General features: G+C 44.9%; 1 protein-coding gene across 1 annotated transcript; it reads left to right on the forward strand.

The window, feature by feature from the left end:
- The first annotated feature begins 20,448 nt into the window (after positions 1-20,448).
- Positions 20,449-42,190, forward strand: POU2AF1 (POU class 2 homeobox associating factor 1). Its single transcript, XM_007114474.1, has 5 exons — positions 20,449-20,584; positions 38,133-38,263; positions 38,745-38,787; positions 38,872-39,137; positions 41,819-42,190. Exons 1-5 carry the CDS (start codon positions 20,569-20,571, stop codon positions 42,131-42,133), a joined length of 771 nt encoding a protein of 256 aa, XP_007114536.1. The 5' UTR covers positions 20,449-20,568; the 3' UTR covers positions 42,134-42,190.
- Positions 42,191-72,089: the final 29,899 nt, after the last annotated feature.

The raw sequence follows: 72,089 nt of genomic DNA on the forward strand, positions 1-72,089 counted from the left end.
TCACCTCACACGGGTTAGAATGGGCAACATCAGAAAATCTACAAACAACAAATGCTATAGAGGGTGTGGAGAAAAGGGAACCCTCTTGCACTGTTGGTGGGAATGTAAATTGATACAGCCACTATGGAGAACAGTATGGAGGTTCCTTACAAAACTAAAAATAGAATTAGCATATGACCCAGCAATCCCATTACTGTGCATATACCCAGAGAAAACCATAATTCCAAAAGACACATGCACCCCAATATTCATTTCCACACTATTTACAATAGCCAGGTCATGGAAGCAATGTAAATGCCCATCGAGAGACAAATGGATAAAGAAGATATGGTACATATATACATACAATGGAGTATTACTCAGCCATAAAAAGGAATGAAATTCAGTCATTTGTAGAGACTGTCATATAGAGTGAAGTAAGTCAGAAAGAGAAAAACAAATATCGTCTATTAACGCATATATGTGGAACCTAGAAAAATGGTACAGATGAACCGGTTTGCAAGGCAGAAACAGAGACACAGATGTAAAGAACAAACGTATGGACACCAAGTGGGGAGAGTGGGGTGGGTGTCGGTGGTGGTGGTGAGATGAACTGGGAGATTGGAACTGACAAATATACACTAATATGTATAAAATAGAGAACTAATGAGAACCCGTTGTATAAAAAAAATAAAATTAAAAAAAGTGAATGTGAGGATGAAGTGAAATAATTAATACAGAGTGCTTATTATAGTGAGTGGTACATAGCACGTTTTTCAAAAATGGTATTTTTTTTGTTAACAGATCTACTACCAATAAGCTCAATCACTATCACCACCGTCATCATCCCCACCATAATTACCATCATTAGCCATATCATTGCTATCCTCCTCCTCCTCTTCCTCATCATTACCATCATCACTATCTTCATCATCATCCTCTTCCTCACCATTACTGTCATTTCTATCATCAGCAGCAGCAGCAACAGCAGCAACATCATCCCCTTCATCATTTAGCCAGTACATTCCCATGCCCCTTTTCTTAAGAACTTTTTAAAATGACTGGCTGGCTAATCTGATAAATATCAACCTCTCCTTGCATGACAATGGCTTAATTTGTCACCCCACTCAGATAATATCTTTATTCAAATTTTCAGAGACGAGGGAGTGACTTGCTGAAAATGAATACTGACAATTTTAGTCCCTGTGGTGGGAGAGAAAGGAAGTTAGTTTTGGTTGGATGGACTTTTGGATGCTCCTCAAATCGCCTCGTTTGCAGCTGTTAAGTCTGTCCCCGAGATAAATTCTTTCAAGGAGTTCTCTCTGTTTTCCCATGAATAACAGTGGAAACAATGCAGGTAGAGGAGACCTTAGCCCACTAAAATCATTTCCCTTTTCTCCATTAATTATAGAGTCCTGGTGAAGAGAAGACTCTTCATTTCAATTTTAGTCCCGAATAGTGGGAGTGCCTGGAAGAGAACAACAAAAATGTTCGAGGTTGAGATTCTGAAGCAAAAAAAGCACAGAGTTAATTACCTTTGGCTTCCCAGGCAGATTTCTATGTACACAGTTGTGTTGCATGTTTGGAACCATGGCTATAGTTTGAGAGTTCCTGAAGTAGAGAAATTACCTGTGCTGTATCCAGAGTTAAGAGCTCACATGAGTATGGGCGTAACTACCACTTAAGGACCCCACAAGAGAAGCTCTTCCCTGGAGAGATGTTTATTTGGTAATTCAGGAGGGTAAAGGGACTCATTCTGCAATTTTTGCTTGGGGCCTCTCATGTAAAGTTCCATTCTGCAAAGAGCTGTTCAGTTCCGTTGAATTTCTTCACCAAGTCAACATGAATTGCCATGTGGAAATGAGTGCAGAGACATTTCCGATGTGGTATTTCTTTTCTTGCCTTTGGATAAAAACAGTCAGACCTTTGTGTACAATGAGGATTCTGAAAGGCCATAGAAGGCAGAGTGGGAGAACCTCTAAGGCATCCCAGGGGAACACTGAGCACAAACACAGCACATGCCAAGTTGCCTCAAGGCTGGGAGACTGAGGGTTTCTCTGCAGCAACCCCACTCTTTCTACACACTCAACTGAAAGGAACTGGAAGACATCCTCTTGGCAGGTACATGAGGTTTGATTCATTCATCAATTGAACAAATATATATTGAGTGTCAGCTCGTGCCAAAGCTATTCCAAAACTGCTGAGGATACAGCAGTGAGCAAAATAAGGCAAAAATCCCACCTGGCATAAATTCACTTTTTCTCAAATTGGCTTAATATTGTTAGAGTGCTCTCTTTGAATATATGTATACACACATATGTATATATTTTTTATATATGTATATTCTTAGATTTTACATATAAGTCTTAGACTTCTCAGATTTATATACAAATAACACATAAAAATATAAATAAAATAATTTAAAATATATCTTCTTAGATTGTATGTTCCAAGAATTCAGGAGTTGAGTTTATCTAATTATCTGTGTACAAAGCTCAGAATCACATCATTCATTCACTCAACACATTCTTTCTGAATGTCTACTCTGAGTTAGGTGATGGGGATACAGTGATGAACAAGACAGAACATCTCTTATACAGATTATAGTGTAACTTAGTGAATATGGAGACAAAGATAGCGATGCCATGGTTTCTTGACATTTCATTCAGGTTTAATGATGTACAAATTTAAAATCTTATGTTTAAAAAGATATGTCTTACATCCAAAGAGTAATGCCGTATTCATTGTTAGTTGACACATTTTCAGCATTAATAACTTTGTCTATCCCTTGTAGTCTTTTTTTTAGCTTTTTATTTTGAGATAATTGTAGCTTTACAGAAGAGTTGCTAAAATAAAGTACAGAGAATTCCTGGATGCTCTTCACCCAGCTTCCCCTAATGTTAAGATCTTATATAACTATGGTACATTTATCAAAACTAAGAAATGAACATTGGTATAATACTGTTAACTAGATTATAGACTTTATTTGCATTTTGCCAGTTTTTCCATTAATGTCTTTTCTTTCTGTACCAGGATCCAATCCAGGATATCCTGTGGCATTTAGTTATCATGTCCCCTTAATCTCCTCTGATCTGTAAAAATTTCTCAGGCTTACCTTGTTTTTATGACTTGGACAGTTTTGAAAAGCACCATTCAGGCATTCTGTAGAATGTGCCGAATTTGGGTTGCCTGATATTTCCTCATGATTAGACTAGAGTTATGGATTTTGGGGGAAGAACGTCACAGAGAGGTAGTGCCTTTCTCGTGGCATCAGGGGTGCACGATTTATCACTGGTCGTGTTGACCTTGGTTACTTGATTAAAGTGGTGTCTGCCAGGTTTCTCCACCGTAGTTACTCCCCTCCTTTATATACTCTGCATGTTAGAAGCTAGTTAGTCTGTACTCAAAGGGAGAGGTATTCAATCTACCTCCTGGAGGAAGGCTTACTTTCTTCTTGAGTTTTCCTCACTTACATGTCCTGTCTTTCGGATTAAGGGCTTTAGGGATAATAGTATTATTTCCCCTTTAAGTGATGTTAAAGTACATAAATTGAACCTCTTTGCACAGGACCTTGTTTAGAAAGTCCATCATTTTACACAATCTTTCAGGGAGAGAGAGAGTGAATGTTTTCATTGGAAGTTCTGAAGTTCTTGTTATTTGTAAATACACTCCAGTACTACAGATGAAATACTTTGTATTCAGTTTAATGCAATTTTAGCAATTGTTTATTGTATTTTAGGGTAAATGGCTTAATACCAGTTCAACTGTGGAATCATAGAATATTGGGCCTGTGTGATATAAGAATCATTTCATTCAGCCTCCTCAATTTATAGATGAGGAAATTGAGGCCTTGCAAGGAGGCATGGCTTTTCTGTTTCTTTTTTTTAAATTGAAGTATAGTTGATTTACACTATTATATTAGTTTAGGTGTACAACATAGAGATTCAATATTTTTATAGATTATACTCCATTTAAACTTATTACAAAATAATGGCTATATTTTCCTGTGCTGTACAATATATCCTAGCTGCTTATCTATTTAATACATAGTAGTTTGTGTCTCTTAATCCCCTACCCCTATCTCACCCCTCCCTCTTTCTTTTCCCCCCTGGTAAACAGTAGTTTGTTCTCTATATCTTTGTCTGTTTCTGTTTGTTTTATTTTTTTAGATTCCACATATAAGTGATAACATGGAGTATTTGTCTTTCTCCGTTTACTTATTTCACTAAGCATAATACCCTCTAGGTCATCCACATTGTTGCAAATGGCATAATTTCATTCTTTTTTATGGCTGAGTAACAAAAACCACGAGATATCACCTCACACCTGTCAGAATGGCTATTATCAAAAATAACACAAATAACAAATGTTGGCGAAAATGTGGAGAAAAGGGAACCCTAGTACACTGCTGATGGGGACATAAATTACTGCAGTCACTAGGGAAAATGGTGTGGAAGTTCCTCGCAAAACTAAAAATAGAACTACCATATGACCCAGCAATTCCACTGCTGGGTATATATCGAAGAAAAAATACTAATTTGAAAAGATACAAGCAACCTAATGTTAATAGCAGCACTATTTGCAATAGCCAACACATGGATGCAACTTAAGTGCTCATCAACAGATGAGTGGATAAAGAAGAGGTGGTGTAAATATATACAGAGGCATGGATTTTCTGAGGTTGTTCACCTGGTCAGAGGTAGCCTCGGTCTCCTGTTTCTCAGGGATCCTTTCCTGTAAACCCGCTGTCTGACCTCCTCAGCAACTGAGGGAATCTGTACCTTCTTCCCCTGACACATCCCAGCTCTTTCCACAGTACAAGGCCTTTCATTCTTTCGGCAGATCAGGAATGAGGCCTGCATTCAGGCCATCCTTAGCACAACACAGGATTAAGAGAAACACATTTTGCAAACACCCTCAGGCCTCACTCCCACACAGTGCACCCCTACCACTCTGGGAGCACAAGGGCTTCCTGTCCTGCAGCCACTTTCCGGCACCTCCAGTCACACCAGCCTCACTCCCAGTTTAGCCAGGCCCTGGCCCTGGCTGGAGATGCTGCAGTTTGAAAGTGGAAACTCTCTCTTAAATTTGGAGTTTCTTGTTAGAGACTGGTGTTGCAGGAGCAGTGAGAGCGGTTCCCTTAGAAGACTGAGCCGGCTTAAAGCCATGAAAGAACTAAGCGAATAGTTGAGGGGCAGTGAGAACGCAAAGCTTGCATTTGGGAGAGGAAACCGGAGAAAAGTTGTTCCCTTTCCCCCTATCAGTCACTCCAGCTGGGTTTGAAAGGCAATGAGATAAACATATGAGTATGCTCAGCTGAAGAGACATTTCATTCCTCCTAATAAAAAAATAAAGCTTAAAGTCCACTCCCCTCCCATGCAGGAGGGGAGCACCAATGATCAAATCCATAAGGCAGTGTTCTCCAGGGGCTCCCTGGACAAGGAAGGGCACAAGAGGTCAGGGGCAGGGCTGGCCCACGGCCCGAGACTAAGTGGTATCCGGGGTTTCAGTCGGAATATCCGACCAGCTGGGTTTTGCACGTTGCCATTTTGATGGTCTTGGCCAACAGTCAGTGAGCCTGAGAAGCAAAGTCAAGTTAGTGAGAGTGTCCAAGGAGGTGGCTGCAACTGTGTGATCCAGGGCTGCTGCAAAGGGCTTTCACAGGCTGGACGACCCCCTTGGTGAGGTGAGCAAAGATGGTTTTGGCCGCCTTGGTTTCCCTCCCCTGGGTGTGCCTTATCCACATGTGTCCCTCAGTCTAGGGTCTTCAGTACTCACTCCCTTCCCTCCACTAAAATCTCTCAGGAAAGCTCAGGAACTCATTCATACTAACATGTAAATCACTGATTCCACTTCAGTGTGTTAGCCCTTTAGAGGGACGATTGCTTTTAAACAGGGATAAACACTTACATGTGGTTTTCAGTCTTGGCTGTAAATCAGCATCACTGGTGGTTCATTGAGAAATGAGGAAGCCTGGGCTCCACTCAAACTCTGGAATTTTAAAAAGCTCCACAGGTGATTCTCATGCACAACCAGGCCTGGAAACAAGTCCTAGTTAAGTGAGAGGTTCTGTGTGTGGTCCCTGGACCAGCAGCATCAGCATTGTCTGGAATTTAGGAATACTGATCTGTGGGCCTGAGCCTAGCCTCCTGAACTGGAAACTCTGGGGGTGGGGCCCAGCCATCTGTCTTTTATTAAATCTTCCAGGTGATTTAAATGCATGTTAAAGTTTGAGAACCACTGATTTCAGCAAAAGAACCAAGGTCTAACTGGTAGACCTTGGATCAGGAGTGGGGGAAATGTGGATGGAGGCCAGGGGTGCCCTCTGAAACCACATTCCATAAATGGTGGGCTAGTCTGTGTACACATAAAGCCATCTGTGGTTACTTGTTGATCAATCAACTGAAGCTGTTTGAGATTTGCAGACCATCAGCTGTGTTAGAACCTTTTCTTCCAGTAGGAAAGACAGCTTTATTTAAAGTGGCAACAACATGCTGGGTAGTAGTATTGATTGGTGGTGGTTATGTTGGTGGCCATGACTGGCTCCCTTCCTTCCTCTTGTATTCCACAAGCCACAGACCACAAGTGAGGCTGGTGGACAGGGCAGAGGCAGAGAATAAGATTGTAGTAGGGGAAGTAAATGATTTGATTTGTTAAGCTAAAGTGGACTGAATTAGAGGCTGTGGAACTCTTCTGCACAGTAAGTATTTCTTTAATTGTAAACTATCTCAAAAACAGTGATCCTAAAGTGCTCATCTGAAGGATGTCTTTGTGGCCTGAAGCATATGTGGGAAAGGTGTCCTGAACATAAGCTGCAATGTGAGGATGTTTCAGTTTTACTCAACCAGCACTATTCTTGGTACTGGGTATACATGGATGAGCAAGAGGGACACGTTCCCTAGCCTCAGGGACTAGAAGGAAAAACAAACACGTGGGAAGACTGCTAATGAAGAGGAGACACAGGAAGGATGCTGTGTGAGCAACTGGCAGTTTCTCTGATCTTAGTTCTGGGGCCCAGGTAAGTACTCTCTGGGTAAGTGACGCTTAATCAGAAAACTGAAGATTTACCAGGAATCGACCAGGTGAAAGCATGCAGGGGAGGGAAGGAAAGAGTGAGGAGAAGAACATTCATAGACAGCAGAAGAGCTCATGTGAAGGCCTGGAGTCGAGAGAGGGCATAGTATGGAAGTTTTAAGAACTGCAAGCTGAATATGCAAATCCTAGAAAGCACAGCAGACCCCATAGAAGGTGAGGTTAGAAAGGCAGCAAGTCTGGATCCCCCAGGGCCTAGGAAGTTGGGTGAAGGATTTGGGCTAGGGCCTAAGGGCGATTGGAAGCCTCTGAGAGGTTTAAAGCAGTGGAAGAAGATGACAGATTTGCATGAAAAATAAATCTCTTGGCTGCATTTTGGAAAGTGGATTGGAGGGGGGTAGAGGGGGTATTGGGAGACAGGAGACATGTATTATACAGCCCAAATTTATGAATGTTTGCTTAGGAAAAATCTGAAATGAACTAAGAAATTATGAGATTAAAATTGTGTTTGCTCTTACATTCTTTTTTCAGCCTTTTTTTCCTTTGGCTGAAGCAGGTTTATGGCAGCCATCTTCAAAGAATGTGTAAGTATCTAACATGTGGCAGACCTAGACAGTGCATGGGTAACACAACCAACACTAGTTAAGTACTAGTTGTTTTCAAATCACAATATAAAACATGGTGCTGGACACCATGGGGGATTCCAGGAAGGCTTGGTCCTTGCCTACAAGAAACCAACAACTGAGTTATGGAAACAAACAAAAACACTTCAATGTCCATTAAAAATTCAGGCAGTATGTGATTAATGATCACAGTTGAGGTTGGAATCATAAGTAGTTTCATGGAAGATGGAGGTCTTGGGCAAGGCTTTGAGGATCCTGGGAAGTGAGTAGACGGACAAGCATATGGGGAGGACATTCGAGGTGGGGGAGTAGGATGAGCAGTGGGCCTTGTGGTTGGATCCACATTTGTGGCTTCAGGTTGTCTTGGTTTTCAGGGAAAGTCAACCAAACCTCAGACATGACAGCAAAGCACACTAGCTTTTGGCAAAGAAGAAGGGAGTGGTGAATGTTGCCATCTTAATTAGTGGTCATTTTTCTGCTGTACCTGTTGGAACTGCAGCAGAACGGGGGCCTGTGGGCAGACTTGCTGGAAAGGGATTTGGGGTTGATTTGGAGGAGGCCTGGCAAGGGTGGGTGAGGAGCCTAGGCTCTGCTGCAGAGGAGCACAGTGGGCCTTCACTAGCTGACCTCTCAGCCCAGAAGTCAGAGGGCTCTGGTTTTTGGAGCATTACCTAATACCAAGGCAGTTTAAAAGTTACATGTAACAGGAGGGCTCATTTCTGAAGCCCCACCCCTCACTCCCCCAGAAGCCCTAATGCATTGCCCCTTAGCACTGAGGCAGTCTGCCTTGTGCAGGAAGCTCAACTGTTCTGAAGGGTAGATTTGGCTCTGAATTGCCCTCAAGTTTCAGGTGCGAAATGCCACTGGATGGCCACCTGCCATCATCCTGGGCAGGGGGCAGGGAGGCGGTGGCAGGGCAGAGGGGTGGAAATGGGGCCCTGTAACAGCAGAGTCAGGTCTGGACCAGGCTGGGAGAAGACAGGCGTGTCTCTGAGGTGCCTCCTGGGAGCCGTCTGTCATGGCCAGTGGGCCAGGATGAGAGGCTGAGACAGGTGACAGGGGTGATGCAGGGAGTGTGTCTCAAAGTCTGTGAGGTGAGCTCAAGGGGGATGGATGTTCTGAGGCAGAGCATTTCCAGCTGTGTGTGTTCTGTGCAGGTGCTTGTGGGGTTGCCTGGACTGGGGGCCAGGGAAGCTGAAATGTGGGGACACCCAGAGACAGCCTACGGACCCACCCTGTTTTCACTGGAGTTGGTCCTCCTTTATCTGTTCTATACTTTGGGGATCTGCTTAATAACTCACTTGGGGGAAAAAAAAAGGGATTCTGATGACAGAAATCAGTTAAAAATCTTTGTCAATTAAATGACTTTTCCACAATATGCTGCTTTGGTTCCTGCTTGAAAGAATGTCCCCCAAATAGGAAAGTGCTTGTTGAGCACCCCGACTCTGTGGTGCACACCGGGTGGCAGTGCTGAGCCCCAAGGCTGGCTCAGCGTGTCCAGAGTGGTGAGGCTCTGCTGGGGTCGCGGGGGCAGCGATGGGGAGGAAGGGGCAGAGAGCTGCCGGCAGGAAGAAGAACAATGGGCCAGTGTGAGTGTGCCCGAGGGTCTGCGGAGGTGACAGTCCACCAGGACTGTGGAGGCATGTTTGTCCAGGCAGGAAGCCACAGGGGATCCTGAGCCAGCCTCCCTTGGCATGTCTCCTGACCTCAACTGCAGCGGAGCCCCAGGCACCTTGAGGATGGCGGGAGCTGTTGCTGGGAAGCCCGTCCCAGTCCACCTGGCAGGGCCAATTTGTTCCTGATTTCGTGATTGTGCTTGAGGGCTCCTCCCCGTCCCCACTCCAGGCAGGATTCTCCACTGCACTCAGGTTGCTCAGCCTTCTCCCTTAGTCACCTCATGGCCTCACCATCTGGGGAACATGTACTGAGCCAGGTGGGACACTAAGATCTAATGAAACAACTGCCAAGGGGGAAGGGTCCGACGGGGACAGGGCACCGCGTAGGCTCTCCTTGACACATGCGGAATAGATGGTTCTATGAGCATGCTGGGGCTCTCCCACTCTGTGAAGACTCTTGGGCCAACACAGGTCTAACCATATCTTGGTGGGTAGGAGTAACTGTATGACAAGACGACACCATTCCTGGTGTCGATGACTCAGGGAGGAGGCCTGCCTCTCAGACCAGGTATCGGGCTGGGCACAAGTGTCTGTGAAGGAGTAGGAGTGGATCCACGAGGAGATAAATAGTAAAAATGAGGGGGCAGTAGAGGTGGGACATGGATCTGGCATGAATCTGAACATCGTATATGGATAAGGCAGGGCCTGTGAGCCAACAGAAAGAGCTGGTCATGGCAAGTTCTCAAAGTCGGACTGTTGGCTCAACTTCACCACGGATGGTGTTTTACATGTAGGTTTTACATATAACTAATCTAACCCTCATAGAAGTGTTATAATATATGTACTCAGAGACGGTAAGTAACCTGCCCAAAGTTGGTGGAGGCAGGATCAAACCTAGGTATGTGGCTTGTGAGTCTGGACTCTCAACCACCAAGTTATATATACACCATTGCACAGCCTGGAACGCCTATTCTCCCCAAAGCTCAGAGCCAAGCAATGAGGGGTGACAGCGCCAGGCCAGGCCACCCCCCACCTCTTTTTTGTTTAGAAAAGACAGCTAGGTATTGTAGAGGGCAACTGGGTAAGGCAAGGGGTTCTCAAATGTGATCCCTGGACCAGCAGTTGCAGTATCACCCTTTGGAGCTTGGTAGAAATGCAAATTCTCTGGCCCTATCTCAGACCTACCAAATCACAAACTCTGAGAATCATGATTTTGACGCATGACAAAGTGTGAAAATCACTAACCCATCTCTGCCCTTGCCTATCTAAATGACAATGGGCAGGTAATTTCTGATACTGGTTTCCTCATCTTTAAAATGAATGGCTCACTCCAGATTCATTTACTTTTTATTAATCCAACAAATACTTACCATGTGACAGATTCTGAGACTACAAAAGACACTGTGCCTTCAGAATGGAAGAAAATGGCAACCAGGTGGCTTGGGGTCATCTATGGTCACCACTCTAGGTTCAACCCTAGCTGATTCTTGCTGGAACAATTGTTAGAAACACTCTCTCTGTACCTCCCCTTTCTCTTAACTCCAATATATCTCCGCACTGTTGCCAAAACCACATTTAAAGGGAGCATAACTCTGACCCTATTTCTCCTTGGTTAAAAACCTCCAATAGCTTCCTATCATATTTGCTTTCCAAGTGGATCACAATGAAGGACCCGGCTGCTTGTGATACTTGGAAATGTCAGAGGCCTCAGACACAACTCTGCTCAGGACACATAGGCCTGAAGGATGGTTAGGAGTAAGGACTCCTGGCCAGCGAAGGTCCTAGGTTCTATAGAACATGCGTCCTGTGGATGAAAGAAGGAAAGGGTAAGAATCTTATGCAACATTTGGCAAAACTTTGCTCTTTCTTGGGGATCACATGACATTTCCCCAGGTAAACCTGGTTCAATTTCCTGCCTGCATTTCAAAACCTACAAAATGTTCAGAGCAGAAGAAAATGGATTTGTTGGCTCAGTACTCTCACCAGCATGCTTGGTCTGCTGTGGCAACTGGAGCTGTTGTGGTCATCAGTCAGCAGCCTAAATCAAGCCCCTGGGGCTTAAGGACTGCAGTTAACCTCGATAGGCTGGCAACTTGCTCTCCAGGTTCAGGTGCAGTCGCTGCTGTCTACATGGTTGTCTCACCCTCTGAAAAAGAACGAAGAACTGGTGATCAACGAATCCATGAGAGTTTAGTGAGCACATACTCTACAACTGGCACTGTGTCAATTTTTCTGGATAAAAAAGAAACCTGAGATGATTCCCCAAGGAACTCAACACTTCTTGCACCAGAAGAGGCAGTCTTCCAAGGTTTCTGCAATCCACAGCTTGGTGGCATCTACACACTGGGCAATCTACACTTGAGCTGAGGTGGGTCTGGGACTGCTTAGCAATCTGTCTGGATGTTTGCTCTGAGTCTGTGCATCTTCCTGTGAAGGCCACCTCACTGGTACAAAATGGTCCCACTGTTTCAGAAAGACACGTGTTCTGAGTTGCATCTTTGGCTGTGCATGTAGGACTGGAAACCTTTGGAGAAAGAAGGAAGGCAAGGATGTTCAGGTTGTATTAGACTGTTAGATTTTGGGCTCAGCATCCCCTGGTAAAATCCTTCTAGGCAACTGTGGCGGAGTGGGAAGCTCACCAGAGCTTTGGCCCCGCTTCCTGCTTATCTGACTGAGCTTGGGCCTCCCTGAGCTCAGTTTCTACTTCGCCACTGTGAGGGCAGTGGCTGGTGCTTAGTTGGTGTTTGTGGAATTTGTTGAATGTAGACTATCTGGTTTTAATGCCATTGATGGTTTTATCTGTATCCCTTAGCTGAATTTTTAGAAATGTTTTTCTAAATGTGCCCTGTGGAAATATAAGGCTGGAGGCCTCAAGATATTTATTTGAAGAGATTCTTTCTGATCTACTTCTTTCCTTGTTCTGGTGAGAAGAAATTTGTGCTGTCTCTCTTCCACCTACCCCCCAACTCCCACGAAAATGGAAGCTCTTCGAAGTCAGGGACCTTACTTTACTTGTTCACTGCTGTATCCTCAGTGCCAAATACAGACTGGATGATAGTAGGGTGACAGTCAATAAATATTTGCTGAATGAATAGATAGATGAATGGATGGATGGACAAATAGATTGAGGGATGGAGAGATGAATCATTGGTTACATGGGACTTAACTCTCTTGGCAGGTAGTGTCATATGGTGATTAAGAGGTGTGGAATCAGAGTGCCCAGGTTGGAACCCTGGCTCTTTTGATGAGTTGTATGTTTTAGCCAAGTTTCTTAACCTCATTCTATTTCTTCATCTGTAAAATGAGGCTAATACTTCAAAGCATTTCTATGAGGATTAAATGAAGTAATATGTGCCAAGTATCTAGAACAGTTCCTGGTATATAGAAAAGTCCAGAAATCTTGGCTATCATTGGCTTTGTGAACAGGAAGGTACATGTGGGGTTCCTGGAGCTGTTGGATCTCTGTCTTCTGCCCCACTGCCAACACTTTTTTTTCATGGTGTGACTTTGTATTTGTGGAACACACTAACTAACTGAAATTTGTTTTGTTTTGTTTTTTTAAAGTTCTCATGCCATTCAGTTTATATTATTGTGATCCTGTTACATTTCTTGCCCTGTTTTTGTTTTTGTTTTATATTTGCTCCCATAGACTGTGGTAGAAATGCTGGGCTCAAGTCCAAAACTTCCGTATTCATTGTTAATAAAAGTAATAATAACAACAATAATGGCTACCTTTTATAGAGTTTGTGTGCTGGGCATTGTATACTTTTCTGGCTAAGTAGTCTGATCCCTGACCTGGATCAGGGGTCATGGATACCCAGGTACCGACTGATTGTCGTATCTGACTTTGTCTCTGGGTTTGCTGAGGCCAAGCTTAGCTTCGCTCACTAGTTTCTCTCTGGTGTTAGTTTGACCACACATGCCTCACTTAGAGTTACTGCTTGATTGAATTAACTGCTTTGTCTTTGGAGGCAGATCATTTTTTCCTTTGGACCCTTGAGATGTCTAAAATTCTGAGTTGTCTTTGTCCCTTTCTTGCCTTTTCTTTTCTTCCATTTCCATTTCTATTTCTAGCTCCTTTTCATCTTCTCCATGTCTTCATTCATTCATTCAAGTTGCTCTCCTACCAAATTAGAGAAGTGGCAGTTCAAAAAAAGCAGCACAGCTGCCCGCCCCACAGCTCCACCTGTGACCAAAAGTAGCCCAGGAGCATGGCACACATGCAAATAGACTTGTCCTGATGTGCTGGAACCTTTTCCTTTTTGTAGTAAACTAAACCTTTGATTCACAAGGAAATGGACTTTAGCTTTATTGTAACTTCTATTTCGATAGTGTTTGGGCACAAATCATGAACTACACTTAGTGAAAATACTGAGTCACTGGAGGGCTTGGTGTTTCAGAAAGAGGAAGAGGAGGAGGTTCTTTGTTACATTTTCAGAAGGAAGGGTGGTTGACAAGCATCATCTCAATCATTGGACAAACTCCCTTCACTTTACTCCTTTGAGCCTTTAGCTCAAGGGGAACAGAGTCCAACAGCATCCCTGATGTCTGTTGTTTTGGAGCCTCTGGTCACTTGGGGGAACTTTTAACGCTACACAGAGAAGCAGTGAGACTGGGCAGTCTGAGTCATGGGCATGAGGAGTGGGTGCCAGGTCACAGGGTCACCTGATCACTATTCCCTGTAGGGGGGGAACTACAGGAAAGGGATTGTCTCTGGGTGCAGAGCATTCATGGTGCCAAGCTCCCTCCTGTGTGTGGGAAATGATGGTTATGTGCTTAAGTAGACAAGAGATCTTCCATGCTACACTTAAGCTGGAGCTTTTTGTTTTTCTTCTTAATTAGGGCTTTCTAGGGGCATTCCAATGAATAAGACTTGAAAGAAGATAGATGGAAAAAGAACTCTTGAGAAGAAAGGAAGGACCAGCTTTTGACTGCCTAAGTTAGTGCTTCCTAAATCCCAAAGTAACGTCACCTGAATTTTTTTTTTTTTTTTCACAGAAACCAACCAACCAACCGAGTCATGGACCAACCACTCCAGACCTACTGAGTCAGGTTTTTAGAGGGTGGGGCCCGGAAATGTCTCTTATAATTATTCTGTGTAATTGGAACTACTTACTAGGAACTATTGTGGGACTTTCCATTATTAAAAAAAGCAGGTTTTTCACACCAGTGGTAATTGCTTGAGCACAGGGCCTATGTCTTCCTCACCTCGATATCACTGACATCTAGCGTAATTCCTAGCACAGAGTTAGTGCTCAGTAAGCCTTTGTAGAAGTATCATGGAAGATATTTCTTGAAGGTGGCCATCAACTGTGCAAGACTGGGGGGAAAGTATTGTTTGTGAAGTGGAGGTGAAATTAATTAAGCCTATTATTTGGCATGTACTGCCAAGTATTGGAAGGACAACATGGTGGAAAGAATAACCTGGAGACTTTTTCTTTTGCAAGGGCTGTTTTCCAAAGCTCATGGTAACAAGGGCATCAAAGGTAATAACCACTAGGTTTTTACGACTATCTTCCAGGATTATTTATGACAGTCTTGGGACATAGATCATAGTTATACCAACCTGACCCTTGGTTTTCTCATCGGCAAAAAGGGGGCATGAACACTTGCCAGCTGCCTGTGTTGGAGAGAGTTTGTCAGTATGACTAGAGGCCATCTGTCTAGCGTCAGAGGGCATTCAAGTATAGCCATAAAGACTTGGGCATCTTGCAGCCTGCCATGGAGGCCAGGCTGTTACATACAATAAAGCACTAGCTTCTGAACATTGGCATCCATTCAAGTCACTCTGACATAGGTCTCTGCAATCTTCATTTGACCAGAATGAAAGTGATATCCTTTTATAATTGTTCCTAGTCATAACGTCTAATTATTTAAAGCACTATAAAGCTGGAAATCTCAACCATTAAGGACATTCTTTGATAAGGACCTGCCAAGTAGCTGTCGGCCATATTTGTAGATGGTGCCTGGGGACTGAGGATGCTGAGATGTGCTGTGAATCCCACTACTTCTTTGGCAGGGGTTGAGGGAACTGCTCTTCTCTTGGAAAAGTACAAATTGGCAAAACTTGAAGGGGTCCCTAGTGTGCATGAATTTGAGAAAAAAAACATGAAAGGGAATTCAATTATGTAGTCTCTTGATCAAAGTGAAACAATGAAAATTAGTGTACAGAGAGGACTCTATACTAGGCTGTTACATTTAATCGTTGCAACTGTTCTTCTTATTATTTTGATTTGGAAGAGGAGGAAACTAAAGCTAGGAGAGTTCAAACAATTACCCAAGGCCACACTGCTAGCAGTGCAGCCATATTTCAAACCAGGCTCTCTTAAATAATCTCTCTGTGATGTCCGGATGCCTTGACCAGAGGCAAATTCTGTGGAAGAATGAAATGATATTCATTTGCAGGAGAAATGAGAAGTGGATTTAGTTGACTCAGTGTGTAAAGGAAACAGAGGAGATTGAGTATAGGCAGCTATGGAACTTGATATTATACACGGGGATTACTCATATCACTTGGGGTCTCATTCTTGTTCTAGCTGAACTTAGTTAATTTATCCTTCATGTATTAAAATTTTTGATCTCATAATATTTATCTAAAATAAACAGTGGTTCTTGACCTTGGAATTCTTGTAAACTCTATGGATTGTGTCCCAAGGAAAATATATACACATACGACCCTTCCTTTAAAATCACCCAGGTCCTTCCCTCCTGTTCCACCACACCTCTAATGTCAAGAAATCTTTCTCCAGATATGTAACTTTACAAATTGCTCTGACTTTCTGGGCCACAGACAATCTTTATAGTCTAGGGGCTGTTCAACCCGCAGGCATCAGATTTTCTATGCTCTAGTCTGTTCTGGGTTCTTATGGATGTATTTTCTCTTTTTTTTTTCCAGCCTTAAGAAAATTCCTACAATAAACTTTATCCAGGTTTTTGACCACCTTTTACTCCTGTATTTTTTGCGTCATCCTCCTGGGTTGCCCTGTTTATCTGATTGCTTCCTCCAAGAGCAATTTTAATGTCAGGTCAGGTATGCTTAAGGATACTTTTGTTATGCTACTATATTTGAATGACAGTTTGGTTGGATTTAAAGTTATAGGTTCAATGGTCTTTTCTTCTATACTTTAAAAATATTTTTTCATTGTCTATTTGCATCCAGTTTTGCTGTTGAAAACTGTACTGTCAGTATGATTCTTGTTCCTCAGCTGTTAATATGACCTTCTTATCAGAAGATCACCAAGAATAAAGTTAAATGGCAGATTAGGAGAAGAAATTTGTATTGAGTAAAACTTATTATATCTAGAATTATACATATAAAATATACGAATAAATCCTGGTAATCAACAAGAAAAAGACAGCAACCCCAGTAGAGAAATTAGCAAAGAAATGGAAAAACATTTTAGAGAAGAGGAAATCCAGGAGGTTAGGAAGCGTACGAAGAGATGCCCAACTTTATTAGCATTAGTAATGTAAAATAAAACCACAATGAAATATCACTACATCTATTAGTTTGGCAAAAATTAGAAAGCTGGATGGTACCAAGTTTGGTGGTGAAATGGAAATACATAAAGCCTCATGGAACTGCTGGTGGGAGTCCTGGTTGTATTTAGCCAACTTAAATACATGCAAATCATTTGACCTAGTAATTCTACTTCTGGGTGTATAATTCCAAGGAAATGTTCACATGCCTCTGTAAAAGGATGCATATCAGAATGTTGATGCATTGTTTGTGGAGGGAGAGGTTGGAAACAATCTGGTTAAGTATGATGCAGTGCTGCATTCCACTGAATACTTTCAAGCCATTAGGAGTGACAGATGGAATGTATACATAGCAATGGGGATGGATCTTACAACACAGTTCTGAGTTAAAAAGTAAGAAACAGTATGAGCTCTATAATACAGCACCACTTACGTGAATTAAAAATCTAAGTGAGCAAAACAATACACATTGTGTAAGAACAGATACAAATGTCTATAGATAAAAGGATTGACATCAACCAGATGAAAATAGTTGCTTTGGTTGGAATGGTGGGTATCTGGTGGAGGTGAGGGGAGTCAGAAAAAAGAATAGGCATGGTAGATAGGGAGGAAAGTGAATTAATGAATAAATTAACAAATAAATAAATAAATGAGTCCATCATGGACCAATGATGATAAAGTGCCATGGATGAAGAGAATGATTAAAGCCCAAATGAAAAGGGAAAAATAACCTAATGTAGACAATGGCACATAATGAGCACTTAGTAAATATTTGTTGAATGAAGAAATGCAGTCTGTGGTGAATCATTTTTGCAAAGCTAAGAGTTCTTTACTGAATTATTTTAGAAGTTTTGATTTTGGCATATCAATTTTTAAAAAATGTGAACACACCGGTATTTCAAGACATCTGGATGGCATTAACAGAATTTTTTTTCGTCAACTTCTTGAGGTATTGCACAAACATGGACACCTTGTCCTGTTTCAAACTATGCCATGTAGTTTGACTTTTGCTTCTGACTTATGGAAAATGTCTTCCCGGCAAATATTTGCCCTTTTGATCAAATCTTGCTTGCCAAATACCTGCCTATACGTGGTCATTGATATCTACTTTGATATCCACTTTCTTTGCTGGCGGCACTGAGATGGACCCTGCTTCCTGAGCTTTGAGGTTGTCAGCAGTGGCAGGGTTTAAATCTGGCCATGATGGTGGATGTGCTGACATTTTTTTCTCTGCCACTGTACAAGATTTGATTTCTTACAGCACCTCCGGGTTTGTCCTTGTCCTCCCCTCTTTCCAGAGGATTTATCCCTGGGGATATAAACTTCTATTGATCTGCTCCAGGTTTTAATATTAGTGATCCTATATTTCTGCTAATAAACATAGTTCACATTTGGCTTTCACTGATTTCAACTTAATGAATATATATTTGTGTTAATTATTTAAAATTCCAGCTCTAGTCAGATGAACTTGTGTCTTACACCCAGCTTATCACCTAGTAGCCCTGTGATACTGGGCAAATTAAATTTCCTAAGCATTTGTTTGTTCTTCTGAACAATATGAGTAGAAGTTTTCTCATAGAGCTGTGGTGACGAGATAATATAGTTAAGGCTCCACATGGAGCTTGGTGCATAATAAGTTGTTAATATTACTTCATGGAAATCATTATGCTAGGCCTGTGAGGAGACACAAAGATGAATAAGAAAAAAGTTCTTAATTTCATGGAACGTGGAGAGAATAAGACAGATGCCCAAACTACAGAGCAATGTGAGAGAGGACCACTGAGGTCACATATCCTCCTAAGAAGCCTGCGAGACATTCAGAGGACTGCTTCTTCATTTTATAAACAAGGAAACTGAGACTCAGAAGGGTTATGTGACTTGGTTAAGGGAACATAGCTAGTGAGTGCCAGAGCCTTGTTGGGAACCCACGTCTCCTATGATGGAGCCAGGCCTGATGGATGTGTCCCTGTTTCCGTGGATACACTTCAGTGTGGCCCAAGGCCTTGTAGCACTGCTACCTGCGAGGCCACTGACTGGAGCCTCCATGTCCTAAAGCCCAGAGGCTTTGTGTTGAGGGCTCATAACTCAGCCAGGAGATAGACTTTGTTTTTTGAGTGAGTTTGGTTGGTTTATGTGGCTGGTTTATGTGGACAACATTTCTTCTCAAGACCTGCTTTCAAACTAACAACCTATTAGAGACAGTAATTCATTAAATTCATCACTTCATTTGAATGAACTTTTACTGAGAGACAGATATGCTCCAGGTCCTTTGTTGGCACTGGGGAGACAAAGATGAAACCTCCTTGCAGAGCCTACAGAGGCATGCAACAATTTACTGCCACATAACAAACAGACAAAGTGCTCCAGGACCTGAGGAAAGAGGGATGGATATTTTCTGGATGAGGAGGTTTGGTGGGCCAGAACATTTTCCCCTGGAAGGATCCTGAAAAATGAGGAGATGATTTTTGGGTGAGGAACTGGAGAACAGGAACCGAGAGAGGACAACAGTGTCAAAGGCAGGAGCTGCACCGGGGCAGAGTGGTGCTTAGAAGGCACTGGGGACCAGTGGCAGGGGTGGGCACAAGTGGGCCATGAGCCTGGGAAGGTAGACAAGGATTAGATTGCCAGCGGCCTTCTATGCCTCCAGCTCTGTGGCCGAAGGGACCAGGTGAAGGCTTTTTAAGCTGGAGAATGGCATGATTCGATCTAGGTTGTGTGAGACGGCTCTGAGGCGCTGTGGAGGGCAGAGCAGCAAGGCCCCAGACTGGCCGGAGGGGCCCAAGTCAGGTGGTCTTGACACCAGACTGATGGGGTCATTAGGGCCTGAGCATGTGGACTTCAGGTACCCAGTGGCAGAAGGCAACCAAACTGGGAAGAAGTCCATGGCCTAACACCCCAAACACTATCAGAGGGTGAACCCCATTACTTTTCTGCCGAGTCACTTCATATGGACAGGTGGTGCTGGCTAGGAGGGAGGCTCCTTCACATCACGTCTGCAAGTTCTCTTCGAGTACCCAGCTCCAGTTAAAGAGCCCGGGCATCTTCTATCTGCGCTGAGGGAGCTGGCCTCTTTCTCCGTGGGCATGTGGACCATCAGAACCCGTGTTCCCCCTATTTAAGCATGATTAGGCCTGGCCATTTTGGTGGTAGCTGGGGGACAAGGGGAAGGGCTAACGTGGTTCAAAATGGAATACACAGAAAAGCAATATTAAAAGAACGAGGAGGTTGTGTAGTGAGGCTTGAAGAGTCTACAGGTGTTTCCTCCTGTGTTGAGAACCAGTGTCCCCTGGGAATCGCATTTCCCGTCGAGCAGGGCCCAGGGCGGACTGAGCGCTGCCGACACCCCGGTGGTAGAGAGGCCTGAATGGGCGCCACAGAAAACCCAGAGCTTTGCAGGGGGTCTTAGGGCCCATCGCAGCGCGGAGGGGGGCACGACTGGACACACGCGCACGGAGTTCACACTCACGCACACTTGCCCACGCCCCGCGCACCCTGGCACCCCGTGGGGTTGCGTCCCGCGGCCCACGGCCTCCTGGGCCGGCTCGCTGTGCAGATCCAGCCGGCTGGCCGCGAGCATGGCGGGGTGGGCCGCCGGTGGGCCCGTAAGCGCGCGCAGGGGGGTGACGGGCGCCCCGCTGGAGAAGAGGGGCGGCGGCGGCGCCCGGGGTGGGAGGATGTGATGACGCTGTGCCCCCGCCGCGGGAACTCAGGCCTTTAAAAGCCGAGGAAACAGCCTTGAGCAGGCGGTGGCTCCACTGGAGGCAAGCACACCCGGGTCTCACATTAAAGAAGCCAAACTGTCTGCTTCAAAGAGAAAAGGCAACATCCTGTCGCAGGCCATGCTCTGGCAAAAACGTAAGTGGTTTGGCCGTGGCTGTAGGAGCCGAGTCAGCGAGGGAGGGCCTGGGCTTCGCCAGGCATCCGGGAGCCGGGGAGGTGCGAGGCGGGGTGGGGGGACCGGTAGCGGGGTCCCGGTCCCCAGCCGGGGAGCAGGAGGGGCGAGGTGGGTGAGATGGAGCCGGGTGGAGAAACCCACCTGTCAGAGGTGATGCTGATTTTCCAGGCTGGAGGGGAACGAACTAGTGTTCCAAGGTGGGACAGCTCATCCTGTCTCCGCTGCCCGCATGAATCACTGTGGTGAAGAAAGGGCAGCTGATGATTCACAAAACACAATTTGGAGGGGAAAGCGTGGAGCTCTTTACCAGAGTGGCTTTACTTTTATAAAACAGCTACTCTTTAGCCTGTGGTTCAGTTCCGTGGGCCTGTTTCTCTCTGAGTTACTGAGCTTTCTGCCAAAGGCACGATGTATCTCTGTGACTGCATCGGGACGATGTGGAAACTTGGCTTGTCAAGCCTGTCCTCACCTGCTTTGCTGTCTTTCTCCTGTCATTCTTCTTCCCCTCTTGTGGCAAGGCGCGGGTTTACCTCTAACCTTAATGTTTATCCCTGGAGTTGGATGGAACATCTGTGAACTTTATTTTCCATATGTGGGACTGAACAGAGACTCATGTTATTAATAATTGAAATCACACAGAGATTATCAACAACATTCCTTTCTCAGAAAAACAAAGTCAGCTCAATGGCCTCATGAGAGTTGAACCTTCCTGGGGCTCAGTTCTGTACTTCCTCAAGAAAGAAGTAGTACCAAAAAATTTCTCTGTCTTTTCAAAGGTGCTTAGGTCTTTAAAAATGCCTTTTAATGAATTCAGGTACACCCTACCTCAGGCAAACTTAATACAAGAGAAACTAGATTTACAGAGAAAGATACATTAGGGAGTGTTTATTTATTTTACAAAAGATATTCTAATGGAGACCTTACGGTTCTGAAAATATACCATCATTGATTAAGTCATAACTTACAGTCACTTATCAGCAGTTCATTGTTTCCTTTATTTCTTGTGTAAATTCTCTGCACCTGAGCTTGTTAATGTGTAATGTGAAGGAACGATTTCAAAATTTCTCAGATTGTGAAGTCTCATCATTGTTCGATGTTGGCAAGATGCAATTTTTTTCTTCAATGAAAGAAGTGAATTCTAACTTGCATTTGAGAGTTATGGAATCCTTCCAAGGTAACTAGGGATATTCTAGTATGAGTGGTGGCCACCGCTCCCAGGAGCAGGATAGAGCAAGACCCTCCCCTGCGGGGGCAAAGGCAGCCGACCCTGTGGGAGTGCATTAATGGTGGTAGGTGGGCATTAACGTCCCCACTGGGAGCTGCTGAGCGTCCATATGCCCCGACCCCGACACTTAGAGCTCGATCTGTGGATTTTATGTGAGCCCCTGGAGGGACTTCTGCCTTTATTCCTACCTACTCAGAGAAAGTCACTTTCTTCTTTTTTTAATCCTCAGATTTCTTATATGTAAAATGGGGTAAAAATGATACCCACTCCACAGAGATACCCTTAGTAAGATGAGATGCCACTGAGATGATGTTGATTGCTCTGGTTCTGCTTCAGTGCCTGAGTTATGGGTTGCTTCCTTGCACTCATGAGCTGCCATATTTCCCCCTCTTTGTTACACACTACATTTTTTCTTCTTTAGCTCCACCTAAGAGATTAACAATTTTTTTTCAAGGGGATGCTAGAGGCATGTTTCCTGCTCCCTCCCTGGAGGTCAGTCAGGTGCAGCAAAACTCCATCCCCAGGGAGACCACGTTGTAAATTCGTCAGTGGAAAAACTGGGGTGAACGATTCTACCTGTTCAGATGCACATAATCAAAATTCTTTTTAATTGCTCTTTGGCACCTTAAAGGAAATTAGGAAAGGCCCTGGGCACTGGACCCATCCCCTTACCCTAAGTGAGGCCCTTGTCTAAGGCACTGAGGGCACATGGGTGACTAAACCCTGTGGGAAAACCAGTAAAAACAGGGCAGCATTGTCAGCCCACTTAGAATCACCTGATGGAAGGTCAGAATTTGAAATCAGGCACCAAGAGCGCTGAAAAGGCACTTTCTTTTTTCAGAAAACACCCTTGAGGCCTGAGCTGAAATGACTGTACTATGGGGTTCTGGAAAGGGTTAAGAAAACATTTACTTTGTAGATGTTGCCTCCTCCCTACCCGGCCCATGACCCCTGTTTGTGGACTAAATGTGAACATGGGCTTTGGTTCAGATCAGCTCAGAACTGTGGGCACACAGAGGTAGAAATCTTCAAGTCACAACCATGAATTTGAGATTTGCTTGACAGGCCAGTTGGACAAAGAAGTCATGCTCCCTGCAGATCCACCCACAGCCACCACCACCCCGCCCCCCCCCACAACCAGGTTCTGCACTTGGTCCAGCAGGTGCCGCGTAAATGTGAAGAACTGACATCCACCCCAGCAAGAAGCCCTTGTTAAGGCCAACTAGTAACGGTGCCGTAGAAATAGCAGGCACGATGGAGTGAGACAGGCCTGGGTTTGAAAGTTGGCTCTGCAGCTTAATTATTTAACCTTTTCTCATTCTTACAAATCTGGAAAACAGGGGTTCTAATGCCTGCCTTACAAGGTTTTTGTCAGAACTAAAGTAGAGAATGGGGAAAGTGTCATCATGTCTCCTGAGAATTAATGACAGTGGTAAGAGAGCACCTTCCCTCCTGGGACGGCTATGCCAAATCCTTTCTAATCATTTCCCACACTTTGATTAGCATAGTTAAAAAGGCACATCAAAATATTTTTGAACGATAGGACCTTACATACAGTTTTCCAAGGGTCTAAATCAGAGGTCTGCCAACTATGACCTGAGTGCCAAATCAGTCCCACCGCCTGTTTTCATAAATAAAAATTGATTGGGACATGGCCATGTCTATTCATTTACATATTGTCTAGGGCTGCTTCTGCTACAATGGAAGAGTTGAGTAGGTGCCACAGAGACCATATGGCCTGCAAACAATATTACTATCTGACGTTTTACAGACAAAGTTTGCCAACCTCTGGTTTAAGATGATTTGGGTAGTACTTAGGATGTTTATTTTCCTAAGTTACTGGGTATCATGGGCTTGCACGATGCCAGCACCAATGGGAGACAAAGCTTGCAGTCAACTGATTACATGATTTACACAATGCCGAAATTTGACTTGGTTGACTTCTTCCTTAAAAGCAGTGGAACTGTGTATAATAAACTCAACACCACTTGTTAGAAAATGAATGAATTGAACAACTGCTTTTTATTGTTATTTATGTTAGAGAAAGATCTACGTGATAACAGAAGGCCTGCTTGACTGATTTTCTTTGAATTGACTGCTTGTCTTGATGCCCCATAGATTTGGTCTTGGTGTTTCTTTGCTGTAGTGCTCAAGGAGGCATCTTAAGAACAGGAAATACTTATTATCAAATTATTATGGCATGAATGTTTACTTTCAGACAACTTGAACCGAGCAGAGGTTCACCAAATAGATAAATTAAGGTCTCAAAATTCTCACTGACATAGAACTCTATACTTTCTCCAAGCTTCCACTAAATAGCCAACTTTTTGAGGACAGTTAAAGATAAGAAAAGCTTGTAATATACATATAATTTTTGGAACTCTATCTCCTGCATAAATTCAGATGAACTTACAACAAGAAGTAATTTCGGTCAGTGGACTGCTTCTAATAATTCTAGTCTGTGTTATAACCTTTGCTTACTTAATAAGCCTAATAAACACCTTTACTTCTTACCAAGTTTATCTATTGATGCAGTGATTCTTGTTGATTAGGACAATTAGGATCCAAAAGATATTCATGAATTCACATGCACAGGGGGAGGTGAAATATGTGACACTCATCTACTAAGCACACAGATTAATCGGTAAAAGAGCTGATGATTTTCAAGGTGGACACTTTACTTCTTCTCCCTATATTAACTAAATGAAAAACCAACCTTGTCCCCCTCTACAGCCCAAAAGTTTATGAGTCAGAGGTTTTGAAAGCTCTCTTCTGATTCAAAGCTGCAAATCTGTTCTGTTGTGAGGAACAAAAAAGGATCAGGGTTGTCCACACTTATTAGCTAAATATCTGGACATTTAATTCACTTTCTCATTACAAAGTAAAGATATTAGGTTTTTGTCCTTCTGACTTCTTTCTAAAGTGGCTTGTTTCCCACTAAATGAAGATGTCCACCAATTTCTCACTTTGAGCCAAAGAAACCAGGGTTGGCTAATTGATTATGATCATTAACATATTTTTCAGCTTTATGAAATACTTAGTAACATTGTGGCTTTCTCATTTTTGTAGAGAAACTGCTTGATAGAGTGGGCCTGCCTGGGATGGAGAGGCTTCCTCTGAAACCCTCTTGTCCTGGTTGTGTGATGCTAAGACAAAGCATTACTCTTGCAGGCAGGAAACATGGATTCTACTTTCCAACCTCTGGGTAATTAGGTGTGGGGCCTTAGGCAAGCCACGTAACCACTGTGGGTCTCAAGTGCTCCAGCTGTAAAATGGGACTTCTGTTTTCCTGGCTGAGGACAAGGAGACCGGACTTGACTGAAATCCTTTTCCACCTCGAGTTGCTGAGTCTTCATGAGTGCTTATAAAAAATAAATACATATTTTCAGATGCATCCCAGGTGATTCTAATGTGCAGTAGAGGTGAGAACTGTTGACCTGGAGGCTGAAATTGATGGCTTATTGTATACTTTTGGACATTGCACCACTATGAGCAGAACATGTTCAATCCTTTTCATAGGGATAAATATCAGCTACGGCATGTTGAGTGCTTCTCTGGTGCCATGCAGCATACCAGATGTTCTGTTGGATCAGTTTGGATTGCATTTGGTGGTTATTGAAGAGACTAGAAAATACATGGATTTAAATAAATAAGACAGTGGTATAGTTTCTCTCACACAGAAAAGTCCATAGGAGTCTGCAGGGGCTGTATGGAGGCTCTAAGTGCCAACAGTGTCCCAGGCTATTTCTGTCTTTCTGGTCTGAGGTCCTTGGCATGTGGCCTTTGTCCTCAAGTGTGCTTCATAGTTGCACTGTAGCTCCAACCATCACATCTGTGTTTCAGACAGTGAAGAAGAAGAAAAGGGAAAGGCAAAAAAATCATGCTTCTCTATCATGGCAACTCCCCACCAACACACAACTTCTGCTGACATCTAATGGCCACTCCTATCTGCAAGGGAGAATAGTGTAATTGTTTAGCTCGGCACCTTGCCAACTTTCCAAAATGTCGGGGTTGACAGTAAGGAAGGAGAGGGCAGATGTTGGGTGTGGCAACCGCCAGTCTTTGCCACACTTTGAATGTATTATCTCATTTAATCCTCATAAAAATTCCATGAGGTAGATTCTGTTTTAAGCTCTATTTCATAGATGAGAAAACTGAAGCTTAAAGATGAGGTTAGTAACTCACCCTGAGTGCTGTCTCTCTAAGCTGTCCTGTCTCTCTACCATGGTGCCCGTCTCACTCACAGGGCTTAGGAGGATGCTCTTGGTAGAAGCACAGGCCTTCCATGTTAGATAAAGGACCAGTGACAAAATGAAGTACACCAGCTGGCAGATGTCTGTTCATACTTTGGAAACATTTTTGGTGCATGTGTTTCAGCTTGCTTATTGAAGGAAATGAAGTTTTTGCTTTCCTGCTATACCTCCTTCACTGGGCTCTTTGCAGATACTTTAGCTGAAATGGAGGGTTCAAAGGGGAGGGAAGGCCCTAGAATTGCCCCAAAATAACATAGCCTGTCTGTTTTCTTGGGAGCCCTGTGTGGCAGCCTGTGCTGGGAGCCAAGCCTTTTGCCTTCTTGGCACTTCCTTCATTCTGAACTGTCTAATTCAGACTCAGCACTCAGCCTGAGTCTTGGAAGACTCAGGCTCTCCCTTCACGTGTGTGTGTATGTGTGTGTGTTTGTGTGTGTGTGTGTGTGTGTGTGTAATGAGGTGTGCAAAGCAAGGTAGAGGCGATTATTTTGAATTAGAGAGTGACGGCTCTGTTCTTTCTCTCCCTTCAGCGGTTTAAAGCTCAGCCTCTGGGGCAGGCAGATCTGAGTTTGAATCCTAGATTTATGCCTCACTGGTTGTATGAAGCCGGCAAATCCCTTTGCCTCACTTTGCTGCCATTTCCTTGTATGTACAAGGGGAATGCAGTTCTTCATAGGGTTGTGGTAAGTGTTTACTACTGTGCTTGGCATTAAGTCAACACTCAATAGCTATTAGTTACTATTATTATGTTCCTGTTCTCGCTCACTCTACCTCTGAGGACAAAGTTTATGCAGCTAAGCCTAGATTACAGTTTGTATGGCCTCTGAGTTCTGCCTTTCTTGTGAAATAGCAGGATGCATATTTCCAGTCTTGTAACTCATGGTGGTGTTAGTGATCAGGGCTTACACGGATGGTTAAGCTGGCCATCCTGTGACCAGACTTGGAACCTGGACCACAGTTTCCTACCAGCCTCATAAGGTGGGATGGTGGAAGGCTTGTATTGACTGGCAAACTTGTGTTTGTTTTTTAAATTCACAAGATTGGACTTGAGGTGTTGTAATCTAGCTTGAAGTATGCAAGAAATAGAACAAATGATACTGAAAACTGAAACAGCAATGTGCTGCCTCCTTTTCTTAGTAATGGTTTCATTAGTATCACTTTCTGGGAAGAGCAGGTAGCCAAAGAATTACAAACCAGAGTCATACTCAGACCAGGTGTTGGGACCAAAAAGGATTTGACTACACTTAAGAAAGATGAATTACTTTTTAATTCTCTAGAAAGAATCATAAATTTAATTGGAAGAGGAGTAGAAAGATTGCTATAACCTTCCAGGACTGAGAAATGCTGGGAAGACAGAAGAGAAAGGAAAAAGGGAGGCAAGAGAGTTGAAGATAGAAACAAGTTTTAATGCTGGATGAAAGCAACACCAACTTAGGAAAGAAGGGTATAGAAGGAAAATCAACCATCCATTTATCATCGCATGCAAGCATGCATCCATCCAATAATGGAATTATTTCCAGCTAGGGAAATCAACCAATGAAGTAAATCCCTTCAGCAGGAGGGAGAGGAAAATGGAATCAGGGATGGTGTCATGGAGCACATATATGGCTTCAAATGTGGATCCTCAAGAATAAATGGTAATCAGCCTTCTTGCTTAGATTCAGGGGAAGGAAGAGCGTCTTAGGATGTAAAATATTATCATTGGGAAGAAAATCCAACTCTATCTATCTAGGCTGGTGTCTAAAACATTTTTGTCACAACCCCCTTTATTCAAACCAAATCTGGTACAAAAGTAAAAATGGAGCACTTTTGGGAGGCTCTTGGAGCTCTGATTGCTCATTCACCTCCAGACTCCCCTGCTTCCTTCTCTTTCTTGGCAAAAAATTCCCTTTATAGGCACCTTTACTCTATTCCAGAGTTTTTGATTACAGCCTGACAATCCTGACCTGGACCAGTCCTCTACTCCTTAGCAAGAACTCTGATACCTGGTCACAGATCCTTGGTTTAAATACTTCCAGGGTAAGGACCTAGAGAAAAGTGAGTCACTGTGAAGCATGTTGTATTGGTTTCCATGAAGCTTTGAGACTGTGAAAGTCGTGTTTTCAGTCTACATAGGTATCTTGTGAATAAGGAAGGGGGTACATTCCTCAAAGATTGACCTAGTGACGTCTTTCCCAGGCTTCCTGTTCTAACTTCTTCAGTGTCCTTCACAAGGGATTTCCCCCACATCATAAGGCCATTGGTTAGTAAACCAGAGACTTAACAAAAGAGCTCCTTTTGACTGGCAGTTACATCTCACATCATGAATCAATTATTAGGGCTGGCTTCACTTACGTAGGCTGTACCCAGGCCACCATGAGCCTTGAGTCTTGGGCACTTGGGTCTGACCCCAAATATATAGCTGATGCTGGGTCTGAAGAGTCCTTCCTCCAAGGAAGTGTTCCCTACCTGAGGGTCTCAGGAAAATTTTATTTATTTGATAAGAGTCTTTGGTCTTGGAAATCCTAAACTAGATATTGCTTAAATCAAGGAACAAACAACTGAATGTCCTCAGTTCCTAACCACAGGTTTTTCCTGTTCTAGATCATACTGGCAATTAGATTTAGGCTTTGTAACTTAGTCTAAAGAGGGAAGATGTATCTGTCTCCTGTGCTTCATCTCCTCATTCTGGTGCTGCCTTTCTGTAGAATTTGGGTGGGAACCCTGGGGTGGTTCACTCCCTGATGTGGTCTCGTGCTCTCAGTGTAGGTCCCTTCTTCCCCCATTTTGATCCCTGTTGCTCTAGATAAAGCTGAGGCAATACCCAATATGTCAGCCAGAAGTCTGTCTTGCTCTATAGCTGATGAAACTTCCCTCTTTGACCACTGAAGAGCCCTTCCTCATACACTGCCATGTTTGCATCCCGTATGTGATATATGCTCCTAGGTTTCTAGCCCTTTGAAGATGTATCCATGACTATGGCCTCAGTCATGGATGCGTCCCTGTCCTTTTGGAGATACACACAGGTTCCTGGAGGGGCTACATCTTACTCTGTCTGCCACTCAAAACTCTCCAAGGTACTCCTTCCTGGAGTTGTCCTTTAAAAAGTCAAATCCGCCACAAACCTAATCCTCTGGTGGCTTTGGAAGAAAGAAGTCCTGCTTGGCTCATGGTATCTTTACGACAGGTCAGTGCCAGGATTTTGATGTCTTCTCTCCAGGCTTGCTCTGTTTGCATGTGAGGTCTTTGACCAGTCCCTCTGCAGCATCACTGGCCTCCCTGTCTCCTAAACAGGGCCATCCTGCTGCTGGGGACATAGGCCCAAGTACCTGAGGGATGACTTCCAGGAATACAAGGAAGGCAGACAGGCTTTGCTGGAGGAAGAAGGCCCTGGGTATATTGAGGATAGAGACATTCAGTATCAGGATGCAGCAGGATGAGGGCAAGTTAGGGTCACTGTACCAAGGCTACTTCTCTGATGAGTGATAGACCACAGATTTTTGGCTGGGAACAAAGGAGAAACAGCCATCTCTTGAAAACCTATTACATGCTACGTGTTTGGTTAATTTCATACAATCCTCATGATAACCCCATGAGATGGAGATCATTATTCTCATTTAACAAATGGAGAAACTGAGGCACACACAATTTAAATTATTTGCCAAGGGTCACATAGTGATAAGCTGTGTAGTAGGCTTTCCAAACTAGATCTGCTTCGGTTCCAAACAACACAACATCACTTTCAATGCCAAGGATTTTAGGGTTGCATTAGATGCTTCTTCCCTTCCTAATTAAAATAAATGCACCATTAGAAAGAGGTGGTCTCTGACTTCACTGCGAGTAATTGTAGCCTGACTCAAAAGCCCCTGCAATTATGAATCTCAGAAAGTTAGATTTGAGACTCAGCCTAGAACTTCTGAAGGCAGCTGCTTTCCATCTTGGAATCTGAATTCCTAGGACTGGTCTTCCCCTAGTGGGCTAATCAGCCAAGATAGGATAAGTGAAACATCTTTGGGGTTTATCCAGGGTCCCTAGGCTGAGGAAGGATCCTGAACTTCTGGGGCTCCTTTGTTACATCTTGGGCAAGGCTTCCATTCATGGTGTGGGCTGAACCTGACCCCAGAGCCATCTCCCTGCACTGGAGACAGAACAGTCGAGCCTCATGCACTCTTCTCTTTATACAGCCCCTGGAGGCTGGGGCCCCTGGCTTGCTGCTCATTCAAGCCCAACTGAATCAAGCGAGGCTTGGACTTGACATGCTACAGAAAGGCTTTCCCACCCAATTTACACTAGGTTGTAGTTTACTTTTTTTAAAATGTAGGCCAACAAAGAAATCCCATATACATGTAAATTTAGGTTTTTATTATTAAAAACCTAATTAGGTTATTATTCAATCAAATAATAATTATTATCATAATAATTCAATTATGAGGCAGATGCAGCTCTGTCACCATTTGTAATTCTAGGTTTGCTTGTGTAATTATTTGATTAAATCTATATTCCCTACTAGACTAGACAGTAAGCTCCATGATGGCAGGGGCATGGTTTCCTCCGCTCTGTTCACAGAATGCACTGCCAGGGGTCTCCTACTGTTGACCCCACCCTGGGACATGGTATCTGAGACGGGAGCTCTTTCTGCTCTGGTGACCCCAGTTTCTGTAAAAGGCAGGCAGATGCAGCTGGTTTCTCAGGTGGACCTATCCGCTGTCATTTCAGTCGAAAAATACCAAAAATAAAACTTTGCGGGGAATTGTGTGGGTCTCTCAGTTCTCGCCACTCCTCATGTGAGCAGACTGCTGGTAAGCTTCTCATGGACTTTTCTCTCCCTCCTCGGCAGGGAGACGCCCTCTCTTGCGGGAATTGGCAGTCAAGGGAGACTGGATTAGGGTGGTGCGAGCCCAGACTCCCAGCCTGGAGGGAGGAGGGTTAGAACTGAGCAGGGGACCATTCAGTGGCCCACCTCCAGTGTCCCCCAGAGAAATAAATGGGATTTGCCAGGGCAGAGAGGAAGCAGGATGTGGGGCAGAAGCGGACTGCACTTGGAATCAGAGGTCCTGGGTTTAGTTGACGACCCTGCTGTTTACAAGCACAGTCCTCAGGCAAATCACTTAAAATCTCTGAGCATCACTTTCCTCATCAGTGAAAAGGAGGGTAAGAAGAAGACCTCCCCTGCCTATTTCAGAAGTTGTGGTGAGTCTTCACGTGAAATCATTTGTGTCAAATTCTCTGTGAGCCACAGAACATCATGCAAAGGGGAATGTGGTGATTTCTGAGTTCCTGGGAGTTAAGATCATGACCAGGAATCACACAGACCTTTGGCAGCCATGCATTCCACATACCTGCATCTCCACAGAAAAGAGGTCTCACACTGACACTGTCTCTGGGAGTAGGGAGCAGTATCCAAGAGCCTTCCGTGCTCCTCTTGTTCTGTGGGAGGGTTGGGGGGAGGATGGATGTGTGGTGTGAGTGGTGCTGAGGGCTCTGGGGGAGGGACACCTTAGCAGTAGTGCCTGTGAGGGAAAAGTCTGAAGGCTCTGGCACTAGAGGCCTTGTGGCAGAGTCTACCCAAGGTCATGGGGTGGGACATCCAAAACTTTTGGGACAAGCCAGGTAATACTGAGCTGCAGAGTAGGACATTCAGGTAGGAGCCTGGTGGGTAAACAGGCTCTCTACTTAAGCCTAACATAATTTGGGAGGAGTGTTATCACCCTGGGTGTTCATTCCACGCCGGCTGTGGCTTCCTTTAAGTAGGGATTACTCAGCCTCTAGACTCCTTTGGAGTTCTGTGGTTCTAAGACTGAACAACCCTCTGAAGTCCCCCCAGATGTACCTTAGGCACTTCTCCTGCCTCCTCTTTATCAAGGTGTTCCCTTTAGGTCCTTTTGGCCTGGCCAGGTCTGGGGAAGTCCTAAGTGACTGTGGCCCTCGTTTAGCTTTCCCAGCGACCTGCCTATGGTTGATCAGTGAGCTCTGTGGGGGCTGATGGGGATATGCCTCTTAGAATGGGGACACAGGGAGGGGAATGCCTACTGTTCCCTTCCTTTCTGTGACCAGACCAGAGAGGATGGGCTCAGCCGCCATCTTTGAGATCTCCTGATGGAGACATCCTACTCTACACATGAAGTTGTCAAGACTTACTCTTGATTGGCTGACCAGTAGCCTTCAAGCAACATGAAACCCTAATTCAGTTGAGGTTCGACTTTCCCATATCTTCTGTATACCTTTAAAGCCACCCTTTTTGTCCGTCTATCTTTTTCTCCTCTTCCCTGTTATGCAGATTGCTAGAATATGTGAGTGACACTTTAATATTTCCGGGCTGCAAGGTCCTCCTCAGTTCAAACATTAGTGAATAGAAAACCTAAATTTACATGTATATGAGATTTCTTTGTTGGCCTGCATTAAAAAAAAAGTAAACTACAATCTAGTGTAAATTGGGTGGGAAAGCCTTTCTGTAGCATGTAAAGTCCAATCTTTGGCCAAAGCCCAAGTTCTTTCTTCCTGTTTGGGAAAAAATCAGCCATTGTCCATGAATGCAAAGAACAAATTTTAAAACTTTGACTCAGACCTTCACCAAGAACACTTGCAGTAGTGTTTCAATTAAGGATATGAATAATCCTTCAGCTGAAAGGAGCTAAACTTTCCTGGGAGTCCTCATCTGTCTTAGGTCAAGAACACAAGCAACCTTGTTTACATTAAAGTGAAAAGTGTCAGCAACTTTTGTGACTTTGTTTTCAGTTAGAAGCTAGGACAAGTTTGTTAGCCCTAGGCTTGAATTCCTATTGTTCAATTATTTGTTTTTGGTTTTGCTGTAAGTAACGAGAATATTATTGTATTTCTCCTTAGTGGGTCTTTTTTATTTTTTAAAATACTACTGAAGGTTCAGCAGCAAAAGTGAATCATATGTACTGTGGTTATTTGGACTGATCAATAATGTGTTATGTGTCCTTCTGGGCTAGGAAAGCTTTGTCTTTCAGAATGGCCTCGTGTGGCTGCATCCTCACGTTTCAACTAGTCAGTTGTAAATGGGAAGCGCTTTCAACGAGCTAGATTGTCAGGATGGGTGGGATGGGTTCCTCTTCCTGGTTCCCTGATGATGGAAATGTAGGCTTACCATGGATCCCACCTTAGATTCTAAACTTTAGAGCAGCAATCCTGACTGGTGTCCAACTCACTGCCTGGCCCTGGTGGCTCATGGGAAATCTGTAACAGGACAATGGCTGGGAGAAGAGTATTCTTTCAAGAATATATTGGAGGCTGTTCTAGGTACCGCCTGCCTGAAGAGGGCTCTCTTAAAGCTGCCCTGAGGAGATGCCTGGGTGTTGGCTCCACTAGGACCTACCTCCTTAGCCTAGCTTTCTCATTGTGATGTGAACATGGTTTGCATGGGGTCATTAAATAAACAAGTGCTGGCAGTTTTGCATATTTCCTTGGTGATGTTTATTATACCTCATCAAAGGACTGAGGGCCATGTTTATTTAAACCTGTAGAATCCTGTGATCCCGAAGCTTGGTGCAAAGCAAGCTCAGGGCCCACATGCAGCCAGAGTGCTGTCTCAGGTGACCCTTCGGCTTGAATCTGTCATGGTCTGTGCTTTCCAGTGGAACAGCAGCTGCAGGACTCTTATTTTTGTGATGTGAATGAAGCATGTCCGGGTATGCGGCAGGGGGAACTGAAATAGCCTCTGCTGACTTTTTATACCTTCAGATTTTTTCATTGCTCATTTTGGAAAAGGGAAGCCCTCACTGGGGCCAAATTCATAGGTTTTTCTGTAAATGAGTGTTGTTTTTTTTCCCAAACAACATTGGTGACTGACTTGCCGTGGTGGAAAGGTAATATGGCTGAACTTCTCAGACTGATAAAGGAGATTCCCAATGAGGGTCAAGAGGCTTCTGTTTAGGTGGAAAGATTTTTCTCAGTGCTGGATACTTGGATGCCCACAGGGGACTTAGAGGACCTTCAAACCACAGGATAAATTGTGAGAAAGCTTCAGGCTTTGAAAGCGTGCTGCATGGAGCTGCAATTCGACCAGTGCTATGAAAATCTCTGGTCAACTCTACTTTGGGAAATTGGACTTTCATCTTTCTCTGCTTGTGTATTACTATTTTGGTCTCCTGTTTTATTTTCCTTGGCTCTTCTTTTATTTAGTATTATTATTTGAAGAAATTATTTTAATAATCTTAAATTTTTCTTTTAAATATTTTAGTTTAGTTTTTTTATTCAGGGATCCAGAAGACCCAAGGCAAAGCAATCATGACTGCAGACAAGCTTCTTTTCCTCTTCCAAATTTGTATTTGTGGGCTCATTTCTCATGCTAGCAGCAGTAGGGAGTCCAGTGTTTACTGTGGAATTAGAAATGTTTATCGCTGCTTCACAAAGGTTGGTGTGAAAGGCACCAACTGCAAGTTTTCACCTTGCAAATACACTTGGCCGTTGGGGTCCTGTGGAAATTGTCTTGAGGCTTCAGATTTTGATATTTCATGGGCACTTTGCAAAGACACTATCAGAAGTGCCCTCACTCTTGCCTACTCACCTGGCAGCGGTCACAGGATTCCTTGGCAGCTGGCTGGGGACTCCTGGGTGGGCAGTCAGGAGGTCCTTGGGAGCTGTAGGAGTTTCATGACTGCAATAGGAAGAGGTGGGGACTTTGAAACTGTTCTCCATATGGTGGTTGTTCCAGGGCACACCTGTTGACACTGTGGGTTCCAAGGAAGTCCAGACATCAGAGGGTGATGACCTCTGCTCACAGCACCTCCCCAAGCCCTCTTTGTTCATTGATTCAAAAACAACAGGAGGCAGGAAGCTCTCACTTGCCAAGAAGCTGGAAGTGCCCAGCTGTCCCCTTTGCAGCCAAGTGGTCCATGTGTCCACTTCCCAGGGGGGAGTGGGATTGGAAGTCCTCTGGACCCTTCCCCAGAAGTGTACATGCAAATCAGAGGGGCATGAGCCTACCGTATACCTGTCTTTGATCTGGTCTGAGATGTGTGCATTTGTGATGGAGCCCTTCTTGTCCCCCAACTGAATTAAGAGTGTGATCACCATGCTCAGACCCCCAAATAACCCTGTCCCTTGGGTTTCTTCCAAATGCACAAGGCCTCAGGCTGCATTTTATGCCTAAGAATAGCTGGAAACCCAACCGGAGACAAGTGTAGGTTGAGTGATACGGGTGTGAACAAAAGCTGGTGTAGTTGTGGGTGACCCTTGAGAATGAGTGAACAGAGTGTGGGAGGGCAGGGGCCCTTGTTCTCTGCCATGTCAGGCCATACCTGGGGTCTCTGGTCACCCCTGGGCATCACCCATCATAAGGGGAAGTGGCAAATGAACTTGTGGAGGAGTGAAGCAGCCAGAAGGAAGGTTAGAGGGATTCAAAACATGTCGTTAAGAAATAGCTGAAGGAATGGAATGTTCGTTCAGACTCTACAGGGGACCTGGAGGTCTGTCTTCAGATGCTGGGAAGGGATACTACTACTAATACTAATGATGATATTAGCTCACATTTTTTCAGTGCTTCCTCAGTGTAAGCTCTATTCTAAGCATTTACATGTAATTCTCAAATTATCTTACCGGGTATATACCATTACGATCCTCATTCTGTAGATGAAAAAGCTATAAATGGATTATGAATTGTGAGTTTCATTAGAAGGTAATGCCAGGAAAAGTGGTGCTTGTCACCATGAGGCAGGTCCAGTGGGAGGAAGAGCTTTCTGACATTTGCACTCTCCAGAGGAAGGTAAACATGGGTGGAGGAAGGGGAAGGAAAATAACGTGTGTTGAACATCGACCGCATGCTGGACGTGGCTTTGGGAGCTTCCCGTGTGTTATTTCAGTTAATCCTCACAAGAACCGTGTGAGACAGGAACTATTATCCCTATTTTACAGATGAGGAAACTGAGGCTTAGGGATGTAAAATAAATCAACTGACACCTTTCCACCAGAAACTGACAGCCCAGGTATCTTGAGCTCTTAAGTCCATTGTCACTGCTGTTTAAACAAAGATGATGGTGCACAGGTGGTCCCAGGGCGCAGGTACCAGTCTGGTTCTCTCTGCTGTACACTCCTGCTTCAGCCTGAATTTCACAGGTTGTAACTGTTTTGTTGCTTGCCTGTCCCACTAGACTGTGAGATGCGTGTGGGCAGTGGCCACATCTATCTTGCTCAGTGCTGTGTTCCTAGTGCCCGTTGATATTTGAAAGAATGAACGAATTACCAGTAGAGATCCCTTGTTATGACAGGGGAAGTTAGAAAGAGGATGTTTAATCTCCTCTTGGGATGTTAGAGGGAGATCAGGGATGCATTAGCAGTGGTTCTAATCCCAGCAGAGCTTCAGAATCACCTGAGGGATTTTTATAAATATAGATTCGTAAGTCCACATCAGACCCCTGGAATCAGACACTCCAGGAGCAGGGCCAGGGTATCTGTATTTTGCATCACTCCCTGGTCACTTCTGCTACTTGGCCAGGTTAGGAAGCCCCCATAAATGCATCTGAGGGTGGGGGTTCTCTGACTCTCACGTGTTCCTGGGGCTCTTGGGCAACACTTCTCTCTTCTCCCTCTTCTCTGCCTGGGCTTCCAGGCCAGGCCATGTGTGTGCCTGGAGCATGGATGGAGGTCTGGTGCTGGTCAGGCTTGGGGTCTTATCAGGTGGGTATTTACTGAGCAAAGTTTAGTTAGGGCAGCACTGCGGATCCGGCTTTAATAGATACCCAGGCTTCCGGGCTTTTGATTCAGAGCTCAGGTCCCTGGGCCCTTATCAGTGGATGATAATGGACTCCCATGTGAGTTGTAAGGCCCAGTGCTACTTGCCTTTCTTGGCTGACCCAGGCCTGCCCTCCAAGGGCCCAAAGCCTCCGGCTGTGGGCCATCTGGGAGGGCAGATTGTCACTGCCCAGCCATGGCTGCTTTGGACTTCTTCTGCCAGGGAGGGCCCTGTGTTCCAACTCATGGTGCTTTGGTTTCCTGGCATCGATGGCAAAAGGCAGATGGAAACTTCTCTCAGAGGCAAGGCTGGATACTCTCTGGCCCCAATGGATCACCATTGGGTATTTGTCCAGGGAGACACAGAGAACCTGGGAAGCATTCACTGCAGCCCATTCTAAAGTTCCAGGAGAGGTGAAGGGAAGATGAACGGCAGCACATTTTGAATAATCATCCAACCAATTACTCAACAAATAACTTACTGAGCTTATTATGGACATGCTACTTGGGATGATATAGAGAAATAAGGTATAATATTTCACCTTGAGAAGTTTATAACCTAGCTAGGGGCATAAGAAATTTACCCCAAAAAGAATGACTAATTATTACATAGCAGACTACAAATTTATTGAATGCTTACTCTGTACCTGATTTTATACTTAGCATGTATTATGCTTCCCATTTACTATGTCAGTGACTCCTTACGACACTCCTTTGATAAGAAACTGCAGGTTAAGAGGCACAGAGAGGTTTAGTAACTCACCCAGGATCACACAGCTAGAAAGTGGCAGGGGCAGGTTTTGAGGCATCTGACTCAGAGTCCCTGCTCTTATGCCATCCTCTGCTGCCCCCTGTGATGAATACTAACCTGTCTGGAAGTGTTGAAGAGGTTGTAGGATGAAGCAAATTCTGTGGGCTCTCTGGTCAGCTAGGAGGCTTGCAGTAGTAGTCTTGGGTCAGGAAGAATCCAGACGTCGAGAAAAGTGAGAGGGAATCCTGACCATGGGAAACTGCAAGTAGAGATGAGGAGGGGAGACATTCAAGGGAGGTGGAGAGGAGTCTTAGGTAGACCTTCTGGCTGGAGTCAGGCTTTCCATAGTGGTTAGTGTACAAAGAAGTTGGGAAAATGGGTTGAAATCACCCGGTGGTGCTCGGGCCTTAATTCTCTGGGTGCAGGGGAGCCGTAGAAGGTTTGGGGAGAGAGGAGTGATAATACTGGGAGAAATACCCTAGGAAGTCTCGTGTGGTCCTGCACGTTCAGGCACAACTTTGGTGAGCAGGCAGACGCTTGAGGAGAGGGGGCACATTGGGGTTCGGCCTGTCTGCGAAGGGACACGAGTACCTGTGATGCTCTCTTCACAGCCACAGCTCCAGAGCAAGCCCCGGCCCCACCCCGGCCGTACCAGGGCGTGCGGGTGAAGGAGCCAGTGAAGGAGCTGCTGCGGAGGAAACGTGGCCATGCCAGCAGCGGGCCGCCAGTGGCACCGACCGCGGTGAGGGGGCCGCTGTGGCCAGTGTGTGTGTGTGTGTAGGGGGCTGGGGGTGGTCAGGTGGCGGTGTATGTCCCGCTCCACGGGATACTCCTCGAGGGCACGGAGGCTGCACGTTGCCCTGGTGTGGCTGCCAGAGAATGGGCCCAGGTAGAAGTGCCTTGAAGTGGGATGAGGAATATGGACCAGCTGGCTTGGTCCGCTGAACAGCAGGTGTCTCACACGTCCTGATGTGAGTTGAGGGCTCCCCCTGGGATGTTGATGAAGCCAGTTCCCTCAGTGCACAGGCTTCTTGCTAAATGGGAACACCGATCCCTCGAAAGTATAGGTGGTGATGGTTGGGACATGGTGCTTAGTTCTAACAAGGAAGGTTCTTGCGCCCCACCTGATACTCTCCTGCCCTGGGGCCCTCTGGGCGAGCTCCCTGCAGAGGGCCAGTGGGAGATGGCTGAACTCTGATCCCGGTCTTCCTTCTCCCCTCTAGGTGGTGCTGCCCCATCAGCCCCTGGCGACCTACACCACAGTAGGTAAGAGCTCCCCACAGCCCTGGCCTCCTCCCTGCCCCTCATCTGGGTGACACCTGAAACTCTGTAACTTCCTCCTTCCCACAGGTCCTTCCTGCCTTGACATGGAGGTCTCTGCTTCCACAGTGACGGAGGAGGGGGCCCTGTGTGCCGGCTGGCTCTCCCAGCCCGCCCCGGCCACCCTCCAGCCCCTGGCCCCATGGGCACCCTATACGGAGTATGTGTCACATGAGGCTGTCAGCTGCCCCTACTCAGCTGACATGTATGTGCAGCCCGTGTGCCCCAGCTACACGGTTGTGGGACCCTCCTCGGTGCTGACCTACGCCTCCCAGCCGCTCATCACCAATGTCACGGTACGTCACACAAAGGCCTTTCTATACCCACCCATGCTGAGGGCACCCTTTTAGAACTGGGGCTGACTTCCAGACCCCTGACCGTCCTTGCTGTTGATTCCCAGGATAATCCCATCATCTAAGTCCACCCCATCCTCCAGGAAGGCCTACTTACATTCCCAGTGACTTCAAATATATTTCATAGAAAAGGCTTATGGCCTCCTTTGCCATGCTTTGTGGTCCTCGGGGTTGGCACGTCCTCCTGCCTCTCTGTCCTAAGTCTCCCCTGCTGCCCCATATGCAGTGAGTCTCGGTGATGAGTCTAAATTTTTATTGAATGGTGATACTTGTGTGGGGTCTCTTGCCAGAGCCAGCCTCTCCTTCCTACTCAGATTATTTAGGGGGTGATTGTTCACCCAATAAGGGGATTTACTAGAACATTTTTAGGCTGAGCAACAGGTGACACAATTTTTCAGAAAACTGTACTTTTGATGGAGTCAGACCCACCTGCAGGGTAATTTTTTGAGTTCCACCTCTAGTGTCAGATTGCCTGGGTTCAAATCTCTGCCCCTTCACTCATTAGCTATGTGATCCTGAGCTTGGTGACTTAATGCTCTGAGTCTCAGTGTCCTCATCTGTAAAATGGGTTGATGTCAGGATCAATGACATGATGCACGTAGAGGGCTTAGAACACTTCCTGGGCTCAGCATAGTTCCTAGCATACGGGAAACACCCGATAGATGCTAGTTATTATGATCATCGGCAAGTTGGCCAACAATACTAACCAAGGGCCGTCTTCAAGTGCCAGATAGGAAAGGAAGTGCTTGCTCCCCCAGGAATGGAGGAAGGAAGAGAAACAGTTTTATGTGAATGATGCCTATTTGACCAAAGGAATGGGAATCCTCCAAGTGTTCAGAGGAGAAAAGACCTGTGGTTACAACTACATCCAGCTCCAGTCCAAGGAAAACTGTGGGAGGTAGAACGGGGGCCTCATGAGTCACTGCAGAACCACCCTTGATGATGGAACTTGCTTTGGTTCCCCAAATCCTCTCTGTTTACCTCAAGGTCCAATGTCACCTTGATGCTCCTTCCCCTCAAGCACCCTCCAGGCACAGGCTGCAGGAGCCCTCCCACTCCATGCCCACCTGGCTACTCAGCAAACCAGTTGTGGGGCCTGAATGATGGTGGATGGGAAAGAGTTAATTCAACACCTCTCCCAGGCAGCTCATTTCCATATCAGAGGCCTGGGGTGGGGGTGGGGAGTGGTAGACCCAATGGTTTCCCAACCATTTCAGGACCAAGCATTCCTTTCATTATTTATCCTTTCATCAATCTCACCTCTTGCTTTGAAAGGTTCTGTGTAACAAACAAACTATATTTATTAAGAAATAATTTATTTGTTTTGCCATTTTGTAAATTAACTCTTCAAAGCTGGTTAGAGCTGCCAATCAGCACTCCAGATCAGCAGGAGATAAGACCTGTTATGATGACAGGTTGATGTAATTCTATCCCTGAGCCAAGAAACCTGCAGTCGCAGTTGACCTGCGCAGGTTTATGACTCAAAACTGTAGGATTTGTTTGGATTTTTGAAATACTAGAAATAACAAGGCTTTGTTGGGAGGCTGGAAGTCCTCTGAGACCCTTTCCAGCTCTAACATTCTATAGAAAAACATCCTAAAGCCTTGCTACTCAAACTGTGGTCCCTGGACTAGCTGCACTGGCGTCACCTGGGATCCAATTAGACATGCAGTATCCAGGCCTGACCAGACCTCCTGTACCAGAATCTGCATTGCAACATGGTCCCAGGAGATTATAATAAGCTCTTCCCTGAGTTACTCTAATAGTTTGCTCCCAAGAAACAGTGGCAACTGGAGGAGCTATGACAGAGAAGGGAGTGTGGTAGGGGGAGGTTTTGGCCTCTCACACACACATCTTTCCATGCAAAGACCTTCCTCCCCCACCTGCTTCCTCAGCAGTGGAAGATAGTAAGAATCCAGGCCCTGGCTTTGCAGGCTTAAGCTGGGATTCGTAGGGTGGCTGCTGTGTAGGTGAAAGATGTTGTTTACAGAGGACCTGGGAGAATGGACCTGACCTTTGGAGGTCCCTGGGATGGCCACAGGGGGCCCAGCTAAGAGGCAGCGGAGGGTGAGGTAGTGGAGGGCTAGTGGAGCTGAGTCCAAGGGGTCCTTAAAACGCCAAAGCTGCTGTGTGGAGCCTGGACAGTCTCTGTGTCTGGGCACAGCAGTGGCTGCTTTGGCATATAGCTGCTATGCCGCGTGACGGGCTTATTGTTTAACATGCTGTGTTTTCATTGATTTTAAGATGCACGCCTCCCCCCTCCTCACACATATGTTAATATCTCTGAAATCGGGATGCGTTTTATATTCAGTGAAATCTGGAAAAGCGTCTCTAATTCGCTCAGCCCTATGATGTCAGTCCTTCGTGTAATCTATTTTACAGACGCTTCAGATGGGGAAGTAGCATGAGCGAGGACTTATAGCTAGTGAGTGACAGGGTAAGGGGTGCGGAAGTTTGTCTGGCTTCTCCCTTGGGGAAGCCTTTGAGCAGGGGGAGACGGAGACCTCTGGAGTGAGACGGCAGGAAAGGGCTGAGGTGAGGGAAACAGAGATCCCCATGAGGACCAGGGTGGGCAGTGGATATACCCCAGGGCTGCTAACCAACCAGTGTCTCCCCCATCACAGACGAGAAGTGCTGCCACACCCACAGTGGGACCCCAGCTGGAGGGCCCAGAGCACCAGGCACCTCTCACCTATTTCCCGTGGCCTCAGCCCTTGTCCACGCTGCCCACCTCCACCCTGCAGTACCAGCCTCCAGCCCCAGCCCTGCCGGGGCCCCAGTTTGTCCAGCTCCCTATCTCTATCCCGGAGCCAGTCCTTCAGGACGTGGAAGACCCCAGGAGAGCCATCAGTTCCCTGACCATCGATAAGCTGCTTTTGGAGGAAGAGGATAGCGATACCTATGCGCTCAACCACACGCTTTCCGTGGAAGGCTTTTAGGGCTGGCTCCCACCTGAGCATCCTGTCCCCTGAACCTGGGATTTGAAAATGAGCCTGGAATTGAGCCTCAGATTCATATCTGTTTGGAGTTTCATAACTACAAAATACAGTTTCTACCCCAAACTAGAATTGTAAACCAGACTTCTTCCCTCCCTCCCTCCCTCCCTTCCTCCCTTCCTCCCTTCCTCTCTTTCTTACTCTCCCTTTCTTATTTCTTTTTCCATTTCTGTTTCCTTTTGGGAGGGAATTATAGGGATTTTAAAGAGAATATTTGATGCCAAGGGTTGCCTAATCGGTGGCCCAGGGTTTTCATTTCTGCCACGTTTCCTTCCTGGAGAAGGCCCCTCTCTCCAATGCCCACTGCTTCATGGGAGCAGCAGCCCTGCTGAGCCATCTTCAGGCAGTGATGCCCTGTGCTCTGTCACTTTGAGATTGATGGGGTGCCCTGTGAGAAGACCGGCCCTGCCAGCATCTCCAAGGGCAGAACCAATGCCAGAGGCCCTGAGCTGTCAGTTCCCACAGTTGCTCCTTTGTTTCCTGTTCTCAGCTTTGGCCAGATTTACAGTCTTGACAGCAGGGTCTCAAGGCCTGGGGCTCAGCGAGGTGGTGGGTGGAGGGTGGGGGGGAAAGGGAACATCAGAGTGTGTAGGGGCTGGGTCAGAGGGACAAAGGAGGGATGGGGGCATGGAGTGTGTACGTGGGGGGAGGGGCGAGCAGGAGGGCTGTGTACGTGGGGGGAGGGGCGAGCAGGAGGGCTGAGGAATGGTTTTCTTTAGATTACTTGGTTATTAAGAAGGGGAATAAATTTAAGAAAAATATGGCTTTAATAGGTGGTTTTGCTGCTCTCCTTGAGGATGCTTTCAAGGAGAGCCGAGCTTTGGTAAACAGGATGATGGGATGTGTCTGACTGTATCTTTCCATGTCCAGACCCTCTTTGGGGCTATGTGCAGGCCAAGACCCACTGAGGCCCAGGGGTGACTGAGACCTGGTTGAGTGTGGCCACATGTGCTTCCTTAGTGTCTTAAGCCTCCGTGGGCCACGCTTCTGTGGAGCCAAGACCTCCTCCCCAAGTACCATCCTTCCTGGGGGTTCTAGGGCCTCAGCCAGAAGGACCATTAGGTTTCATTTCAATTTTTATTTTTATTTTTTTTGCTGGAGAAACATCAGATTTGCAGGGGCCTCAGCACAGTTGTCACCAGGGGTGCACAGCTCCTGACGGTGGCTATGTCCTTTGGGAACTAGCACATCTGTCTGCTAAGGACACCACTGTCACAGTTAGGCAGATGCATTCGTTGGAGGACTCCGCATAGAAGTAATGGACTTTTCTGGGAAGTGACCCTTCCTTTGGTATATATATTGCCATTTTAAATAAAGACTTTGGAGAAAAATTGCCTTTTTTTGGATTTTTCTGCTTTGGGTTTATTTTGACCCAAATTTCTGGTATCTGCCTAAAATCCCCAAACAGATATCTTGAATTGTTTTTATTTAGACAATTTTCAGATTTAAAAGGTTAAGATATCATTTTAGATAACAAATTTCTATCTTTGTTGGCAGTGATGTGAGTAGGGAAGGGAGAAGGGGGTCTCAGGCCTGTTTGATCAAAAGCCCTGGCTTCCTATAAAAAACACTATGCAAGATTTTTCCACTTACTGTTTGAGGATTTGGGAAGATGCAGAAGCAATCTCCATAAGGGAGTTTAAGCTGACAAAACAAGCAAAGAAATAAAGTACTTGACATATTTGCTAAGATTTAAATGGTGTTTTTTTCTTCTTATCTTGAGGTAGGATATCTTGGTTGCAGCCATCCATCTTGGTTTCTTCCTGGGTTTTTCTGTTAAGATGGAAACATTTTCAATAAAGATTTGCTCAGACTTTTCTGTGCTGAAGTGTTTTATTTCTTATCAGATTAATCCGCTTAGCTTGCAGTCCCATGTCAGGCAGTGCCATTCTCGGAAGGAGCTTATACTAGTCTTGTTGATTTTGCAACGTGACTGGCTGCCAGGGAAGATAAAACCAGCCCCACTATGCTTGCAGCCCAGTTATCCCAAGCAGGATATATGAGGCCAGGAGGCTTGGTCTTCAGGAGAGTAGGGATCTGAGGATAGGAAGAAAATCTTTGTAACCCTATTACTCTTCCTGTTATTCATGGTACGTGAATACCTGCTCATGATGCTGGGTGTCCAGGGATAAATCAACCACTGGCATTTCCACAGCAGGTTCTTAGAGTCCACCAGTCAGAACCCAGGGCCGTGTACATGGTGCTGAGTGCTATGCGCAAAGGGAGCCATCTCTTACGACCAGACATCACATTGAAATGGAAACTCAAGACGCCAGCCAGCCTCCTCTAACACCAGTCCTTGGAATGAGTAACAGTTTGGAGGGATCTCCTTTTCCTGGCGATTTTCTGAGTTGCTGAGAACCTCTGAGCTCATTGCCTTAACTGGTAATATTTACAGGGGTGATATTTTTAATGATCCACTTTTTTCTGCTGTGTGTCTTATTTCTAGTTTAGGGGGACAAAAGTACATCCAGTTATTTACCTCAGTTTAGATTATCATCACCATTGTCTTTTCTGTTTATTCTCCATATAGATCATAATCCAGAAAATAGATACGAAAGAAAGGGATTTGAGGTTTTTTTCTCCAGCTTTATTTACTAAGGTACAACTGTAGGGGAAGATCTTTTAAAAATGCAGTTTGCAGGGGCTTCCCTGGTGGCGCAGTGGTTAAGAATCCACCTGCCAATGCAGGTGACAAGGGTTCGTAGCCCTGGTCCGGGAGGATCCCACATGCCGCGGAGCAACCAAGCCCGTGCGCCACAACTACTGAGCCTGTGCTCTGGAGCCCGTGAGCCACAACTACTGAAGCCTGTGAGCCTACAGCCCGTGCTCCGCAGCAAAAGAAGCCACCGCAATGAGAAGCCATGCACCGCGAGCCCCGGCTCCCCACAGCTAGAGAAAAGCCCATGCGCGGCAACGGAAACCCAATGCAGCCAAAAATAAAAATAAATAAAATAAATAAATTTATTTTAAAAAATGCACTTTGCAGTCCTCACCTCCTTATGTGATAGAAGGGTGAACCACTTGCTCTACGATGTGAAGAGGGTGGCCAGCTTCTTATATATGTATATTTAGTAGTTTTAAAATTGTATCCCTGAACTATTCTATAAATGTAACATCCAATATAAAACAGTCACAATAATAGAAATTTAAAAGATGAAGTAAGTGTAAAATAGATAATATTTTAATAATTATTTTATTTATTAACGGTATAAAAGTACTTTTGACCTCATTTACTATAAATAATATTTAGAGGGAGAAATGTTATTGAATATGTCTAATTGCTTTTAAAAATCTTTGTAATATACCAATTTGAAGATCTGGGTCTAAGTTCAATTGATTTCAGTTCTCTGCTTGAATAGATGTTATAGCTGAAAAAGATACCATACAAAGATATCTAAATCCAAATAAAATAGTATATAATTGGCTGTGCTAAGTAAATTACAAAACTCATTTAGAAATTCCTTCCATCAATTTTGCAAAGGCTTTATTTTAAAATTTGGCTAGTAAATTTCATCTTAGTTTATGTCAGCTAGTCTTGCAAACTCGTTAAGGGGGCTGACTTTTTATTTTTTAACACAGTGAGTAAAAACCACTCAAATTCTTTATTTGGAAAATTTTAAATCAACTAAAAAATTCTGCTTCTACTTTTTAAAAAAGTGTAAAGATAAGGGGTTTTACAGGTGACACATACCTACATTGTTGTTAGAAATAATATCACATAATGGTGGAATCATTCCTAAACATGCACTAGACTTCACTTTCTAAAGTTTTCCCCATTCATTTACTTTCTAAAAGCACTATTAAAATGTCATCTACACCTTGATGGACTGGATTAAATGCAAATTGTGATTATTACTTTAAAAAAATCTGCAGGTAGCATATTTTGGACAGTCAACTTATCAACCGAAAAAGGTCAGAGGGCTTCCCTGGTGGCACAGTGGTTGAGAGTCCGCCTGCCGATGCAGGGGACACGGGTTCGTGCCCCGGTCCGGGAAGATCCCACATGCCGTGGAGCGGCTGGGCCCGTGAGCCATGGCCGCTGATCCTGCGCTCTGCAATGGGAGAGGCCACAACAGTGAGAGGCCCGCGTACTGCGTACCGCAAAAAAAAAAAAAAAAAAAAAAGGTCAGAAAATTTAGTACTATTGCATTAAAAAAAATTGCTAATAATTTATTTTTAAGTTTGACAGTTCTTTGGAGTTTTTTTGCCATGACATAATAATCAGCGATTCTCTCTGTGATAAAAGAATCTCATATCATTATGAAGATTTTATCATTTAAAGCTATTGCACCTATAAAATTAATCACATTTGTAATTGCCCTGTAAACTTCAAAGGTTGCCATATGATATGGAAATGAATAAGCTGAGCAAAGGCATCACCACCACCCCTCCTCTCGTGCATAACTTCCACTTGTCCCTGCAGACACTTTCAGAACCGTGGATCACATATAACAAGTGGGATGCCCGCATTAGTTCATGTTAGGTGACCAATTTGTCCTGCTTTGCCTGGGACCTTCCTGGATTTAGTCCTGTGTTCCAGGAAATCCTTTAGTCTGGAGCAAATTGGGACGTTTGATCACCTCAGTCCACATATTAGGTACAACTAGATATTAATTTCTTCTTTTCTCTGTTTTTTTCTTATAAATTAGTAGTTTTTTGGTCGGCACGCCAATGGTTTGTCTCATGTGATTACTAGGATACATGTGTCCCACGTCAGAGCTTGTAACTGAGATTCTTGCTGGCTAGAATTCTCAGTAAATGCTCCCCTGGGGACCATATGAGGGAAGCTGGCTCTGGCCTGAAGAACCTTGTCCTAATGGGTTCTAAGTCAATACTAGGTCTAGAAACACCAGCGATTCTACCAGGGAATGACCCTGGGGTTTCTCATTTGAGTGGTAAAAGCATGAGGTACACATTACATACTGTCTTAAAACTAAAATCAAGTTCTCACAAAAGGTTTTCTTTATGTAACCCGATCTTAAAGCAACACCTGTACGAATATGACAATGTCAACTCATTTGGGAAAATCTTAAGAGAAGGCACATTTTTCCTAAGGTCAAGGTGATGGCTTCTTCTACCCAATTCCATCAGGTGGGACACTTTAACAGCAGTCTCTGCCTAGCCTGCATATTAGAACTTCTTGGGGAATTAAAAAAAAAATCCCTGTGTCCAGACCAAGACTTAGATCAACTAAAACAGAATTGCTGGGAGTGCGAACTGGGCATCAGGAATTTTAAAGCTCTCAGGTGATTCCAGTGTACAGCCCAAGCCCAGAACCACTGCTCAACTACCCTCCCCTGCCAGTGGTTTTGGGATAGCTGTCATATCTGAAAGCTGAAAAAGAGATCTCAGCGACTTGTGCATGACATGTAGAATTGATGCTGTTCTATTTAATTAGCGTTGTTTTCCTACCAAGCCAGGCAGGGGTATAGTACTGCACCATCTCTTCATTAGAGGGTGAAAGCCCAGTGGTCTTAGCAATCACTATAGGAGGGCTCTAGAGTGGATACATTCAGTTGAGAGATAGCAGCTAAAGTCATTTCAGATGCCCATTATCTGATAGCACATGGATTTTCTTTTAATATGTGTAGTTCCCACAAGCAAATGTAAGAATGAAACATAAAGGAAAGAGCAGGATGTTAGCATCTTCTCCCCTTGCCTCACCTGTGTGCTTTTAAACTTCAGGAATGGATTGATGTATTCAATATGGAGCTGCTTGGGCCAGATGAAAAGATAACGGGGACAACAGCTATGGTAGAATCCCCCATATGAGCCTATGCTTGTGGTCAAGTCAAGGGCCTCCCTGGGCAGAGGGCTTTATGACCTTCAAACCAAACCAAACCTTAAAGGATGAGCCATGTAGGACCGAGAAATCTGCTTCTTCCAGTGATGGAATGTAACTAAGCCTTGACCAATGTCCTTATTTGCTATCTTAGATTCTATGTATTTCAGTGGAGAAAGATCTTGACGTCTGGAGGGCCTGAGAGAACTGGAGGACTTGGGACCCAGGAGTGTAAGGAAGGTTGTCACCAACTGCTGGTAAATGAGACTGGAGACCCTTGTTTTGTTTACCAGGTGCAACAGCATTTATGTGCCAGGTACTTGTCATGGAATTCCAGGCCCTGACCACAAGAAGCTCAGAGTTAGTGGGGCAAGTGGAAGGTTGCAGTAGAGTGAAATGAGTGGTAGATCTAAACACAGTTGATTTACCTGTCCCTCCTTTACCAATGAAAACGTTATTACTGTCTCATTTAATCTTCACAAAAAGCAAATAAAGACTGTACAATTTTAATTCCCATTATGGGAGGAAGACACAGATTTAAAGAGGCTAAGTAACACGTCCAATTTCACAGAGTCAGTAAATGGCCCTGCTGGTGTTCAAACCCCCCATGTCCAAGGCTCATTCTTTTAATCATTTTGTCATACAGCCGACAACATTGGCTCTGGCCTGAAGAGCCCTGTCATAATGGGTTCTAAGTCAGTACTAGGTCTAGGAACACCAGGGATTCTAACAGGGAATGATCCTAGGGTTTCTCATTTGAGTCAGAGAGTAGGGATGGAGACCAAATATATCTATTTCTTACTATAAATCACAGTATCATAGTGACCAACTAATATGTCCAGGCTTGGTGCTGGGACACTTTACAAATCAAGAATTTGTTGCCTTCTTGGTTCCTGGCATACTTAACACAAATCAGAATATTTAAAGGGCTGAAATAAAATGTATTAATATTTTGGTCAATTTCAACACAATAGTCAGTTCTGTTAAAGTATTTGTTAGAGTCTCTTAATGTGTAGATTTGGTTAAAAATGACTTTCAGAGGAAGGATATGATTAATATGAAGCTTTTACAGAGATAATTCAAAATATGTATTTCACTTGATTATGAAAAGGATTTTCTTTTGTTTTTCCAAAAGACTTAGATTTACATATTCACATTCCCCCTTTTAAATGGAAATCTGCAAGCCATCTATTAAAAAGAAATAGCCTAATTCCTTCTGCACAAACCAGTAAAGAGCCCAAGGGCTTTGGGGCTAAGATGCACTAAAAATGCCTCAGTGCCATGGCAGACCTGGATTTCTAGAGATGTGCTTTCTTTATGTCTAGGGAAGTGAGTCAGGATAAAGAGTTTTCAGAGTTGCAGCATTTGCAGCATTTGGCCCTGTTCACCCCTGGGAACAGTGACTCTGGTCTATGTACTTGAAGACAAGGAGGCAGACCGGAGATCCTCGTGATGCTGAAGGGGCTTTCGAGCAGACCTGTCTGCTCACCACAGTGACTCAGCACCAACTTACAGAGACTAGCTCAGACTGCTGTGCATTTGCTGCTGTGTTTCATGTCCAAGTCTTGATTAGGGGCACTTTTGACATGGAATAACCGTCTCTTTCACATATCAAAAGCCATTGTTACCTCAGCTGAGGCAATGGAGCATAGTGGAAGGAAGAACAGTTTGGAGCAGACAAAAGTCGGTTTGAATGGGGATAATATACATGATAATATAATTAAAGAGACCACTGTAATGTCTGACATTTCATAAGCCTTTCATAAATGTTAGTACCTCTTAAGTAGAAGGTTAGAAGGTCCTGCATCTGAAGCTTTTAAAATTTAAAAACAGCTCACAGTTTTGATAGAAATACTTTATATAAACAAAATTTAGAGGCAAATCAGTTTTCATATAGCTGAGGTTGAAATAGAACCTCCTGGCTGGGAAATAATTTGCCTTCCTGTTTACAGTTGTCATTTTTCACCAATTTTAGGTCTGAAATAAGAGTACTTTTTATATAAATAATGTAGTTGTCATAAGCTTTATCATATTAGTAGTCACAGTTTTTAAAATTAGAACGTACACACGGACTTGCTGAAGTAGTAATGACTTGCCGTATATTCTTTTTCCGGGAAAGTTCAGTGCAATGAATGAGCTGGGTTTATGAGAAGTCTGGGTGTTGGATAACCCATGCATGGCGCAGATGGGCTGATGGGTTAGTATGTGGCACGGAGAGCACATCTTCAGGGGCTGAATTCCTCAGGGTTATGTCCTGAGGTCACCAGGGAGAGTTTTGATTTTTCACATCAGTGTTACTGTTTTTCTACTCATCATCTTATTATGCAAATGTTCAAACATGCACAGAAATTTAAAGAATTGTAAAGTGAACATCCATATACTCACCGCCCAAGATTCTACAATTAACATTTTACCACAAATCTGTCTAGCTCATTTACTCACCCTCTATTTCTCCTTTAATCTGTCTTGTATTAAGATAGATTTCAAAGTGAGTTGCTGATACCAGTACACTCACCCCTAGATACTTTACGATGCATACAAGAAACTGATATTAGAATAGGGTTTGTTTGTTTGTTTGTTTTTAAATTGTGAGGTCAAATTTGTGTATGGTGAAACAGATAAATCTTAAGGGTACCATTAAATTAGTTCACCTGTGTAACTCAAATCTCTATCAAGACACAGAACACTACCATCAACCCCAGAATTTCCTCATGACCCTTCTCAGTTAATCTCCATGCCTACCTCCTTAAAGGCAACCACCAATTTTTCTTTTCACCATAGATTAATCAGTGTTGCCTCTTGTAGAATTAACATGAATGGAATAACACAGTGTGCACTCTCTTGTGTAAATCTTCTTTTGCTCTGCATAATGTTTTTTATATTCATCCGTATTGTGCACGTATAGATAGTTTGTTCTTTTTTATTGCTGAGTAATATTCCATCTCAAGAATATCTACTGTAGTTTGTTTATCCATTTTCCTATTGATTGACACCTGGGCTGTTTCCAGTTTTAGGTTATTATGGATACAGTTGCTAAGAACATTCTTGTACAAGTTGGTTTACTTTGTGTGTGTGTGTGTGTGTGTGTGTGTGTGTGTGTGTACACATACATTTTTATTTCTCTTGGGTAAATACCTAAGAACAAAACTACTGGAGCATACAGTAGATATATGTTTAGTTTTATAAGAAAACTGTTAGATCTTTTTCCAGAGTGGTTATACCATTTTACAATCTCACCAGAAATGTATGAGAGTTCCTGTTACTTCACTGCCTTGCCAACATTTGGTCTATCTCATTTTGGTTTAAATTTGCATTTCTTTGATGACTAATGATGTTGGACAATTTGTTCTACATTTATTTATTGATCATTCATCTTCCTTTGTGAAATGTCTGTTCAAATCTTTTGTCCATTTTTAATAGGTTAATTTGTCTTCCTTTTACTGATTTATAGGAGTTCTTGATATACTGTGAATACAATTCCTTTGTTAGGTATATATTTTGTGAATATTTTCCTCCAGGCTGCAGCTTGCCTATCACTTTTCTAATAGTGTCTTTTGATGAGGATAAGCTTTTAAACTTGATGCAGTACAGTTTATCATTCTTTTCTTTTATGGGTGTTTATTTCTGTGTCTTATCTAAGAAATCTTTCCCTCCCCAGCCCCAAGTTGTGAAGATATTATCCTGTTTTCTCACAGAGGCTTGGTAGTTTTATGCTTTACATTGAAACCTAAGATCCATTTTTGTCTGTGGTATGATATAGGAGTCAGGGTTCTATTTTTTTCCTACATGAACATTCAGTTTATAGGAGACAAGTTTCTTTTTTTTTCCTACATGAACATTCAGTTTTCCTAATACCATTTGTTGAAAAGCATTTCCTTTCTCCATTGGATTTCTCTGATGTTTTTGTTGAAATTAAGTGACTATGTAAGTGTGATTCTATTTCTCAATTTTATTTTCTGATCTTTTGATACTTTTTATCTATTCTTATACCACTACCACACTGTTTTAACTAATGTAGCTTTATAGCAAAACTTGAAATCAAATATGTAAGCCCTCCAATCTTGTTTTCCTTTTTTCAAGATTGCTTTGAATATTATAGGTCCTTTTCATTTCCATGTAAATTTTAGAATCAGCTTATCAATTCCTACAAAAAAATAGGTGAGATTATGATTGGGTTGCATTAAATTTGTAGATCAACTTGTAGAAGATTGACATCTTAAAACATTGCATCTTCTAATCCATGAACATAGTACATCTCTCCATGTATTTAGACATTTAAAGTTTTTCTCAGTAAGGTTTTGTATTTTTCAGTGTACAAGTCCTATGCATTTTTAAAATTTATTATTAAGTATTTTATATTTTTGATGTTATTATGAAATAAATTGTATTTTTAAATTTTATTTTCTAATTGCTACTAGTATATACAACACAATTATTATTTGTGGATTGACCTTGTATCCTTCACCTGCTAAACTTATTTATTGGCTCTAGTATCTGTTTTTTGTAGATTTGTAATGATTTCACATGTAAGCATTCATGTCTGAGCAGAGGTTTTACTTCTTTCTTTCCAATCTGAATGATTTCTTTTCCTTGTTTTATTGTATTGGTTAGAACCTTGGGTAAAATATTGAGTAGAAATGGTGAGAGACAATCTATTTGCCTTATTCCCAATCTTAGAGAGAAACAATTCAATATTTCACCATTATATATGATATTAGTTATAGGTCTTTTAAAATGTAAAACCTTTATCATATTGAGGAAATACCCTTATATTCCTAATTGCAGAGTTAAAAAAATCACACTGGTGCTTAATTTGGATTTCTTTGATCCACTGAGGTATTCATGCAGATCTCTGAATATCAGAGGAGGGGCTGGGCTATGAACATCACTGTCACAACACACATTTGATGAGCATCAGCTATTCATCTTCATTGTGTTGTATGTAGTAGAGTTTGTCCTGGAGGCAGAGGGCTGGATAAGGTGATCTCTGGTTGGCTGCCTGCCCTAAGATTCCATGACTCCTTCTTATGTAAGCCACAAGAGAAGCTGATGTCTCAAGCTGCCACTCACTAGGGAAACTGATCTTCCCTGAAGGAGCCCCTCCCTAATTCTCACCTGGCAGTCTAAGCCCCAGGTGGCCAATTTATTGGTCCTCATGGGTCTGGGCTGCTCCAGCTGGACCCAGGAGCTCAGCTATGCAAATACCAATTATGAGTTTGTATTTGTGTTAACCTCACCTTTTGTTTTCAAACCTCCAATGCCCACCAGAAGGAATCTGTCTAGGGAATTTGGACAGTAGTGGTTTTTTTTTCCTTTTTTTGGCTTGTTGTTTATTTGGTTTTTGCTCGTGATGAATTTTATATTTCATAGACATGAACTTGTGATTTTTAAAAATATACCTAGCTTTGTTACAGTGATTTTTCTTAAAAAAAAAAAGCACTTTGCCTTTATTTGTCACCTAGCCAACTTTACTTCAATCACTTGCTGCTCCTAAAATAAGCTGTGGACCTTCCTGCCTCCGTGTCCTTGACATGCCCTTTCTCTGCTGTTGATTCATCTCCAATGTCCAGTTCAAACACTGCCTTCTCTGAGAAACCCTCACCATCTGGTCAGAGTAAATGATTCTGAGCTCCCAAGGCCCACTGAAGAAATCCTTCCACCTCCTGTGAACCCCAAGGATCCTCTGAAGGAAACACTTTCCCCTTCAAGATGTGTGGGGAGGCAGGAATTGGGCTTCAAACCCACTGTGAGGACAAGACTGAGGGACGAGTTGTGTGCCTGTCACACCAGCCCTGGGTGGTCACCCTCTGCTCATCAGGTTGTCACGTCCTGGGAAACCTCTTTGCATTGATCAACGGTGTCTGTTTTTGCTCCATAGCTGGATAGAAAGGGTTAAGCAGTTAGGCAATTCCCCTGTGGCTTGGTAATTTCTGGAGAATCCTGGCGCAAGTAATTTGCATAAGGCAGACTTATCTCCTGGACAGTGCAGTGCCCTGCAATCCCAATGCAAACGAACTGCAGCTGTATTAACCTCCAAGGCTTGGGGGACTGATTGGACCGTCCCTGGGAGCCCTTGCAGATCACCCTGCCCCATCCGGCCCCAGGGACAGCAAAGTAGAGACAGAACTTCCTTTGTCTGGGGTTGGAGTTATGCTGAAGCTGATTCTCCCCTCATTTCATCGCATCAGCAATAGGGCTCAGGAGACTGCCGGAGAGCTTCGCCTATGAGGGTATACAGACCTGGTTTCAAATCCTGGTAGTCATGTGACCAAGGGCAAGTTGCTTGGTAACCCTCTGCCCTTGTTTCTCCATCTATAAAATGGGTCCTCAAAGGATTGCCATGAGGATTAGATGAGATAATATAATATATGCAAAGTACTTAGCCTAGGGCCTGATGACTTGAGTGATTTGTGGCTGTGGTGACTATAAGGAAGAAAACCTGCTCTCAGAGATTCCTCTCTGAAACCTGTGAGATCTGACATTCTCCCCTGAATAGAAGACCATCGGCAGTGTTCTAAAGACATGTGGCCCCCTCTCACTGAACTCTGCAGCTCCATCAGGGGTGACCAGGGTCGCTCCTGCATGGGGAACCCCCAATCAGTTCAGATGATCTGCTGCCTATTGAGGGATGAAAGGGAGAAAGGGATGACACTGAATCAGATATCCCACGAGAAGAGTCTTAGGACACTGTGCAAACAGAAAATTCAGTCCTGTGCCTTGCACTCTGATCAGATTCACTTCTCTGCCAGGATGAGCAGAAACTCCTGGATCACACCTGCCAGCAGGGCCACGGCCCCAAGGAGTTACAAGACCCTAAGCTCTCTGCCCTTATGAATATCTACCCCTCTGTAGGATCCCTGCCATCATAAGCCCTCCTGGTGAGGAAGACTCTGCCGGCCTCTGTGAACAAGGAGACCTAGCACGTGGGCTCACCTTCTCCTCATCTCCAAGGAGATTATCGTTTTCTATTCTTGCCCCATTAATGGGGGTAAGGGGGTAGGACAGGAGTCTTCAGCAGGGACCTGGGAAATCCCCAGGGAAGACTCAGTGAAGAGGCTGGGGTCCTGGTTGGCCCAGAAGAGTCTGAAGGGCCTGGTGGGACCAGGAGAACTAGGCACCCTGGGACTGAAGATCACCTTTGCCCCTTCCAAACTTCAATCCGGGCTGGTCTTTTCTTTAGGTCTGGGACTCTTGGATGCCCTCAGACCAGCAGACCCTGCTGACCCCAGGTTGGAGGGCCTGGATTTGGTTCCCAGCCTCAGTCAGGGCTCAGGTTCCCACTCTTCACCCCTCCCCATCCCCGGTGCCTGCACCTGCAGGGTATCGCGGCGGTAAGTCCCACAGGTGATATTCCTGCTATTCGGGCCCCCATACCCAGAGGGCTGAAGCAGACTTTCATTCTAGGATTTAACAATCAGGAAAACTTGTTTTGCCGAGGAGTGTGGATTCGGATTCTGTGTATCGTGGAGCAGTTTCTTTGCCGAGATGGCTCAGGAAAGACTCAAGAGCACTTGCTGTGGGAGGCAAATTCCACCCTGCATGCTCCTCGGGGACCGCGTTTCCACCGAATCAAGATAAAGCAGGTAGAACTATTGTCCATATTTAATCGGATACACGGATTCGGCTCTGTAAAGGCAACACTCAGGACTTGTGTTTGCAGACGCTGGCCAAGCGCCAAGAAAGTATTAGTCTCTCCCACGTTTTAAGGGCAAGATTACAGAATTTCTCCCAAAGTATGTCACAGGAATTCAGATGAATAACTGAGCTGCATAGCAACCCCAGACCCCTACCTCTTCAAAGCCACGTTGTGGTTCTGTGCTGGGCCGGGCTGGGAGGAACAGAGCCTTGTCCTCCTAAGTGGACTTTCCCAGGCCCCCTTATTGCCCCGATCTGCTCTGTTCACCTTCTCTGCTCAGACAGCGCTGAGAGCGGTCAACTGCGTGGTGGCCTCACGGGAGGGAAGAAATGCTCTCTTTAAGTTCTTATATTTGACCTTTCTCTTTCCAGATGACTTACTCTAGGGATTTGGTCTCCTTGGTGGCGAGCTCCTGTCCTCAGAGCTAACGGGCTCTGCCAAGTCGGGGCTAGGACCACAGATGCTTTGAGGCCGAGTCCTGGGTCCCGGCCCTACTTCCATAAACATCCTTTGATCTCAACAGACAAAATGCTTCCACCCGTGCTCTCCACCCAACTCTCCTCTTGGATGTCACTTGCCCTCCCATTTCTTCTCCCTTGGGGTGAGTGTACCTGCGTGTGCCTGTGTGTGGGGTGGGGGAGGGGCATGAGCTCTTGCTGTTTCCCTGATAGAAATCCTGGAGTTGTGATGACGTATTGTTACTTCCCAACAGATTTCTACCATAGTGCCAGCTCGAAGGCATAAATCACAGCTCCTCCAGATCTTTAGGATCAATAAAAGTTGCCTACAATGATGATCACTATGTACGCACAGGGTTAAGAGCTTTATCCATTACCTAATTTAATCCTTCACTACACCTTCTGAGCTAAGTGTGATTGTCAACTTCATTTTATAGCTGAGGCTAAAGAGACATAGAAAGGTTAAGTAACTCATTTAAGATCACAGAGCTACTGAGTGGTCAAGTCAGGGTAGAAGCCCAGATCTGTCTGAGTCTACACTGCATCCTTTACCACCACATGCTATCATTTTTCTAATGTAAGTAATTAAAACAACTTTATATTAAATTTACTATAATTGCACAAGTAACACATGAATACATTATTCTTGTGAAAACTTAAAACTGCTCGGATAGAGCTGGAATCCCCTTTGATCAAATCCCCTATTTTTTGTTACTTTCCCTCACTCAGTGGGTAATTATTTTCAGTTTGGTTAATATAATTTCAGACCTTTTCCTATATATTTACATACATCTAAATATATGCATAGAAAACATCAGCATCACTAGCTGTGCATAAATACGTGGAATCATGCTTATAAGCATCATTCTGAAGCTGCTTTCCTTTCACAATAGGTCTTGATTCTCTTTCCACGTAAGCATAGCAGATTCTTTCATTCCTCTCACTGCCTAAAATTTCATGTTATGTGTATATACCATAGTTTTCTGTTTCATTGGTCATTCCGCAATTGGTGAACATTTGAGTTGTTATCCACTTTCCATTATCACAATGTTTCAACCAAGATCCTTGAACATAGCTCCTTGTACACTTTTGTAAGTATTTTTCTAGGACAGAGGAAGTGGGGTTGCTGTGTGATAGAGTATGCAAATTTTAAATTTTTGATAGATACCAGCAAATGATCCTCCAAAGTGGCTGCACCAATAAATAACTTTAACAATTGTTACACACATGTTGGGGGAAAAGTACTGTCTCTCCAGGGAGGATGGCACGAAAGAAAATGGGTTCAAATGGCAATAGGACACACGCAGGCAACAGGCAGCAAGTGACTGAGCTGTGGCTTCACAGCCTTCTAGTTGGGCAGCTGACAACCTCTCTGAACCTCAGTGTTCACATCTGTAAAATGGAGACAACAATCTCACTAACTCAGAGGGCTGTTGTGAGGATTAATTGAGATGATACATGAAAAACTCATAGTATATATAGCCCTGATGACAGTTATCATTAGCTCTAGGGGAGGTTCGGGGCTGTCTTTCCAGGGAAATCTTTAAGGACAGCAAACCCACATCTGGGCTGGACCCAGGTGCTGTCCCCTGGAGGCAGAAAGTTGGATGACAGGGCACTGATGCTCAGCCAATTTAAAAGCAGAGCTATAAGCCACTAGCCATGACCTTGAGCTTGACAGGCCAGCCTAGGAGTTGTAGAAGACCATACAACATGGACATTCACTGCCGTTTTATGAAAATTACAAGGTCATAAGAAATGCTCTTGATGTTTTTGCCCTTGAAATATCTTGACTTTTTACCCCCAACTTCTTTAACATTCTGTGTGGCAAATATTCAGGATTTCAGGCCCTCAAGGCAATGCTAGAGTAGTAATGCTTTATTTGGTGGGTTTTATTTTCCTACCAGCATGGCATAGTCATCTTGGCTCTGACCTTCACTTGGTATGACTAGCCCTGAGAAAAATGTGGAACCACTTTAGGTCTCAAATCCTTTGTAAAAATTGGATGATAATAATATCTATAAGTAAAGCTAATGTTTATGGAACACTTAAAATGTACCAGACATTGTGCTAACTAATCACTTTACATGTATTATTAGGTTATTACCTAATTTAATGCTCACAGTAAGTAGAAGTGGGTGGTGGTCCAGGCGGCAAATCTGGGTTTAAACTCACTAGCAATAACTGACCCCAAGTGCCAGGCTGGGCCCAGCTCTCCTGGGGAGTGGTCCTCTCTTGGGCCTGGTAGATGAGACCAGTATTGGCAATTCTTGGCTTGAGAGGAAGCAAAGAGGGTCATGTGTTGCTGACCTGCTTCTCGGAAGCCTTCATGGTGACCTGATACTTGCATGGCAGATTGGGACTGAAACCAGAGCTCTTGAACCATCTTGAGCTTCTTAAACCTCCGTCTCCCTTCTCCATCCTTCCCTATGCCCAACTCCGTGTGCCAAAGGGAAGGTGCCAAAGCCCAGTCCCTCTTTCTCCAGCTTCTAAACTGCTGAAACCCAAGGGGGAAATTCTACAGGGGGAGCAGCACCTTAGCATCTTGGCACCTTGGAACTCATCAGAGCTGATTTCCTGTCAGATAGGAACGCTGAGAACAGGGCAGCGAGAGAACGGGACAACACAGAGGTAAGATTTGGTGGTGGAGAAGTTTGGAGACTTGCCCTGGGAGGACAGGCCTAAGCATGGAGCAAAAGAGAGAAACACAGACAGAGAAGGAAGGGGCTTCTGAAGAAAATCTATATGCTTGTGACCATCCCCGTCTTGGTGACTCAGTTGTCTCCTCTCTACCCTGGGGCCGTGAACTCCCTTCTCGGGATGTGACAACAGCCATACTGTCCTCACTGGGCAGCCTGGGACCTCAGATGGGAGCTCTGCCTTCTCAAGTGCCTCTTGGAAACTCCTGTTCCCTGAGCAGGTAGGACATGGGGGAAGCCAGTCATAGGAACATGGGTCCGTCTGGGTATCAGAAGCTCTTTGTCTGTATGAAACTGGACATCCCAGGGCCCTTCGATGGTCATGCCTAGCAGCACCTGGCTCATCACCGTCTTTATTTTATTTTTTTATTATTATTATTATTTTTTGCAGTATGCGGGCCTCTCACTGTCGTGGCCTCTCCCGTTGCGCGGCACAGGCTCCAGATGCGCAGGCTCAGTGGCCATGGCTCACGGGCCCAGCTGCTCCACAGCATGTGGGATCTTCCCGGACCGGGGCACGAACCCGTGTCCCCTGCATTGGCAGGCGGGCTCTCAACCACTGTGCCATCAGGGAAGCCCTCATCACCGTCTTTAAAGGAAACCTGTTTCTTCTGTGGTTGTGCCTGGGCCTGAGCTGCCCCTCCAAATTCAACAGGGACAGTGTTCTGGCCCAGGGTATGGCTGACCAAGAACAGGATTGGGGCCCCTAAGACTGGGGTTAAGTAGTTGGGTAACACTGGGCAGGTCTCTTTAGCACCGAGCTTCAGTTTTCTTCCCAGTGGAGTGTGGGGCTGGTCGGCTCTGAGTGGGGAAACAGTCACCCCACAGCACGCAAGGTTGAAGGCAGCTGAGCTTTTAAGCAAAGGAGGCTAGTCTCTTCCTTGGCAAAATTGACAAATACCAGCTCCACACGGAACGGACTGCTTCAGAGGTCCTAAAGCAAAGGTAGTGATTCTGAGGGTCTCACGCAGTGTGGAGAGCTTCTGAGCTTCCAGATCTCTGTTTTGCCAGGGGCAGTCACTGTTCCTAGGGTGACCAACTGTCCCAGTTTTCCCAGGAGTAAGGGAGTCCCCAGAAAGGTGTGGGGGATGTTGAGTGGTAAAACTGAGAAATTTGAGGCAAACTGGTTAAATTGGTCATCCTAACTCTTCCCCGAGCTCTCTTCCTGGAGGCCTAGGGCAAGGCTCTTCTGCCTCTTGGTCTTGGGCTGAGTCCAAACCCAGAAGCACTTGGCTCTGACCCACTGGAGTCTAGCAATGGACCTGGGCTGCTTGCTTTTCTTGCCCATGGGCTTGGTGTCTTTCTCTCCTCTGTGCCTTGTCAATCTCATCTCCCTCACCCACTTGAGTCAGACAGTCCTGGATTTCGACTCTTGGAGAAGTTATTTGATCAGGTGTTCTCATCTGTACAGCATAAAATGACACATATTGTGCTCTCATCAGGTGCCAGACAAAGTGCTAAGAACTTTCCATATCTTAACTCATTATTCCTCACAGCAATCTCATGACCATTATTATTATCTGTATTATCAGGCATTATTATTATTATCTGTTTTAGTCAGAGTTCCCCAGAGAAACAGAACCAATAGGATGTGCATCCATCCATCTATCTATCCAGCTATCTATCTATCTGTCATCTATCTATCTATCCAGCTATCTATCTATCATCTATCTATTATCTATCTATCTATCTATCTATCTATCTATCTATCTATCTATCTATCTATCTATCTATCTACCATCTATCTATCTGGAGAGATTTGTTTTAAGGAATTAGCTCACATGATTAAGGAGGCTGGGAGATCCAAAATCTGTAGGGATGGGGAACAGCAGGCTGCAGACCAGGGAAGAACTGATGAGCAAGGAAAATGAGGCACAGAGAGGTAAAGTAACTTGCCCAAGGGCACATAGCAGTAAGAAGAGGAGCCAAAATTTGAAACCGAGCAATCTTCTTTTCAGAGCCTAAGCTCCTAATTACCATGGTAAACAGCCTTTGTAATATGGGGCTATTACTATACCTATTACCTTGCTGAGTTCTTGGGAGGATAAAAAGAGATACGTTAATCATTAGAGAAATTCAAATCAAAACCACAATGAAGTATCACCTCACACCAAACAGAATGGCCATCAATCATCAAAAAATCTAGAAACAATAAATGCTGGAGAGGGTGTGGAGAAAAGGGAACCCTCCCACACTGTTGGTGGGAATGTAAATTGATACAGCCACTATGGAGAACAGTACGGAGGTTCCTTAAAAAACTAAAAGTAGGACTACCATACGACCCAGCAATCCCACTACTGGGCATATACCCTGAGAAAACCATAATTCAAAAGGACACATGTACCTCAGTGTTCATTGCAGCACTATTTACAATAACCAGGACATGGAAGCAACCTAAATGTCCATCGACAGACGAATGGATAAAGATGATGTGGCACATATGTACAATGGAATTACTCAGCCATAAAAAGGAATGAAATTGAGTTATTTGTAGTGAGGTGGACGGACCTAGAGTCTGTCATACAGAGTGAAGTAAGTCAGAAAGAGAAAAACAAATACCACATGCTAACACATATATATGGAATCTAAAAAAAAATGGTTCTGATGAACCTAGGGGCAGGACAGGAATAAAGACCCAGATGTAGAGAATAGCTTTGAGGACACGGGGAGAGGGAAGGGTAACCTGCGATGAAGTGACAGAGTAGCATTGACATATATATGGAATCTAAAAAAAAATGGTTCTGATGAACCTAGGGGCAGGACAGGAATAAAGACCCAGATGTAGAGAATAGCTTTGAGGACACGGGGAGAGGGAAGGGTAACCTGCGATGAAGTGACAGAGTAGCATTGACATATATACACTACCAAATGTAAAATAGATAGCTAGTGGGAAGCAGCTGCATTGCACGGGGGAGATCAGCTCGGTGCTTTGTGACCACCTAGCGGGGTGGGATAGGGAGGGTGGGAGGGAGACGCAAGAGGGAGGGGATATTATGTATACATATAGCTGATTCACTTTGTCGTACAGCGGAAACTAACACAACACTGTAAAGCAATTATACTCCAATAAAGATGTATAAAAAAAAAGAGAGATACTTTACGTGCTTGGTGACTGGCAGTGAGGAGACACTCAATACTTGCTACTTCCCTTCTCCCAGATCTTTTCTGTTGTAAACAATGAGCCACGTGGCCACAGATAGTCTGGTTACTATTACTATTAGACTCAGATGGTTGTCACCCATGAGGAATGGATTTTTAGCCAGGAACGCATGTGCCTTATGCACGCTTATTACGTTGCATGGTTGGGGGCAGTGGGGATGCTGGGCCAGTCACCTGCATTCCTCTGTGTGTCTCTAAGCCAGTGCAGGGCCAAGCCAGGAGCCTGGCGAGAGATAACAGGGTCTGGGGCAGGCCTGTAAAGCCCAGGGCCCTGCAGCCTGCAGGGAGAGAGGGGCCAGGTGGCCTCAGGGGCCTTTGTGAGCCTGCCCTTTGTCCCAGGCCATGGCCTTGGCATGTGCCCAGCCCCCCATCTCTGCCAGTCGGACGGTGATCCCTGAGGCCGCCTCACCTGACTCTCTGCCCCAGTTATCGGTCCATCTGACCTGAGACCCACGATGAAGCTATTGAACTGCTGGCTGTGGTATGTGCAGGTGACATTCACGCTCATGTCTGCAAGCTGTTGTGCAGGACTCTGTCAGCTTTCGAGGAGACGCCACCAAAGGCAAAGTGGTGAGCTCTGGCGCCAGCAGGCCTGGGCTCAAATCCTGACTCCATTTACTAACTTTGTGACACTGATCAAGTCAATTTACCTCTCTAAGCGTCGCTTGACCTCTGAGCTGGTTGGTTCAGCTACAGGGACTCACACATGTCAAAGGGCTTGGCCCAGAATAGGAGCTCCTTTCTCTTCTGTGCTTGGAATCACTCCTCATCTGCTTAAGACGTTGATCCTGAGGCCACCTTCTCTGACCATCTGCTCTGTTTTCCTTGAGTCTAGAAGCATCAGGAAGGGCTCAAAACATCTTTGACTAGCCCCATGCTTGGAGCCTAGGTTTACAGTGACTGACAAAGGCAGGCTGGGCTCCTGAGAGGGGGGCCAAACTTGGCTGAAACCCAGACGGTGGCAACAGTCTCGCTGCAGGGAAAGCGCCCCAAACTGCTGGGGTGGATTCTTGTGCATTTCAGTTATATCTCCTGGGAACAAGTCCTGGCTGGTTTTGATTGATTTTTTTTTGGCTTTCAAGTTATAGCATATGAATTTCTAAATTTCAAAGCCCTCTAGCCAATATGCAAATGGTTTTAATTTGAGGTGTGACAGGTGGAATTAACACTAGAAAGCCAGCACTTTTTTGGTTCCTGCCATAAAGCTGATCACCGAAAAGCAAGATTATTCTTTCAATTTATAGAAATTGTTTGGGTCTCTTCCATCCCATGATCCTTCTAGGCTGTGGTGTTGAAGAGGAAAACATTTAAGGAGAAAATTCTAAGAAGGAATTTTTTCCCTGCTTTTGGATATGACACATCGCTCTCTGTGTGGGTTTAGCAGGAGTGCGCTGGGGGCTGTGTTTGGATGACAGTTGGGTCAATCTTGGATCATAGAGGACAGGACTTGTTTTGGTCCTTTTTTGTCAAGTTTTCCTTTTTCTTTAACTCCTCATGGACTTTTTTTTGTGGGACACTCTGGCCCTACAGAACAGTCCCTGTCTGAGTAATTGGGATTAAGATAATGGTTAAAAGCCTGAGCTTTAGAGATGGACAGATGTGGATTCAAGTCCTGACTTTTTCCACTTCCTGTCCTTGTGACTATGGGAACTTCAATAACCACCCTAAGACTTGAGTACCTATAAAATGGAAATCAAAACTGCACCTGCTTCATTTTGCCAGGGTGAAATATGTAATTATGTAAATCACACAGTACAGCACATGATACTTAAAAACTCCCTCACAGAATGTTTCATTCTTTGTTTAATGTATTATTAACAAAGTAAGGAGCTCCAACCCATTAGCAGCTGATGGGTCATACTGTGGTTCCAGACTGTGCTGAGTGCTCCATGGGGAGACAAGAGAAAGATTAGCCTTGTTTCTTGGCTCTTAGGAGCTCCGGGAGAGACAGGACTTACGCATGAATAGAAAGTGATGAGCCAGTGAACAGCCAAGCCAGTGTCTAATAAGATGCTAAGTTGAATGAGACCAGTGATAAGAGGGATTGAGATTCAGGGAGGGAGGCTGCTATGAGAAGTGAGGAGGTGCCCAACATTTACTGAGTACTTACTATGTGCTGGCTTCACGGGACTGGACCCTCAGTCCTTACCATAGACCCGGGAGGGAGGTGGACATTTTCACACGTGTTTTACTCACCAGAGGGCACTGAGTCTCAGACACATGAAATAGCCTGTTCGAAGTCATCCAGGTAGAACTGGCTGGAGTTGGCATTGGAGTCTGGATGACGGAGGGTGGGCTTGAGCTGACCTGGAAAGAGGGGTGGGGTGTGGAGAGGCAGAGGTTGAAGGGGAGCTCTATTCCTTGGTTTGCTGCCTTTGGCCCTTGGAGCTGGGCCCTGCTAGGAAGACATTAGAAGTTCTGCCTGGGACCCACCGCTGGGCTTGCCAAGCCAGACAGGCAGTGGCATCAGTGCCAGCCAGTCCTGGCAGGTGGAGACCACATACAGCTCCTACCTTGCCACAGTCCAGCAGTGAAACCCGACCCGTGTCTTGGTTCCACAAGGTGCCAGGCATTTGCCTTCTTATCAGGCTGGGCACATTCTATGCCAAGTGGCCACCTGGGTTGCCAGGTGGGTAGATCCACCTGGGTAGATCCACTCTGGGCCGTGTGTGCATTTGCATTGCTGCCTGTCCTGCGACTTTTGCATTTTTGAGAGTCTGGCCTGGCGACGTGGGGGCGGGTGCCGGGGTGCGCTGCCTTGGCTGCTGCCCTTCGTGGCAATGAGACAGACTGCATCCTGGGAGAAGCGTGGTTCTGGTGGAAGAGGACCTGGCTTTGAATCCTGCCCTCCTTTCTTGGTTGTATGATCTGGGGCAGGTCACCTAACCTCTCTAGGCCTCAGCTTCCTTTACCCAAAATGGAAATGGTAAAAAATACCTTCGCTCAGTTTCAGTTTGAATATCAAATATTAGAAAGACCCTGACCTACCTTGCTAGGTGCTGCATAGAGTTAATAATCATTATTTTTAATGGTAATCACTGCTTCTGGAATACTGAGAGTTCTAAGCTCCAAAATCGTGCTCAGAAGGGAGTGCGCGGGGCTGAATACAAGCGTGTGGTGTGAGGCTGCCGCAGTATCTCGCTTGTGCAGACTCGGGGAAGCCCCAGCTTCCAGTCCTCAGCTGTGTGAGGGAATTTGAGCTTGCAGAAATCCTGTGCTTCAGCAGGGTGCTCAGAAAGCCTGTGTGATTGTGATAAAACTTTGCCCCTACAAAGTCTCTGTTGGGCTGGAACTGGGTTTGAGGAGAGTTTAGCGCAAATGCATCACCCAGTAGGGAGCTATAGTGATCATAACGTGCAAATGCATGTATACGTTTCTCGTCCGTCATATCCGGGGCTCAGTGGAGAAAGAACACGGTATGTATCAGATGCACCTGGGTTTAAACTGAAGCTTGGGTTTAAACTTCAGGTGATCTGGGGCAAGTTCTTCCACTTCTCTCAGCCCCCTCTCATGTCAGGAGGGCTGCATTCCTCTACACTTTCTTTCACTTGGCATTTACAAGAGCCTGTGAGGTTGGTATTACGATGATTATTATTGAGCAAACAAGCTCGGATCACTTAAGTGACTTGCCCGAGGTCACTTGTGTAAGAAACCCAGAGTGAGAACAAGGTGTCACACCAGGCTTGAGCCTCATGTGTTGAAAACTTCATCTAGATTCCCCGGGACCCTCTCGAAAAAGTGCTAGGCCAGTGGTCCAGTTTGAGACCTTGAGTTCTTCCTTTGGCTTCTTAATCACTGTGCTTTTCCAAACAAAATTCCTATCCTCTGGTGATACCGACTGCATGTTTGCATAGTGTATCTCTGAGAACAATCTCAGGCCCCAAATCTGCCATTTTATGAGAAGTTGGCTAATTATATGAGGCACCATCGGTCTGCAACATGGAGAAGATAGGGTAGATTGACTGTTTCAGGGGATTGTAAAAATTCTCTGGATGGCTGTTGCTAAAAAAGCTCTAAAATGGACTACCAGGTGGTTCTGCAAAGACATTTTTGGGGAGGGGAGGTCTGGCTTTATGGAGAGTCACTAAAGAATAGTCTAGATTGGCCTGGAGTTTTGATTTTGATCAATTCAGTCTGAAATCAACTTTATTCTCAAAAGCCTGGTCGACCAGCCTACAGCTCTGAAGTCTCAGTCAGAAGAACACAATGCAGAGTTGGTGAGAGGGTGAAGGTCGTTCTGGTAAATTCGGGGTTCTTTTCTGAGTTTCAAAAAGTAGAATGACCCCTTAGAGGAGGCAGACCCGTGGATCAAACAAAAATTTTATTTTCCTCCAGCAAACGAACAATTCACAGTGGCTGGAGGAGAAGCTGTGGCTTTTGTGGATGCAACCTTAGCACTGTTTTCTCCACAAGAGCATGTGGCAGCCGAGCGGCGAGCAAGGAGGAAGAGGAACCGAATGATGGATGGCACTCGGCCAGGAGGAGCAGATTTCTGCAAATCAGGCTGCGGTTGATTCTGAGACCTCTACTAGATCTTAACTTGCCCAGCTCCCAGCTTGGAGAGTGAGAGACAATCCCCACTCCACATGGGGAGCTGAGGTGGCAGCTCAGAAAAAAAGCTGCCTCAAAAAAGAGGCAGCTAATGGTTGCATGAGTCAGGCCGAGAGCTGGAGATGCAGTGGTGTTTTTTCTTTTTCACATCTTTGTTGGAGTATAATTGCTTTACAATGGTGTGTTAGTTTCTGCCTTATAAAAAAGTGAATCAGCTATATGTATACATATATCCTCATATCTCCTCCCTCTTGCATCTCCCTCCCAACCTCCCTATCCCACCCCCCTAGGTGGTCACAAAGCACCGAGCTGATCTCCCTGTGCTATGCGGCTGCTTCCCACTTACTAGCTATCTCTTTTACATTTGGTAGTGTTTATAGGAGACACAGTGGTTTGATTGGCAGGTTTGGCGACTGGGGCTCAGGAGCTGGCTGACTTCTTAGCTTCAGCCCTCCAACCCCTAGGTGAGTGTAATTCCCCGTCCTCCCCACCCCCTACTTCATAGGCTGTAAGTGAAGGGAATAGAGGACCAAGAGTATGCCTCAAAGTCTTCCTTGAAGCCAAGGTAACCCAGTTCTGCCCTTCCCAGTACCACAAGCTGGAGAACCCATCAGTCTCTCTTTGAGTGTCTACCTCTTCTTCCTGGCTTATGCACTGGGTCGTTCCCTTTTCTGGTAGGAGTCAGGAGGCATCCCACAGTGGATGTGCTAGCACCCTCATGCTTGTTCTTTTTCTTCTTAATCAGCACTTGAGACATGCTGGGAATAGAGTCCTTGCTTTCTCCTTCTCTTCCTCTCCTCCCCTCACTCTCACTCTCTTGTGCTCTCCCTTCTTCTTTTAACCTTTTCTATTCCTCTTCTTCTTTTCTCTCTTTCCCCAGCCTTTCCCCTTCCTTGTTTGGATGGATTGATTTGGTCCCTACCCTTGACAATGTTGCCTCCTTCACAGAAGCGTGGGCTCCCTGAGGCCAGGGACTACGGACTGAACTTGCACCCTGATCTGGCATATGCAAGGACTGTGTCGAAACATTTGTCAATGTGGTTCTCAGTGAGGCTGTGTCCTTCCTGGCCTGTGACTCCACTGCAGGGACCAAGGCAGGAGTGCCGCCTTCCCTCCCCAAGCCCTCCTGGGCTACTTTCCTGGGCTGTGGCTCTGTTGGGGCAGATTCAGTAGCTGATGGTGGCTTGTCTCTGCCCTGGATGGCATGTCCTGTCCTCAGCCCAGTGTCAGTCCTCAGCTGCTTGTCTCCACTGCACAGACTCTTTTTTAGCAGCAGAAAAGGTCTTGGACAGCAACTAGGAGAGTCTAAAGTTCCCTGTTCTCTGCGTTTCTTTATTCCTCTGCTGGCAACAGGAATCCTTAGTGGCTGGAAAAACCAAAAAATATCTGAGCTGTTAAGTGTCTCACCCAATCTGTCTGAAAAAATAACACAAAATAAAAAAATGAATTTGTTCAATTCTACTTGTAAGATACTACTGCAGACAAGCATATATCATTATCCAACTTTAAGGGTGAAATCTTGGCTTTTCATGGCTAGAGACCGACCAAAATGCAGAAGTGCATGAGAGTTGGGGTCAGGAAGTCTCCGTGGAAGGTTTAATTGAAACCTTAAGGTAAATAGCTAACTGCCGGGCACCGGTTAGCTGCTTCATGTACATTCTCACTGAGTCTGTAAACAATCCTAGGAGGCAAACACTGTTATTTTTACGCCTATTTTACACACGAAAAAGCTGAAGCTTAGGAAGGGTTAAGTAGTTTAGACAAACTTATGTGCCTAGAGATTCAAACCTGGGGTGACTCTGGTTGGTGCTTATGTTCTTAGCTCCTATATTGTACTACCTCCAAAAGGAAGTATAGTGTCAAGTCTGGAAAGCCTTCAGGTCCTGAAGTGAGGATATCCAATCGATAATGAACTCTCAGATTAATAAGTCATCACAAGAGGATTATGATGCTTGCCTCTGTTTTATATGTTTGGGTCCAATAGACTAGCCCTAAAATGTATACTCTTTACTTCTGGACACCATTACTACAATTTGTGTAGCTGCCACCAGGTGAATAAGCATCTTGGCCCCTTACTACTCAGAGTGTGGCTGAGCAAGGCACTGAAAATACCTAGATGAGTTTATTAACTCCATAAACACATAGGTTCAGTCCCAGCCGACCAGCAGTGTCAGCCTCAGCTGGGAGCCTGCTAGAAATGCAGGATCTCAGACCCACCCGACCTTCCCAAGCTCAGTCTCCACTCTAACGAGAGCCCCCAGTGACCCATGTGCACATGAAGAGAGTTGGGCTCACAGCCTTGGCCTATGGCTATGTTACCTAAGCAGTTGGATTTTTCTCAAGAGTAGAAGACAGAGCTAATTGATTCATAATTCAGTCCACCCATTTTTCTAAAGGAACACAAATTTTTATTATTTAAAAAATATTTAACCAATCGTGATGTAACTGATAACCATGACTAGCTCATAAGAACTAACCATTTAAAAACATTTCTGTGGAACAGTGACATTTACCTGAATCCAAATACCTGGGCACACCTCAAGTACTTCATTCACTGAACATCACCTGTTCTCATTCTAACACCTAGAGACTGTCTGAGTCACTCCACAGGATGAGATCCTTGAAAATCATTCAACAAAAGCATTTAGCCACCTGTGTGCACTTATTAGCGAAAAGAACAAAGATAGCCACCGCTTGTTAAGTACTTCTACTTGGGGTCAATACACGTTACTCATATTTCTATCATTTTTTTGGTGTGGTACTTCAATTTGCATCTCTTCTGATTTATTTTATAGAAGAGAATTTCATATAATATTGTGAGTTTTTGTCGACAGGGGCTATCTTAGTCACCTTTCCACCTGCAGAGTGCCTGGTGCAGTGTTTTATATAGGGTAGTTGCACAATAAATATCTTTTGAATGTGGGACAGCCCAGAAACTCCAAGCTCTTCCCAAGGATGCTTCTTAAAAGAGCCTTTTGATTTCTCTTTAGGACATTAAAAATAATAGTTCCATGGCATCATTTGAAACAGAGTTGTACTGGAGCAGTTTCTTTGCAGAGGCCATGATAATATCTGATCAAATTCTCTTAGTTCCTTTTCTGTTCTGTACCATGTTTTACCCCACAGCTTTCCATTTCAGCATTTTGTTGTTAGTCAAAGATGCCCTCATTCTGCGGATGGACAGCGCTGACTTGTCCATGGGTGAAGAGTGGGTCAGTAGTGTGAACCTCAGGAGAATTCTGTTCTAGAAGCACCTAGGGCCTTTCCTAGGGAAAGGAGGTCATAGGCTATGGGATTAGACAGATTTAGGTTTGAATCATGCTCCTTTAACTTATTGGCTTGGCATTTGACTCAGCCTTTCTGAACTTTAGTTTTCTCATCTATAAAATGGGATAACAATACCTACCTTATTGCCTGGTTTTGGGGACCAAATGAGATAGTGGCAGGTAGGGGACCTAGCAGAAACAAAGTAACTGGGGATCTCTACCTGCAGGGGTGACCAGCTGAAATCAGCAAAACCATGATTTTCTCCTAAAGTGCAGGGAGAGCAGAAAAACCAGATAGTTAGGGAAGTCTTTTCCAAAGGAAGGAATGTGACTCTTCTCAGACCCCTGTAACACTGATGATGCTCTCACAATCCCCATTCTCTCCAAGACATGATGACCTCTTGTCTCAATGTCTTAGAGAATTTGGAAAGGTCTTGGATGCTCTGGCCATGCAATGTGACCCAACTTCCTGAGCTCTTTTTTTTAAATTGAAGTATAATTGACCTAGAACATTGTTAGTCCCAGGTGTACAAATAGTGATTCTATGTTTCTATACATTACAAATGATCACCACAATAAGTCTAGTTACCATCTGTCACCATACAAAGTTATTACAATATTTTTGACTATATTTCTCATGTTGTACATTGCATCCCCTTGACTGTATGTGCTCTTTTTGATCAATGCAAAAAAATAAATAGTATTCCATAAGTTGTTCCCAGGACAAAACCAATTTATTTATTTATTTATTTATTTATTTTTGTGGTATGCGGGCCTCCCTCTGCTGTGGCCTCTCCCGTTGCGGAGCACAGGCTCCGGACGCGCAGGCCCAGCGGCCATGGCTCGCGGGCCCAGCCGCTCCGCGGCATGTGGGATCTTCCCAGACCGGGGCGCGAACCCGGTTCCCCTGCATCAGCAGGCGGACGCGCAACCACTGCGCCACAAGGGAAGCCCTCAAAACCAATTTTGAAGAGTTTTTCTGAATGAGTAGGTTTTACTCCATTGATTTGTGTGCTTTGGTCACTAAATTGTAGCCCAGAGAGGTTAAGGCTCTTGTCCAATATCACAGAGGAAATAAGTGGTAGAACCAGGAATCAAACCCAGGTCTGTCTGGCTCGAAAGATTGTAAGTCTGGGCTGTATTGCTTTGTGCCTGGGGAGCTGGATTCCCACTCCCCTCGTCCTGCTGCAGGAAGGAGACAGACAGAAGCCAATGCTCCTTTCTTCCGTTGCAGGGGTGGGAAGGAACACAGAGGCTCAGGCTCCGCTTGGCTACCCGGATCAGGAGGCTCATTTCGTCCTCCCCAGGTGACCTCCCCCAGGTGATCAGCCAGGTCTGTAGGGGGTGGGGTGGGGGCCCTCCTCCAGCCATTCCCACCGCAGGGAGAGGAAGCCTCAGGAAAGGGCAGCCAAGCCCATCGTAGCTTTGATCCTTCCTGCAAAACATTGGGAACACAGAGAAAACTCAGCCTTTTCATTTTCTTATTCACAAAGCTCGGCAAGTGAGTGCTTAAAAGTCTTGAAGAAGAGCTTGAAAGAAGCCACAGGGAGACTGTCCTGCAGTCTGAGTCTACCTCTGCTTGCTGAGCCTGTGGCAGAGAACAAGTTGCTTGGACAAGCCTGGCCCCTCAGACCCAGCTCAAACTGGCTTCAGCTGGCATGTGCCGGAACAGGAGGGTGGAGGGGGGTGGATAGGAGCCCCAGGGTTCTCATCTGCCACACCCATCTCTGCAAGCCCTCAGCCCACTGTGCTGCCCTGGGGCCAGACTCCAGTTAAAGTTTAGATGGATGTCCTGGCTGTGTTTTTTCTGTCTCAGGTAAAGGGTGGCGCGTAGAGAGATTTACTCAGGCAGGGGAGGTGCTCAGGCTGGACCCATCTCACCCGCATGGGGCCACCTTCCATGCCCTCCCCCAGCTGTGCCGTGTTTGGTGGACAGAGCAGTTCCATCAAACTGTGGAACATCTCTGTGTAGGAGCAGGCTACTACAGAAGGAGGAAATATTCCTGTGGCTTCCTCAGGCCAAAAATGCACATAAGATGGAGACACAGAGCCCCAGAGAGAGTAGGTGATCGCCTCCACCACCTGGCTCAATGCCTCAGTGGAGATGGGAAGATGGGTCCCCAGAGAGAGCATGGCAGGAGGTCATCTGAACAAGGCTGACTGTGTGTCCCAGCCACTGAAATTCCCTTTGCAACATGAAGCAAGCAAAAGGAGCCACACGGAGAAAAGGTCGAAGGATATGAGAATGTCCACATGATGCTAGGCCTGAGATCCCTCCAGGCCAGAACTCTCTGATAATAATAATCAAGGTGGGGGAGGTTTTCTGTTGGCCAGAGCCTATGCTT

The sequence above is a fragment of the Physeter macrocephalus genome, chromosome 16, assembly GCF_002837175.3.
Source record: "Physeter macrocephalus isolate SW-GA chromosome 16, ASM283717v5, whole genome shotgun sequence".
NCBI lineage: Eukaryota > Metazoa > Chordata > Mammalia > Artiodactyla > Physeteridae > Physeter > Physeter macrocephalus.

What these genes read in the sequence shown, in the direction of transcription:
- POU2AF1 (XM_007114474.1), top strand. An exon ending in CGCCAGTGGCACCGACCGCG is followed by an intron (nt 38,264 to 38,744) that starts GTGAGGGGGCCG and finishes TCTCCCCTCTAG; the next exon opens with GTGGTGCTGCCCCATCAGCC. An exon ending in GGCGACCTACACCACAGTAG is followed by an intron (nt 38,788 to 38,871) that starts GTAAGAGCTCCC and finishes TCCTTCCCACAG; the next exon opens with GTCCTTCCTGCCTTGACATG.